Here is a 72089-nt window from a genome sequence, read left to right as displayed (position 1 = left end):
CTTAAAGTATACTTATAATTTCGATAATAATTCATTTTAGCTAAGTGATTAAAAATTTTGGGGGAAACACTTGAATTAATGCAATACATCATGTATTAGGCTTGTAAATGAATCAAACGAAAACAAATAAAGGCATATTCATTTTGGTTCATGTTCGTTCATTAAGAAAATGAACATGTTTGCGTTCGTTAATTTGTGTTTGTTCAAAACCTAAATTGACATAATTGAGGCAAATATAAACTAGCACAAACGAGCATAAGTTAGCATTAATGAGCGCAAATAAAAAGTTCTAATACATCACAATTCATCTAAAAAACACATCTATATTAGTGGTTTAAACTTACATGATTTGTTCATAATATCATCACGAGTCTACAAAATTACATCAAAACAATCCCCTTTTGAGTTTATATTTATATAAATATAACTATTTATTTATTTATTAAAATTAAATGAACATAAACAAATAAACATAAACGGATGTTTACGAACATAAATGAAAGAACAAAAAGTGTGTCCATATTTGTTTGTTTAGTTAAGTGAAACAAAAATTTTGTGCATGGCCGTTCATTTAATTAAATTAACGAACATCCTGCTGAATAGTTCATGAACGTTCGGTTCATTTACATGTCTATTTATATTATTATCAAATCATGTATAAATTCATTACGACTATCATTGTCATTTCAGTGGATGATATGCAATTTGAAGCTCCCCTCAAAATTGTGATGTAACCAGATCCCACTTTGAGGGCAAAGAACCATCTTGTTGTTATATTTGATGATAACTTAAAGAAGTTAGTAGACGAGATGTTTGATGTAATGTACAAGTTCTCTTTTATGTGTATCTGTAGTGTTGTATTTTCTCATGGTTTATGTGCGGGACTGTTAACTATCAGTTGTTGATTGCATAGCAAACTAAAGTTTGTTAAAGTGTCAATCCAGTTACAAATATGTTCAGTAGTTATTGGAATTTTAAGTGTGTTTTTGTATGTTGTGGACTTCGTAATGTTGACAATTTGTGGAAGGTTATTGCAATTTGAAATGCATATTTTTATTGCTGGAGAAGTGCAATTCAAATAATGTCAAGATTTACATTATTGTGTAGTGGCTTTAACATATCAGCAATGTTAAAGTGCCACGTATGCGTTAGGCCTTTACAAAAATCACAATTTAACAATGGTGTAGTGGTTTTAACTAATAAGTTAAATTAAATAAAAAATTTAATATGCATGTATGTTATTGGTGGAAGGTGAGGTGGCATGCTAATGACGCTCCTAAATATCTTAAGTACACATAACTTAACTAGCTTTTCAACCCGTGTATTACACGGGATTTTCAAATTGATAAAAATTAATAAAGTTTGTTATTTGAAATAAAGACACAAAATTAAATGAAAAAAATAAATGAATTATATAGTACAAACAATAATAAGTATAGAATCTTAATTTTACAAATTAGAGAAAATCTTTTTATATACAACATTTGTTGTTTTATCACAAGTACGCACTATTTAGTATTATTAGGACTATAAACATAATCAACATTTTTTATTTTATGTTTTTATTTTGTATCTTTTTTTTTGTTTCAAATAATTAATTTTATTAATTTAAACATTGACAAATCTCATGTATGACACGCGTTCTAGAGCTAGCTGAAATGAACAAATGATAAAATAAATTTATTTAGGTTTACATTCATAGTCTAATTTTCCTCCTAATTTTCTAAGTTATAACCCTTTTGACAAAATGGTGTTACCCATGACCCATGTATAGCTAGAATAAATGAGGTGAGATATTAGAAAATTAGGAAATAAAATTAGGCTAGGATTAAATATGGTTAGGACACCTAATCATCATTATTTTTGTTTATTAGAAGAGTAAGATAAGATATCTATATTTATGCTATATATAAACCAAATAACAAGGATCTATTAAAATTAAAGAGGTACAAGATTTATTGTTTTAGGTACAAGTCATAATGCATATGATTTTGAAAATTTATGGATAAAATGTTCTTTAATTCACCAATGTTCACCATAAACTTTCATTTACAAAAAATAGATAGAACATTTGTCCTTCAACTTCACTTTAATTTGAGTATCGTATTGCTATACTTTTTAGTTTTAAAAAAATTAACATGTTAACTGATTACCGGTTAGAAAAACTGGCAACATGCCAAGTCGGACGAAATCGTGGTCATGTGTAAAGCTATATTAGGGTCAGAACGAGTCGAAAAAAAGGGTTAATTTGGTTCGAGTCAGGTTGGTTTGGGTTTGATTCGAAAGGAGTCAAGTTAGAACACGTTTCAGGTTACGGTGTCGGTTCATAACGGATTCGGGTCAAAACAGGTTGGTTTAAAAAAATGATTTTATGTGAAATTACTGTATATTTCAGCTTTATTTCTTGATTATTACCATTGATCATGCAGATGCCATTGTTTACATGCATCAGGGCTGATAAACACGTGCCCAACACCACGTAACGCGCGCAACTTAATCTTGGTATGTGCTCAACCCGGCGCCACGCACGGTTTTGGTTAAGTATGTTATATGTGTTTAATCTTTGGTTACACGCGTACTGGCTTTGCATGGGTTACACATCCAACTTCGGGTTATGTGTGCACCATCATCAAGTGAGGCATGTATCGACACTTATAATGCGTTCAATGTCGTTACGCACGCTCCCGCCACATCATGCAGGCACCCATGCTTTCACCAAACACGATGAAACCCACGCACAAAATGAACATCCAACAAACCATACGCACATGCGGCATGCCTACTCGCATTGATGACCAGTTATACAACACACAAAACAATACATACTAATACGAGGGGATAATTTTTGCGGACCCGCGGCAACGCGTGAGCACTTGTGCTAGTTAAAACTAAAGAGTCGAATGATTATTTTTATTCTATAGTATAGGGTAGAAACAATGGGTTTATATATATATATCCGGGAAACTTACACTTACAGGGGGTGTATATGAAAAATAAAAATAAGCATTTCATTTCAGCAATAAATAAAGCTTACCTTATCCTCCATTGAAGAACACAACACTATCAGCATCAGCAGCAGCAGCAAACGGCGATGGCGTACGCAACAGCATCATCGTCTTCAATTCTCGCATCACAGTACAACAACAACAGGTCTCCACTTCTCTTCAGCTTCTCAACAATTGGAGCTCGAACGCACAAAAAAAACTTTCAAATTCGTTGCCAAGTAATTCAAAAGAGAAACCTTGCGCCTGTTGAGCAGCGCTGGATGTTCACCGATTCAGATTTCACAGGACCGGTATCTATTTCTTTGTTGTTGTTGAGTCAAATTGAAAATATTAACATTCATTTTAGGTTATGTTAATTGGGTAAACATTGAAAATTGGGGGTGGACTTTTGGACTGTTGGAGATAAGGCCTAATTCTCTTAAATCAACACTTGATTCTATGAGACCCTAATCGACATCGCTAGTCAGTACGTTTAATCGCTATTTGGTCAAACTTTGTCAATACTGAAAAATATTATATATAAAATTTGGTATATATATATATATATGTATGTATATTTGAAAATTACATATAATTTCCAATCCAATTAATCAGTATTAATCGCTAGTCTCTACCCCACCTCCCGACTAGCGCATATCAGTTTCTACTACACTGTAAGGAAACTGCTGCAAGTAATTCCTAAAATGTGTATACCATTTTCAGTAAGTTTATTGCAGTTGAGTTTATTATTTTCAGTAAGATAATAAACATTTTTGTTTTCAGGATGTATGGAACAATACATGGTACCCTAAAGCCGAAGATCATGTGAACACAGAAAAGACATGGTACGTGGTTGATGCAACCGATAAGATTCTCGGAAGGCTGGCATCAACTATAGCCATTCACATACGTGGCAAGAATCTTGCTACCTATACTCCCAGTGTAGATATGGGAGCTTTTGTAATTGTGGTATGTTAGAACTCACATCTACTGTATTACGTTTTGGAATAGTTATGCAAAATAGTAACATTGTTTTACTATTGTTTTTGGAGAATGCATGCTAGTTAGACTAATGTTATGATGTTGGTTAATGTAGGTAAATGCTGATAAAGTTGCAGTCTCGGGCAAAAAGAGAACCCAAAAACTGTACAGGAGGCACTCGGGCAAACCGGGTGGGATGAAAGTTGAAACCTTTGATCAGCTTCAACAAAGGATTCCAGAAAGGATCATTGAGCATGCGGTTCGTGGGATGCTTCCAAAGGGAAGGGTGAGACTTCACATTTTTTAACACACACACACACACATACAAGGAGAGGCTCAGTAAAAAAGATCAAGTTATTGCGAGAACAAACATCGTTCAATTTTTTTCCATCAACAATTCATATTTTTAAAACTTTATTTCTTATCTACAAGTGTCTATGTTTAAGTGCATAAAAACCATTAAACTAATTTGTTCAGAAGTTTTCTACTTGTGTAGGTAATAGGTTAGTTGTTGAAATTATACATGCACATGATTTACACATGTGTAGGTTCTAACGTTCTATAAATAAATGAATTTTGTTTATATATTTCTTTAGAATATTAGAAGAGATGAAGAAGTGTTGTATATCAGCCATTTTCTTGTATTTTTTTTTTCAAATTGAAGAAAACGAGTGATTTATTTTGTTACTTAGATTCTCGCAAAAAACTATCTTCTGTGCAGTGCCTAAATGCATATATATGCACTTCAAAATAAAATGCTACCAATATTATATTTCTTTTTAAATAATCCTTACAAATATTGATATCAATATGCAAATAACTTGTTTTGTAGCTTGGAAGAGATCTTTTTACTCACCTAAAGGTGTACACGGGTCCAGACCATCCACACCAAGCGCAAAAGCCGATCGATTTGCCTATAAGGGACAAGAGGATACAGAAACAGACCTAGTTTTTCTTTAGTTTCCTTCAATTTTAATTTCAAAATGTACGTCTAAATTGCTAAACGATAGTCCAAGCATATTCCTTCTTTCCTTTTTGTAATTCCAAGTTGTAGTAGGGATGCCAATTACTATAATGCCACTTGTTTTACGAGTTATTTACGGCCAATCTAATTCCTTATGCAACATATTGTACATTTGAACAAAAAATTGGTTACTAGTATCGACAACGCCAATGGATATAGTTCATGCCTTCATCACCATAATTATAACGGATGGCCATCTTTATTGCAAACTGCTTAGAACCCTTATATCTCATATTAGTGCATAACATTCTCAAATCTTTATGTACATCTTATAAGTAAAAAATTATATTGCGTATACTTGCGATATAAAAAAACTGAAAGAAAATATTAATTACTAATGTAAAATTGACTTCCAGATGTAAACAAATTTGAATGAAATAATCTCAAAATAAGCATAGACCACTAGTTATAAGTTACCTTGAATAAGATACTCTATCCTATCCAACATGAACATACAACATCTACTAACATTGAAAATAGGATAGGAATATAGAATTGACAACCTTGAGAAACCATCATGCCCTCCAACAATGAGGATAGAGTCACTTTCATAACTGAACTACACTACTTGCAAAAATTGTTTCAAATGAAAGTGAGTTTGATCGATCTGCATTCGTTCACCCGTCATCCAACCGGACCAGGCTCATGAATGTTATATCTTTCAAAAACTATTTTACGGTTTTCTGACCACCATGTCCCAGCTTGTTGCTCATCAAAATTCCTACGGCTGCACATCAAACACACAATATTACAAATTTAATATTCCTGTACACTTAGTTTGGGAATATAATTCCATAATGAAACCAATCTACAAATAGGGATTTGGAAATGCACACTGGGGTGGGATATCCCCTCAGAATACTTTTGTAATGACTATTCGGTATCTCTTTTTTTCATTAAACTTACCACAAATTAAGGAAAATTTTCACAATGCATGAAATCCCTTGAATTAATCATCTTGTTAATTAAATTAAATAATGATTAACATAGAAAAGATACCTAAAGCGAACTCTTTTGAGTTTATTGGTTCCATCTGGTGAAGAGGAAATTGTTACATACACACCAGGCATATATGTTTCAACCCGATCATCCTCAACTGGATCAACGACATTACTGCCTCTATCATATGTTGGATTGCTAGCATCGGACCGATTATTCTCCCCTTCTTGTGAAGGAACTGGTATGCTAACATTCCCTCTAATTGTTCTTTCATTAATTTCTTTACTTTCACTTGTCCCTGAGCGTCCAAGTGAAAACAACGACCATACATTCTTGATGCCCATCCTTCCCTGGCTAGAGGTAGTGCTTCTTTCTTGATATGCCAATGCTCGATCAAGACTGCCTAAAACCTCAGTCATAGTTGGTCGCTGATTTGGATGACTAATCAAACATCGAGCTGCAATACACGAGAATTCCTTCAAAGAACTCTTTGAAATGTGGTCCCTTAAACTAGGACGAACAATGTGACTGAGTTTTCCTTGTTTGATCAGGTCTTGAGCCCATATTGCTAAACCTTCATCAAGACTCTCGTCCAAAGCCGGCCTTCCAGATAACACCTCAATCAATACAACCCCAAAGGCATAAACATCGGATTTTCTTGTCAGTCTGCCGGTGTAGAAATAATTTGGATCCATATACCCAAAGGTGCCTTTAACTGCGGTGCTAACATGTGTACGTGTCTGATTTATCGGCCCTATTTTAGCCAATCCGAAGTCTGCAATCTTGGCAGCGTAATTCTCATCCAACAAAATGTTGGAGCTTTTCACATCACGATGTATGATTCCATCTTGTGTGCTAGTACCAGTGTGCAGGTAGTCCAGACCACGTGCAGCTCCAATGCATATCATAAAGGGTTCCGTTATGAACGTACTCATAAACAAGGGCCATCTCTTTCTCCTCATTGCAATAACCGATCAAAGACACTAGGTTACAATGGCGCACCCTTGAAAGCATCTCGACTTCAACCCAGAACTCAGGCGCTCCTTGATCGGCCATGAAATGCATTCGCTTAATGGCGTAGGTATTTGTTAGGCTATCAAATATCTTTCCTTTGTATACCTTACCAAACCCACCCTCACCAATGCACCATTTCTCATCAAAGTTATCCGTTGCGGAACTGAGTTCAGACATTGAAAAGCAACCCGGTGAGGATGCAGTCTTCTCACCTTTGGTAGTTTCAGTTAACATCATTTTGTCACAAATATGAATACAACTGTCCGGAATTATTATATATTCAAAGCTTGTTGTTCACTTTAGATCTTTCCTAAAAATACACAATCCAAAGGACTTAAATTAGTTCTAGCGTCCGTTCGCACGACTGATCTAACAATTTAATGCTGTTCGATACATGTATTCATAAACCTAGATCGAAACTAAACTATGGCATGAAACTAATCTATGAACACTCTTTGACATTTATCATTCAAACAATTACAATAAAATAAAGTGAAGGTAGTGAAAACAAACGAAGCTAAGAGTGAATAGTTTGGCGAATGCTTCGTGTGAGAGATTAATTAAATAATCAGCAAAATAGTAATACATAATTATGGAAAAACTTACAGAGTCGTAGCTTATTATCAAAAGACAGATAACTTGAAGACAAAAGCAGACTTCATAATTGACTTCACCTTCTCATCTCATGGTGGGTGAGTTACAATAGCTATCCTGCGACTATCATTCATATTACACTTTACACCCTTTCAAGAAAGTTAAACCATTCCATGAAGATTAGGTTGTTTTAGTGCAACATTTTAAGCTCTATGCGTGTAAACGAATAGGAACAAGTTCATCTTTACTTTAAATTAGGTAAGCAAACCCGTAAAGTTGCGGCAACGAAGCTATGCGAATTTGGTCGATATCGATTATATTTATTATGGCACTGGCACTAAATGCAAAAGAATAAATATATCTGGAAACACTATAACGGTATTGGTACACACACAACTTGTGATCAAAGCGATACAAATTTGTGTTGTATCAGTTAGGTTGTTTACGATAACGACACTAAATTAAAAAAAAACTAAATTAGTTAACGCCAAGAATAGTGATAACATTTGTACAACTTATGATAAGAAAAAAGAACATATTGAAAACAACGTTTATTCCGTTAGTAAACTCATGCGTTGCATTGGCGAGTCGACACAAATTCTGCTAGTATAAGTTATGTTCATTTCCGTGCGGTGGCCAAAGTAACATAATACGAAAAGCTAATAGTGACACATAAATAGCTTATACATTAACATACTTAGAATTACGTTTATTTGCCACCGGTAAAACTCGGGCTTTGCGACGACGATAGATAGTAAAACTAAACTCAAAAAGTATATGAAGAGGTATGTACCCGCCTTAACATCGAGCGGGGCGGGTCAACCCACAAGATATAGACAAGAGGCTTGAAATCAAGATATCATGAAGGCACAAAGCCAAAACCTATGCGCACGGCGCATATCATATATGCTCACGCATCACATATGCTCACGCATATCACATCTGCGCGTGGCGCATATCGCATGCTCACGCATCATATATGCTCACGCATATCACATCTGCGCGTGGCGCATATTACATATGCTTGCGCATATCACTTCTGCGCATGAAACATCTGCGCGTGAGAATAAAGAGAAGACTTCGCGCATCCTCAGGATAGGCGCATATCACACGTGCACATAATCAACATCGTCCTTATCCAAATCAGGATAAGGACAACCTTGATTGTGCTCATCAGCAACCTTCCAGAAGGTATCCTTTAAGGAATAAGAATATGCTGATGTTGACAGCTGCCAATGAAAGGTGGACAACTCCGCAAAACCCATGTGCTACCACGTGATTGCACATGGGTCAGGTGAAATACCTGGGTCAGAGAATAATCAATGAAAAAGCACCAGGTCCTAAGGACACGTGGCGCAAAGCAACAGGAGGAGGCCAAAAAGGCCCTAATGGGATCTGAGCCCAATCATTGGAAACCCTAACACTATAAATACCACACCACCTCCACAAGGGGAGGTAAGCAAGAAAATACATTCTCTGATTTGGGTTAGGTCAGAGAATGTCAGAAACATTCTCTGACATTTCGTTAACCTCGTACCCGCTGCCTTTCCGGCGCCGTCACCGCCGGAAAACCGGGCAGTGGCCGGAAAAGCGTATTTCTGCACCGTTTTTCGTCCCGTTCGATCCAGATATGAGCTAGGATGACCTCTAGGCTCATCTTTTGATCGGCTTATACCCGATTCCACGTGGATCTCGTGACTTTAACGGTTTAAGGGTGTCGGCTCGTTGTTCTGCGACTAAATCTAACGGGTTTGAGTTCATACAATATCATACTATCACTACCTTGGATCGGTGCTCGAGTTACCCTTAGGTTCGGCTAGAGAGAAAAAAGAGAAACTAGAGAGAGAGCTTAAGTGTGTGTTTTGGGTGGTGTATGGAATATGTGAAATGAATGAATTAATGAGAATTTATGGTTTATATATTATGGATCATGGGCTTAAGCCCCTGGTCTTTTCTTTTTTCTTTTTTTTTACCCAAGTCCATAACTCATATCCATTTAATCCAACAGAAGCCCGACTCACAGTAACTCACAACTTATTTTATTAACTGAAACGAGAAAACGGGATGTTATAGACGATCATTTGTGTGTTGGAGAGATTTGTTATATTATACATATTTGTGCTTTTCTTTATAGTCTTGATTTCCATGCTCCACCATGGCCAAAAAGGTTTTGGAGAGTCGATTAAGGTTACAGCAACGATGGTGAACCAGTTTCTTAATTTGTAGTCGTTAGTCACCCCATTCACAGGTAATTTCAAAACCATTTTCACTTACATTTGTTTAGATATATTAATTGAACTTAGTTTAAAGTTTTGGTGCAGATGATTTATTTTATACACCTGCTTCTCAAAGATAATTGTTTACTTTAATTAATCGTTTAAAAGGATTTGACGAGGAGCTCTAGCTTTTCTCTAGATTGGTATGCAATCAGTTCAGCTTTTATGTTTTATTCTTGTTTCTTCATTATGTTCTCAGCCTTTGTCTTGTGGTAGTTTTTGTATGTCTGAAACTAAAGTTTCTTGCTTTATTAATCTAAATTTTTATAATTCAAATCTAAATATGGTGATATGTTTGAGGAATAATGTAATTGACATATTTTGCGTTCTCTTTTGTTCTTGTTAAGAATGATGCTTTCAATCGTTTCTAAAAACTTCTTGTTAGATTATTGTTTTCATTTACTTTTCACATCTTGCACTTTATTTCTCACCTCTTACCTTGTTCATGAGTTTTCACTAAATTAAAATTTTCTTCTATTAGCCTCTCTCAATCAATCAATTAATTAGTTATTCCATTTCATATGATGGGCATGCTAGTATTTTTGTATAACTGTGATTTTGATAATGCTTCTTTAATGTAGATTAATTTTGTATCACTGTGATTTTCATAATGTTTCTTTAGTGTTAAACATCCATCTTATAAATGCTTATAGGTTGATGGGAGTGCTTAGCTGGGTATCACATCTTTTTAGGTTGATGGTTACACCACGAGACTACAATAAAAGAAAAAACAAAGGATTGCTGTGAAAATTTTTACTCTTTGAATATGCAGCTAAATCTAATTTTTCGTTGGATGAGATCTCTTCAATGAAATCCTGAACCAAATGTCGGTGGCTTGATTTTTGTTATCATGTTTTTATACATGTAACTAAATTATCGTGTAATGCTGGTTTGATGGGAATATGAATGATTGCAGTTAGTTTTTTTTGTTCAATTTTTGTGCATTTGCACTTTTATAAATCAAATATGGTTTGTGTGGATGCTTAATTATCTTTCTTTGCACTCAAACTTGTGTTAGGGCTGATGGTGTATTTTCCAAACTTTCTATACTCTAAATACGATTCTTTTGCAAATCTAGCGTTTCATTCTCAGAATTTTGGCAACAATCGATTTATAGGTCAACTGCCGCTGATTACAGGCATCCAACGGGTCATAGTTCATTAACCGCTGAACTTATATCAGGGGCACTTTGGGGTTAAAACTGCAAAATGGCAGAATTTAAATATGAAATATATCAAAACCAGATTGGGTGATTCAGTTTGCAGCAAAATAGTATAACATATACGTTGGTCCAGATTTTACACGAGTACGACGTGAAGGGTAGGCAGGTTTAACGGGTATAACTTATTTACCGAGCTGCAAACTTACATGGCTGCAATTTATCTGGTAAAACCTATGATATAGAAACGTTTACGATCCAAGAGATTGATAAGACTTTTAACTTTTGTTAGTTGTATAATTTCAACCTTTAACAGTCCTCTTGTGCATGAATGTTGATGACCTTGATAGTGGTTAATTTGTTCTTAAAGTATACTTATAATTTCGATAATAATTCATTTTAGCTAAGTGATTAAAAATTTTGGGGGAAACACTTGAATTAATGCAATACCTCATGTATTAGGCTTGTAAATGAATCAAACGAAAACAAATAAGGGCATATTCATTTTGGTTCATGTTCGTTCATTAAGAAAATGAACATGTTTGCGTTCGTTAATTTGTGTTTGTTCAAAACCTAAATTGACATAATTGAGGCAAATATAAACTAGCACAAACGAGCATAAGTTAGCATTAATGAGCGCAAATAAAAAGTTCTAATACATCACAATTCATCTAAAAAACACATCTATATTAGTGGTTTAAACTTACATGATTTGTTCATAATATCATCACGAGTCTACAAAATTACATCAAAACAATCCCCTTTTGAGTTTATATTTATATAAATATAACTATTTATTTATTTATTAAAATTAAATGAACATAAACAAATAAACATAAACGGATGTTTACGAACATAAATGAAAGAACAAAAAGTGTGTCCATATTTGTTTGTTTAGTTAAGTGAAACAAAAATTTTGTGCATGGCCGTTCATTTAATTAAATTAACGAACATCCTGCTGAATAGTTCATGAACGTTCGGTTCATTTACATGTCTATTTATATTATTATCAAATCATGTATAAATTCATTACGACTATCATTGTCATTTCAGTGGATGATATGCAATTTGAAGCTCCCCTCAAAATTGTGATGTAACCAGATCCCACTTTGAGGGCAAAGAACCATCCTGTTGTTATATTTGATGATAACTTAAAGAAGTTAGTAGACGAGATGTTTGATGTAATGTACAAGTTCTCTTTTATGTGTATCTGTAGTGTTGTATTTTCTCATGGTTTATGTGCGGGACTGTTAACTATCAGTTGTTGATTGCATAGCAAACTAAAGTTTGTTAAAGTGTCAATCCAGTTACAAATATGTTCAGTAGTTATTGGAATTTTAAGTGTGTTTTTGTATGTTGTGGACTTCGTAATGTTGACAATTTGTGGAAGGTTATTGCAATTTGAAATGCATATTTTTATTGCTGGAGAAGTGCAATTCAAATAATGTCAAGATTTACATTATTGTGTAGTGGCTTTAACATATCAGCAATGTTAAAGTGCCACGTATGCGTTAGGCCTTTACAAAAATCACAATTTAACAATGGTGTAGTGGTTTTAACTAATAAGTTAAATTAAATAAAAAATTTAATATGCATGTATGTTATTGGTGGAAGGTGAGGTGGCATGCTAATGACGCTCCTAAATATCTTAAGTACACATAACTTAACTAGCTTTTCAACCCGTGTATTACACGGGATTTTCAAATTGATAAAAATTAATAAAGTTTGTTATTTGAAATAAAGACACAAAATTAAATGAAAAAAATAAATGAATTATATAGTACAAACAATAATAAGTATAGAATCTTAATTTTACAAATTAGAGAAAATCTTTTTATATACAACATTTGTTGTTTTATCACAAGTACGCACTATTTAGTATTATTAGGACTATAAACATAATCAACATTTTTTATTTTATGTTTTTATTTTGTATCTTTTTTTTTGTTTCAAATAATTAATTTTATTAATTTAAACATTGACAAATCTCATGTATGACACGCGTTCTAGAGCTAGCTGAAATGAACAAATGATAAAATAAATTTATTTAGGTTTACATTCATAGTCTAATTTTCCTCCTAATTTTCTAAGTTATAACCCTTTTGACAAAATGGTGTTACCCATGACCCATGTATAGCTAGAATAAATGAGGTGAGATATTAGAAAATTAGGAAATAAAATTAGGCTAGGATTAAATATGGTTAGGACACCTAATCATCATTATTTTTGTTTATTAGAAGAGTAAGATAAGATATCTATATTTATGCTATATATAAACCAAATAACAAGGATCTATTAAAATTAAAGAGGTACAAGATTTATTGTTTTAGGTACAAGCCATAATGCATATGATTTTGAAAATTTATGGATAAAATGTTCTTTAATTCACCAATGTTCACCATAAACTTTCATTTACAAAAAATAGATAGAACATTTGTCCTTCAACTTCACTTTAATTTGAGTATCGTATTGCTATACTTTTTAGTTTTAAAAAAATTAACATGTTAACTGATTACCGGTTAGAAAAACTGGCAACATGCCAAGTCGGGCGAAATCGTGGTCATGTGTAAAGCTATATTAGGGTCAGAACGAGTCGAAAAAAAGGGTTAATTTGGTTCGAGTCAGGTTGGTTTGGGTTTGATTCGAAAGGAGTCAAGTTAGAACACGTTTCAGGTTACGGTGTCGGTTCATAACGGATTCGGGTCAAAACAGGTTGGTTTAAAAAAATGATTTTATGTGAAATTACTGTATATTTCAGCTTTATTTCTTGATTATTACCATTGATCATGCAGATGCCATTGTTTACATGCATCAGGGCTGATAAACACGTGCCCAACACCACGTAACGCGCGCAACTTAATCTTGGTATGTGCTCAACCCAGCGCCACGCACGGTTTTGGTTAAGTATGTTATATGTGTTTAATCTTTGGTTACACGCGTACTGGCTTTGCATGGTTACACATCCAACTTCGGGTTATGTGTGCACCATCATCAAGTGAGGCATGTATCGACACTTATAATGCGTTCAATGTCGTTACGCACGCTCCCGCCACATCATGCAGGCACCCATGCTTTCACCAAACACGATGAAACCCACGCACAAAATGAACATCCAACAAACCATACGCACATGCGGCATGCCTACTCGCATTGATGACCAGTTATACAACACACAAAACAATACATACTAATACGAGGGGATAATTTTTGCGGACCCGCGGCAACGCTTGAGCACTTGTGCTAGTTAAAACTAAAGAGTCGAATGATTATTTTTATTCTATAGTATAGGGTAGAAACAATGGGTTTATATATATATATCCAGGAAACTTACACTTACAGGGGGTGTATATGAAAAATAAAAATAAGCATTTCATTTCAGCAATAAATAAAGCTTACCTTATCCTCCATTGAAGAACACAACACTATCAGCAGCAGCAGCAGCAGCAGCAGCAAACGGCGATGGCGTACGCAACAGCATCATCGTCTTCAATTCTCGCATCACAGTACAACAACAACAGGTCTCCACTTCTCTTCAGCTTCTCAACAATTGGAGCTCGAACGCACAAAAAAAACTTTCAAATTCGTTGCCAAGTAATTCAAAAGAGAAACCTTGCGCCTGTTGAGCAGCGCTGGATGTTCACCGATTCAGATTTCACAGGACCGGTATCTATTTCTTTGTTGTTGTTGAGTCAAATTGAAAATATTAACATTCATTTTAGGTTATGTTAATTGGGTAAACATTGAAAATTGGGGGTGGACTTTTGGACTGTTGGAGATAAGGCCTAATTCTCTTAAATCAACACTTGATTCTATGAGACCCTAATCGGCATCGCTAGTCAGTACGTTTAATCGCTATTTGGTCAAACTTTGTCAATACTGAAAAATATTATATATAAAATTTGGTATATATATATATATATGTATGTATATTTGAAAATTACATATAATTTCCAATCCAATTAATCAGTATTAATCGCTAGTCTCTACCCCACCTCCCGACTAGCGCATATCAGTTTCTACTACACTGTAAGGAAACTGCTGCAAGTAATTCCTAAAATGTGTATACCATTTTCAGTAAGTTTATTGCAGTTGAGTTTATTATTTTCAGTAAGATAATAAACATTTTTGTTTTCAGGATGTATGGAACAATACATGGTACCCTAAAGCCGAAGATCATGTGAACACAGAAAAGACATGGTACGTGGTTGATGCAACCGATAAGATTCTCGGAAGGCTGGCATCAACTATAGCCATTCACATACGTGGCAAGAATCTTGCTACCTATACTCCCAGTGTAGATATGGGAGCTTTTGTAATTGTGGTATGTTAGAACTCACATCTACTGTATTACGTTTTGGAATAGTTATGCAAAATAGTAACATTGTTTTACTATTGTTTTTGGAGAATGCATGCTAGTTAGACTAATGTTATGATGTTGGTTAATGTAGGTAAATGCGGATAAAGTTGCAGTCTCGGGCAAAAAGAGAACCCAAAAACTGTACAGGAGGCACTCGGGCAGACCGGGTGGGATGAAAGTTGAAACCTTTGATCAGCTTCAACAAAGGATTCCAGAAAGGATCATTGAGCATGCGGTTCGTGGGATGCTTCCAAAGGGAAGGGTGAGACTTCACATTTTTTAACACACACACACACACATACAAGGAGAGGCTCAGTAAAAAAGATCAAGTTATTGCGAGAACAAACATCGTTCAATTTTTTTCCATCAACAATTCATATTTTTAAAACTTTATTTCTTATCTACAAGTGTCTATGTTTAAGTGCATAAAAACCATTAAACTAATTTGTTCAGAAGTTTTCTACTTGTGTAGGTAATAGGTTAGTTGTTGAAATTATACATGCACATGATTTACACATGTGTAGGTTCTAACGTTCTATAAATAAATGAATTTTGTTTATATATTTCTTTAGAATATTAGAAGAGATGAAGAAGTGTTGTATATCAGCCATTTTCTTGTATTTTTTTTTCAAATTGAAGAAAACGAGTGATTTATTTTGTTACTTAGATTCTCGCAAAAAACTATCTTCTGTGCAGTGCCTAAATGCATATATATGCACTTCAAAATAAAATGCTACCAATATTATATTTCTTTTTAAATAATCCTTACAAATATTGATATCAATATGCAAATAACTTGTTTTGTAGCTTGGAAGAGATCTTTTTACTCACCTAAAGGTGTACACGGGTCCAGACCATCCACACCAAGCGCAAAAGCCGATCGATTTGCCTATAAGGGACAAGAGGATACAGAAACAGACCTAGTTTTTCTTTAGTTTCCTTCAATTTTAATTTCAAAATGTACGTCTAAATTGCTAAACGATAGTCCAAGCATATTCCTTCTTTCCTTTTTGTAATTCCAAGTTGTAGTAGGGATGCCAATTACTATAATGCCACTTGTTTTACGAGTTATTTACGGCCAATCTAATTCCTTATGCAACATATTGTACATTTGAACAAAAAATTGGTTACTAGTATCGACAACGCCAATGGATATAGTTCATGCCTTCATCACCATAATTATAACGGATGGCCATCTTTATTGCAAACTGCTTAGAACCCTTATATCTCATATTAGTGCATAACATTCTCAAATCTTTATGTACATCTTATAAGTAAAAAATTATATTGCGTATACTTGCGATATAAAAAAACTGAAAGAAAATATTAATTACTAATGTAAAATTGACTTCCAGATGTAAACAAATTTGAATGAAATAATCTCAAAATAAGCATAGACCACTAGTTATAAGTTACCTTGAATAAGATACTCTATCCTATCCAACATGAACATACAACATCTACTAACATTGAAAATAGGATAGGAATATAGAATTGACAACCTTGAGAAACCATCATGCCCTCCAACAATGAGGATAGAGTCACTTTCATAACTGAACTACACTACTTGCAAAAATTGTTTCAAATGAAAGTGAGTTTGATCGATCTGCATTCGTTCACCCGTCATCCAACCGGACCAGGCTCATGAATGTTATATCTTTCAAAAACTATTTTACGGTTTTCTGACCACCATGTCCCAGCTTGTTGCTCATCAAAATTCCTACGGCTGCACATCAAACACACAATATTACAAATTTAATATTCCTGTACACTTAGTTTGGGAATATAATTCCATAATGAAACCAATCTACAAATAGGGATTTGGAAATGCACACTGGGGTGGGATATCCCCTCAGAATACTTTTGTAATGACTATTCGGTATCTCTTTTTTTCATTAAACTTACCACAAATTAAGGAAAATTTTCACAATGCATGAAATCCCTTGAATTAATCATCTTGTTAATTAAATTAAATAATGATTAACATAGAAAAGATACCTAAAGCGAACTCTTTTGAGTTTATTGGTTCCATCTGGTGAAGAGGAAATTGTTACATACACACCAGGCATATATGTTTCAACCCGATCATCCTCAACTGGATCAACGACATTACTGCCTCTATCATATGTTGGATTGCTAGCATCGGACCGATTATTCTCCCCTTCTTGTGAAGGAACTGGTATGCTAACATTCCCTCTAATAGTTGTTCTTTCATTAATTTCTTTACTTTCACTTGTCCCTGAGCGTCCAAGTGAAAACAACGACCATACATTCTTGATGCCCATCCTTCCCTGGCTAGAGGTAGTGCTTCTTTCTTGATATGCCAATGCTCGATCAAGACTGCCTAAAACCTCAGTCATAGTTGGTCGCTGATTTGGATGACTAATCAAACATCGAGCTGCAATACACGAGAATTCCTTCAAAGAACTCTTTGAAATGTGGTCCCTTAAACTAGGACGAACAATGTGACTGAGTTTTCCTTGTTTGATCAGGTCTTGAGCCCATATTGCTAAACCTTCATCAAGACTCTCGTCCAAAGCCGGCCTTCCAGATAACACCTCAATCAATACAACCCCAAAGGCATAAACATCGGATTTTCTTGTCAGTCTGCCGGTGTAGAAATAATTTGGATCCATATACCCAAAGGTGCCTTTAACTGCGGTGCTAACATGTGTACGTGTCTGATTTATCGGCCCTATTTTAGCCAATCCGAAGTCTGCAATCTTGGCAGCGTAATTCTCATCCAACAAAATGTTGGAGCTTTTCACATCACGATGTATGATTCCATCTTGTGTGCTAGTACCAGTGTGCAGGTAGTCCAGACCACGTGCAGCTCCAATGCATATCATAAAGGGTTCCGTTATGAACGTACTCATAAACAAGGGCCATCTCTTTCTCCTCATTGCAATAACCGATCAAAGACACTAGGTTACAATGGCGCACCCTTGAAAGCATCTCGACTTCAACCCAGAACTCAGGCGCTCCTTGATCGGCCATGAAATGCATTCGCTTAATGGCGTAGGTATTTGTTAGGCTATCAAATATCTTTCCTTTGTATACCTTACCAAACCCACCCTCACCAATGCACCATTTCTCATCAAAGTTATCCGTTGCGGAACTGAGTTCAGACATTGAAAAGCAACCCGGTGAGGATGCAGTCTTCTCACCTTTGGTAGTTTCAGTTAACATCATTTTGTCACAAATATGAATACAACTGTCCGGAATTATTATATATTCAAAGCTTGTTGTTCACTTTAGATCTTTCCTAAAAATACACAATCCAAAGGACTTAAATTAGTTCTAGCGTCCGTTCGCACGACTGATCTAACAATTTAATGTTGTTCGATACATGTATTCATAAACCTAGATCGAAACTAAACTATGGCATGAAACTAATCTATGAACACTCTTTGACATTTATCATTCAAACAATTACAATAAAATAAAGTGAAGGTAGTGAAAACAAACGAAGCTAAGAGTGAATAGTTTGGCGAATGCTTCGTGTGAGAGATTAATTAAATAATCAGCAAAATAGTAATACATAATTATGGAAAAACTTACAGAGTCGTAGCTTATTATCAAAAGACAGATAACTTGAAGACAAAAGCAGACTTCATAATTGACTTCACCTTCTCATCTCATGGTGGGTGAGTTACAATAGCTATCCTGCGACTATCATTCATATTACACTTTACACCCTTTCAAGAAAGTTAAACCATTCCATGAAGATTAGGTTGTTTTAGTGCAACATTTTAAGCTCTATGCGTGTAAACGAATAGGAACAAGTTCATCTTTACTTTAAATTAGGTAAGCAAACCCGTAAAGTTGCGGCAACGAAGCTATGCGAATTTGGTCGATATCGATTATATTTATTATGGCACTGGCACTAAATGCAAAAGAATAAATATATCTGGAAACACTATAACGGTATTGGTACACACACAACTTGTGATCAAAGCGATACAAATTTGTGTTGTATCAGTTAGGTTGTTTACGATAACGACACTAAATTAAAAAAAAAACTAAATTAGTTAACGCCAAGAATAGTGATAGCATTTGTACAACTTATGATAAGAAAAAAGAACATATTGAAAACAACGTTTATTCCGTTAGTAAACTCATGCGTTGCATTGGCGAGTCGACACAAATTCTGCTAGTATAAGTTATGTTCATTTCCGTGCGGTGGCCAAAGTAACATAATACGAAAAGCTAATAGTGACACATAAATAGCTTATACATTAACATACTTAGAATTACGTTTATTTGCCACCGGTAAAACTCGGGCTTTGCGACGACGATAGATAGTAAAACTAAACTCAAAAAGTATATGAAGAGGTATGTACCCGCCTTAACATCGAGCGGGGCGGGTCAACCCACAAGATATAGACAAGAGGCTTGAAATCAAGATATCATGAAGGCACAAAGCCAAAACCTATGCGCACGGCGCATATCATATATGCTCACGCATCACATATGCTCACGCATATCACATCTGCGCGTGGCGCATATCGCATGCTCACGCATCATATATGCTCACGCATATCACATCTGCGCGTGGCGCATATTACATATGCTTGCGCATATCACTTCTGCGCATGAAACATCTGCGCGTGAGAATAAAGAGAAGACTTCGCGCATCCTCAGGATAGGCGCATATCACACGTGCACATAATCAACATCGTCCTTATCCAAATCAGGATAAGGACAACCTTGATTGTGCTCATCAGCAACCTTCCAGAAGGTATCCTTTAAGGAATAAGAATATGCTGATGTTGACAGCTGCCAATGAAAGGTGGACAACTCAGCAAAACCCATGTGCTACCACGTGATTGCACATGGGTCAGGTGAAATACCTGGGTCAGAGAATAATCAATGAAAAAGCACCAGGTCCTAAGGACACGTGGCGCAAAGCAACAGGAGGAGGCCAAAAAGGCCCTAATGGGATCTGAGCCCAATCATTGGAAACCCTAACACTATAAATACCACACCACCTCCACAAGGAGAGGTAAGCAAGAAAATACATTCTCTGATTTGGGTTAGGTCAGAGAATGTCAGAAACATTCTCTGACATTTCGTTAACCTCGTACCCGCTGCCTTTCCGGCGCCGTCACCGCCGGAAAACCGGGCAGTGGCCGGAAAAGCGTATTTCTGCACCGTTTTTCGTCCCATTCGATCCAGATATGAGCTAGGATGACCTCTAGGCTCATCTTTTGATCGGCTTATACCCGATTCCACGTGGATCTCGTGACTTTAACGGTTTAAGGGTGTCGGCTCGTTGTTCTGCAACTAAATCTAACGGGTTTGAGTTCATACAATATCATACTATCACTACCTTGGATCGGTGCTCGAGTTACCCTTAGGTTCGGCTAGAGAGAAAAAAGAGAAACTAGAGAGAGAGCTTAAGTGTGTGTTTTGGGTGGTGTATGGAATATGTGAAATGAATGAATTAATGAGAATTTATGGTTTATATATTATGGATCATGGGCTTAAGCCCCTGGTCTTTTCTTTTTTCTTTTTTTTTTACCCAAGTCCATAACTCATATCCATTTAATCCAACAGAAGCCCGACTCACAGTAACTCACAACTTATTTTATTAACTGAAACGAGAAAACGGGATGTTATAGACGATCATTTGTGTGTTGGAGAGATTTGTTATATTATACATATTTGTGCTTTTCTTTATAGTCTTGATTTCCATGCTCCACCATGGCCAAAAAGGTTTTGGAGAGTCGATTAAGGTTACAGCAACGATGGTGAACCAGTTTCTTAATTTGTAGTCGTTAGTCACCCCATTCACAGGTAATTTCAAAACCATTTTCACTTACATTTGTTTAGATATATTAATTGAACTTAGTTTAAAGTTTTGGTGCAGATGATTTATTTTATACACCTGCTTCTCAAAGATAATTGTTTACTTTAATTAATCGTTTAAAAGGATTTGACGAGGAGCTCTAGCTTTTCTCTAGATTGGTATGCAATCAGTTCAGCTTTTATGTTTTATTCTTGTTTCTTCATTATGTTCTCAGCCTTTGTCTTGTGGTAGTTTTTGTATGTCTGAAACTAAAGTTTCTTGCTTTATTAATCTAAATTTTTATAATTCAAATCTAAATATGGTGATATGTTTGAGGAATAATGTAATTGACATATTTTGCGTTCTCTTTTGTTCTTGTTAAGAATGATGCTTTCAATCGTTTCTAAAAACTTCTTGTTAGATTATTGTTTTCATTTACTTTTCACATCTTGCACTTTATTTCTCACCTCTTACCTTGTTCATGAGTTTTCACTAAATTAAAATTTTCTTCTATTAGCCTCTCTCAATCAATCAATTAGTTATTCCATTTCATATGATGGGCATGCTAGTATTTTTGTATCACTGTGATTTTGATAATGCTTCTTTAATGTAGATTAATTTTGTATCACTGTGATTTTCATAATGTTTCTTTAGTGTTAAACATCCATCTTATAAATGCTTATAGGTTGATGGGAGTGCTTAGCTGGGTATCACATCTTTTTAGGTTGATGGTTACACCACGAGACTACAATAAAAGAAAAAACAAAGGATTGCTGTGAAAATTTTTACTCTTTGAATATGCAGCTAAATCTAATTTTTCGTTGGATGAGATCTCTTCAATGAAATCCTGAACCAAATGTCGGTGGCTTGATTTTTGTTATCATGTTTTTATACATGTAACTAAATTATCGTGTAATGCTGGTTTGATGGGAATATGAATGATTGCAGTTAGTTTTTTTTGTTCAATTTTTGTGCATTTGCACTTTTATAAATCAAATATGGTTTGTGTGGATGCTTAATTATCTTTCTTTGCACTCAAACTTGTGTTAGGGCTGATGGTGTATTTTCCAAACTTTCTATACTCTAAATACGATTCTTTTGCAAATCTAGCGTTTCATTCTCAGAATTTTGGCAACAATCGATTTATAGGTCAACTGCCGCTGATTACAGGCATCCAACGGGTCATAGTTCATTAACCGCTGAACTTATATCAGGGGCACTTTGGGGTTAAAACTGCAAAATGGAAGAATTTAAATATGAAATATATCAAAACCAGATTGGGTGATTCAGTTTGCAGCAAAATAGTATAACATATACGTTGGTCCAGATTTTACACGAGTACGACGTGAAGGGTAGGCAGGTTTAACGGGTATAACTTATTTACCGAGCTGCAAACTTACATGGCTGCAATTTATCTGGTAAAACCTATGATATAGAAACGTTTACGATCCAAGAGATTGATAAGACTTTTAACTTTTGTTAGTTGTATAATTTCAACCTTTAACAGTCCTCTTGTGCATGAATGTTGATGACCTTGATAGTGGTTAATTTGTTCTTAAAGTATACTTATAATTTCGATAATAATTCATTTTAGCTAAGTGATTAAAAATTTTGGGGGAAACACTTGAATTAATGCAATACATCATGTATTAGGCTTGTAAATGAATCAAACGAAAACAAATAAGGGCATATTCATTTTGGTTCATGTTCGTTCATTAAGAAAATGAACATGTTTGCGTTCGTTAATTTGTGTTTGTTCAAAACCTAAATTGACATAATTGAGGCAAATATAAACTAGCACAAACGAGCATAAGTTAGCATTAATGAGCGCAAATAAAAAGTTCTAATACATCACAATTCATCTAAAAAACACATCTATATTAGTGGTTTAAACTTACATGATTTGTTCATAATATCATCACGAGTCTACAAAATTACATCAAAACAATCCCCTTTTGAGTTTATATTTATATAAATATAACTATTTATTTATTTATTAAAATTAAATAAACATAAACAAATAAACATAAACGGATGTTTACGAACATAAATGAAAGAACAAAAAGTGTGTCCATATTTGTTTGTTTAGTTAAGTGAAACAAAAATTTTGTGCATGGCCGTTCATTTAATTAAATTAACGAACATCCTGCTGAATAGTTCATGAACGTTCGGTTCATTTACATGTCTATTTATATTATTATCAAATCATGTATAAATTCATTACGACTATCATTGTCATTTCAGTGGATGATATGCAATTTGAAGCTCCCCTCAAAATTGTGATGTAACCAGATCCCACTTTGAGGGCAAAGAACCATCTTGTTGTTATATTTGATGATAACTTAAAGAAGTTAGTAGACGAGATGTTTGATGTAATGTACAAGTTCCCTTTTCTGTGTATCTGTAGTGTTGTATTTTCTCATGGTTTATGTGCGGGACTGTTAACTATCAGTTGTTGATTGCATAGCAAACTAAAGTTTGTTAAAGTGTCAATCCAGTTACAAATATGTTCAGTAGTTATTGGAATTTTAAGTGTGTTTTTGTATGTTGTGGACTTCGTAATGTTGACAATTTGTGGAAGGTTATTGCAATTTGAAATGCATATTTTTATTGCTGGAGAAGTGCAATTCAAATAATGTCAAGATTTACATTATTGTGTAGTGGCTTTAACATATCAGCAATGTTAAAGTGCCACGTATGCGTTAGGCCTTTACAAAAATCACAATTTAACAATGGTGTAGTGGTTTTAACTAATAAGTTAAATTAAATAAAAAATTTAATATGCATGTATGTTATTGGTGGAAGGTGAGGTGGCATGCTAATGACGCTCCTAAATATCTTAAGTACACATAACTTAACTAGCTTTTCAACCCGTGTATTACACGGGATTTTCAAATTGATAAAAATTAATAAAGTTTGTTATTTGAAATAAAGACACAAAATTAAATGAAAAAAATAAATGAATTATATAGTACAAACAATAATAAGTATAGAATCTTAATTTTACAAATTAGAGAAAATCTTTTTATATACAACATTTGTTGTTTTATCACAAGTACGCACTATTTAGTATTATTAGGACTATAAACATAATCAACATTTTTTATTTTATGTTTTTATTTTGTATCTTTTTTTTTGTTTCAAATAATTAATTTTATTAATTTAAACATTGACAAATCTCATGTATGACACGCGTTCTAGAGCTAGCTGAAATGAACAAATGATAAAATAAATTTATTTAGGTTTACATTCATAGTCTAATTTTCCTCCTAATTTTCTAAGTTATAACCCTTTTGACAAAATGGTGTTACCCATGACCCATGTATAGCTAGAATAAATGAGGTGAGATATTAGAAAATTAGGAAATAAAATTAGGCTAGGATTAAATATGGTTAGGACACCTAATCATCATTATTTTTGTTTATTAGAAGAGTAAGATAAGATATCTATATTTATGCTATATATAAACCAAATAACAAGGATCTATTAAAATTAAAGAGGTACAAGATTTATTGTTTTAGGTACAAGTTATAATGCATATGATTTTGAAAATTTATGGATAAAATGTTCTTTAATTCACCAATGTTCACCATAAACTTTCATTTACAAAAAATAGATAGAATATTTGTCCTTCAACTTCACTTTAATTTGAGTATCGTATTGCTATACTTTTTAGTTTTAAAAAAATTAACATGTTAACTGATTACCGGTTAGAAAAACTGGCAACATGCCAAGTCGGGCGAAATCGTGGTCATGTGTAAAGATATATTAGGGTCAGAACGAGTCGAAAAAAAGGGTTAATTTGGTTCGAGTCAGGTTGGTTTGGGTTTGATTCGAAAGGAGTCAAGTTAGAACACGTTTCAGGTTACGGTGTCGGTTCATAACGGATTCGGGTCAAAACAGGTTGGTTTAAAAAAATGATTTTATGTGAAATTACTGTATATTTCAGCTTTATTTCTTGATTATTACCATTGATCATGCAGATTCCATTGTTTACATGCATCAGGGCTGATAAACACGTGCCCAACACCACGTAACGCGCGCAACTTAATCTTGGTATGTGTTCAACCCGGCGCCACGCACGGTTTTGGTTAAGTATGTTATATGTGTTTAATCTTTGGTTACACGCGTACTGGCTTTGCATGGGTTACACATCCAACTTCGGGTTATGTGTGCACCATCATCAAGTGAGGCATGTATCGACACTTATAATGCGTTCAATGTCATTACGCACGCTCCCGCCACATCATGCAGGCACCCATGCTTTCACCAAACACGATGAAACCCACGCACAAAATGAACATCCAACAAACCATACGCACATGCGGCATGCCTACTCGCATTGATGACCAGTTATACAACACACAAAACAATACATACTAATACGAGGGGATAATTTTTGCGGACCCGCGGCAACGCGTGAGCACTTGTGCTAGTTAAAACTAAAGAGTCGAATGATTATTTTTATTCTATAGTATAGGGTAGAAACAATGGGTTTATATATATATATATCCGGGAAACTTACACTTACAGGGGGTGTATATGAAAAATAAAAATAAGCATTTCATTTCAGCAATAAATAAAGCTTACCTTATCCTCCATTGAAGAACACAACACTATCAGCAGCAGCAGCAGCAGCAAACGGCGATGGCGTACGCAACAGCATCATCGTCTTCAATTCTCGCATCACAGTACAACAACAACAGGTCTCCACTTCTCTTCAGCTTCTCAACAATTGGAGCTCGAACGCACAAAAAAAACTTTCAAATTCGTTGCCAAGTAATTCAAAAGAGAAACCTTGCGCCTGTTGAGCAGCGCTTTATGTTCACCGATTCAGATTTCACAGGACCGGTATCTATTTCTTTGTTGTTGTTGAGTCAAATTGAAAATATTAACATTCATTTTAGGTTATGTTAATTGGGTAAACATTGAAAATTGGGGGTGGACTTTTGGACTGTTGGAGATAAGGCCTAATTCTCTTAAATCAACACTTGATTCTATGAGACCCTAATCAGCATCGCTAGTCAGTACGTTTAATCGCTATTTGGTCAAACTTTGTCAATACTGAAAAATATTATATATAAAATTTGGTATATATATATATATGTATGTATATTTGAAAATTACATATAATTTCCAATCCAATTAATCAGTATTAATCGCTAGTCTCTACCCCACCTCCCGACTAGCGCATATCAGTTTCTACTACACTGTAAGGAAACTGCTGCAAGTAATTCCTAAAATGTGTATACCATTTTCAGTAAGTTTATTGCAGTTGAGTTTATTATTTTCAGTAAGATAATAAACATTTTTGTTTTCAGGATGTATGGAACAATACATGGTACCCTAAAGCCGAAGATCATGTGAACACAGAAAAGACATGGTACGTGGTTGATGCAACCGATAAGATTCTCGGAAGGCTGGCATCAACTATAGCCATTCACATACGTGGCAAGAATCTTGCTACCTATACTCCCAGTGTAGATATGGGAGCTTTTGTAATTGTGGTATGTTAGAACTCACATCTACTGTATTACGTTTTGGAATAGTTATGCAAAATAGTAACATTGTTTTACTATTGTTTTTGGAGAATGCTTGCTAGTTAGACTAATGTTATGATGTTGGTTAATGTAGGTAAATGCTGATAAAGTTGCAGTCTCGGGCAAAAAGAGAACCCAAAAACTGTACAGGAGGCACTCGGGCAGACCGGGTGGGATGAAAGTTGAAACCTTTGATCAGCTTCAACAAAGGATTCCAGAAAGGATCATTGAGCATGCGGTTCGTGGGATGCTTCCAAAGGGAAGGGTGAGACTTCACATTTTTTAACACACACACACACACATACAAGGAGAGGCTCAGTAAAAAAGATCAAGTTATTGCGAGAACAAACATCGTTCAATTTTTTTCCATCAACAATTCATATTTTTAAAACTTTATTTCTTATCTACAAGTGTCTATGTTTAAGTGCATAAAAACCATTAAACTAATTTGTTCAGAAGTTTTCTACTTGTGTAGGTAATAGGTTAGTTGTTGAAATTATACATGCACATGATTTACACATGTGTAGGTTCTAACGTTCTATAAATAAATGAATTTTGTTTATATATTTCTTTAGAATATTAGAAGAGATGAAGAAGTGTTGTATATCAGCCATTTTCTTGTATTTTTTTTTTCAAATTGAAGAAAACGAGTGATTTATTTTGTTACTTAGATTCTCGCAAAAAACTATCTTCTGTGCAGTGCCTAAATGCATATATATGCACTTCAAAATAAAATGCTACCAATATTATATTTCTTTTTAAATAATCCTTACAAATATTGATATCAATATGCAAATAACTTGTTTTGTAGCTTGGAAGAGATCTTTTTACTCACCTAAAGGTGTACACGGGTCCAGACCATCCACACCAAGCGCAAAAGCCGATCGATTTGCCTATAAGGGACAAGAGGATACAGAAACAGACCTAGTTTTTCTTTAGTTTCCTTCAATTTTAATTTCAAAATGTACGTCTAAATTGCTAAACGATAGTCCAAGCATATTCCTTCTTTCCTTTTTGTAATTCCAAGTTGTAGTAGGGATGCCAATTACTATAATGCCACTTGTTTTACGAGTTATTTATGGCCAATCTAATTCCTTATGCAACATATTGTACATTTGAACAAAAAATTGGTTACTAGTATCGACAACGCCAATGGATATAGTTCATGCCTTCATCACCATAATTATAACGGATGGCCATCTTTATTGCAAACTGCTTAGAACCCTTATATCTCATATTAGTGCATAACATTCTCAAATCTTTATGTACATCTTATAAGTAAAAAATTATATTGCGTATACTTGCGATATAAAAAAACTGAAAGAAAATATTAATTACTAATGTAAAATTGACTTCCAGATGTAAACAAATTTGAATGAAATAATCTCAAAATAAGCATAGACCACTAGTTATAAGTTACCTTGAATAAGATACTCTATCCTATCCAACATGAACATACAACATCTACTAACATTGAAAATAGGATAGGAATATAGAATTGACAACCTTGAGAAACCATCATGCCCTCCAACAATGAGGATAGAGTCACTTTCATAACTGAACTACACTACTTGCAAAAATTGTTTCAAATGAAAGTGAGTTTGATCGATCTGCATTCGTTCACCCGTCATCCAACCGGACCAGGCTCATGAATGTTATATCTTTCAAAAACTATTTTACGGTTTTCTGACCACCATGTCCCAGCTTGTTGCTCATCAAAATTCCTACGGCTGCACATCAAACACACAATATTACAAATTTAATATTCCTGTACACTTAGTTTGGGAATATAATTCCATAATGAAACCAATCTACAAATAGGGATTTGGAAATGCACACTGGGGTGGGATATCCCCTCAGAATACTTTTGTAATGACTATTCGGTATCTCTTTTTTTCATTAAACTTACCACAAATTAAGGAAAATTTTCACAATGCATGAAATCCCTTGAATTAATCATCTTGTTAATTAAATTAAATAATGATTAACATAGAAAAGATACCTAAAGCGAACTCTTTTGAGTTTATTGGTTCCATCTGGTGAAGAGGAAATTGTTACATACACACCAGGCATATATGTTTCAACCCGATCATCCTCAACTGGATCAACGACATTACTGCCTCTATCATATGTTGGATTGCTAGCATCGGACCGATTATTCTCCCCTTCTTGTGAAGGAACTGGTATGCTAACATTCCCTCTAATAGTTGTTCTTTCATTAATTTCTTTACTTTCACTTGTCCCTGAGCGTCCAAGTGAAAACAACGACCATACATTCTTGATGCCCATCCTTCCCTGGCTAGAGGTAGTGCTTCTTTCTTGATATGCCAATGCTCGATCAAGACTGCCTAAAACCTCAGTCATAGTTGGTCGCTGATTTGGATGACTAATCAAACATCGAGCTGCAATACACGAGAATTCCTTCAAAGAACTCTTTGAAATGTGGTCCCTTAAACTAGGACGAACAATGTGACTGAGTTTTCCTTGTTTGATCAGGTCTTGAGCCCATATTGCTAAACCTTCATCAAGACTCTCGTCCAAAGCCGGCCTTCCAGATAACACCTCAATCAATACAACCCCAAAGGCATAAACATCGGATTTTCTTGTCAGTCTGCCGGTGTAGAAATAATTTGGATCCATATACCCAAAGGTGCCTTTAACTGCGGTGCTAACATGTGTACGTGTCTGATTTATCGGCCCTATTTTAGCCAATCCGAAGTCTGCAATCTTGGCAGCGTAATTCTCATCCAACAAAATGTTGGAGCTTTTCACATCACGATGTATGATTCCATCTTGTGTGCTAGTACCAGTGTGCAGGTAGTCCAGACCACGTGCAGCTCCAATGCATATCTTGAGCCATTGAGACCAAGTCAAAAGTGTAGCTTTCTTGTGAAGATGATCATAAAGGGTTCCGTTATGAACGTACTCATAAACAAGGGCCATCTCTTTCTCCTCATTGCAATAACCGATCAAAGACACTAGGTTACAATGGCGCACCCTTGAAAGCATCTCGACTTCAACCCAGAACTCAGGCGCTCCTTGATCGGCCATGAAATGCATTCGCTTAATGGCGTAGGTATTTGTTAGGCTATCAAATATCTTTCCTTTGTATACCTTACCAAACCCACCCTCACCAATGCACCATTTCTCATCAAAGTTATCCGTTGCGGAACTGAGTTCAGACATTGAAAAGCAACCCGGTGAGGATGCAGTCTTCTCATCTTTGGTAGTTTCAGTTAACATCATTTTGTCACAAATATGAATACAACTGTCCGGAATTATTATATATTCAAAGCTTGTTGTTCACTTTAGATCTTTCCTAAAAATACACAATCCAAAGGACTTAAATTAGTTCTAGCGTCCGTTCGCACGACTGATCTAACAATTTAATGCTGTTCGATACATGTATTCATAAACCTAGATCGAAACTAAACTATGGCATGAAACTAATCTATGAACACTCTTTGACATTTATCATTCAAACAATTACAATAAAATAAAGTGAAGGTAGTGAAAACAAACGAAGCTAAGAGTGAATAGTTTGGCGAATGCTTCGTGTGAGAGATTAATTAAATAATCAGCAAAATAGTAATACATAATTATGGAAAAACTTACAGAGTCGTAGCTTATTATCAAAAGACAGATAACTTGAAGACAAAAGCAGACTTCATAATTGACTTCACCTTCACATCTCATGGTGGGTGAGTTACAATAGCTATCCTGCGACTATCATTCATATTACACTTTACACCCTTTCAAGAAAGTTAAACCATTCCATGAAGATTAGGTTGTTTTAGTGCAACATTTTAAGCTCTATGCGTGTAAACGAATAGGAACAAGTTCATCTTTACTTTAAATTAGGTAAGCAAACCCGTAAAGTTGCGGCAACGAAGCTATGCGAATTTGGTCGATATCGATTATATTTATTATGGCACTGGCACTAAATGCAAAAGAATAAATATATCTGGAAACACTATAACGGTATTGGTACACACACAACTTGTGATCAAAGCGATACAAATTTGTGTTGTATCAGTTAGGTTGTTTACGATAACGACACTAAATTAAAAAAAAACTAAATTAGTTAACGCCAAGAATAGTGATAACATTTGTACAACTTATGATAAGAAAAAAGAACATATTGAAAACAACGTTTATTCCGTTAGTAAACTCATGCGTTGCATTGGCGAGTAGACACAAATTCTGCTAGTATAAGTTATGTTCATTTCCGTGCGGTGGCCAAAGTAACATAATACGAAAAGCTAATAGTGACACATAAATAGCTTATACATTAACATACTTAGAATTACGTTTATTTGCCACCGGTAAAACTCGGGCTTTGCGACGACGATAGATAGTAAAACTAAACTCAAAAAGTATATGAAGAGGTATGTACCCGCCTTAACATCGAGCGGGGCGGGTCAACCCACAAGATATAGACAAGAGGCTTGAAATCAAGATATCATGAAGGCACAAAGCCAAAACCTATGCGCACGGCGCATATCATATATGCTCACGCATCACATATGCTCACGCATATCACATCTGCTCACGCATATCGCATGCTCACGCATCATATATGCTCACGCATATCACATCTGCGCGTGGCGCATATTACATATGCTTGCGCATATCACTTCTGCGCATGAAACATCTGCGCGTGAGAATAAAGAGAAGACTTCGCGCATCCTCAGGATAGGCGCATATCACACGTGCACATAATCAACCTCGTCCTTATCCAAATCAGGATAAGGACAACCTTGATTGTGCTCATCAGCGACCTTCCAGAAGGTATCCTTTAAGGAATAAGAATATGCTGATGTTGACAGCTGCCAATGAAAGATGGACAACTCAGCAAAACCCATGTGCTACCACGTGATTGCACATGGGTCAGGTGAAATACCTAGGTCAGAGAATAATCAATGAAAAAGCACCAGGTCCTAAGGACACGTGGCGCAAAGCAACAGGAGGAGGCCAAAAAGGCCCTAATGGGATCTGAGCCCAATCATTGGAAACCCTAACACTATAAATACCACACCACCTCCACAAGGGGAGGTAAGCAAGAAAATACATTCTTTGATTTGGGTTAGGTCAGAGAATGTCAGAAACATTCTCTGACATTTCGTTAACCTCGTACCTGCTGCCTTTCCGGCGCCGTCACCGCCGGAAAACCGGGCAGTGGCCGGAAAAGCGTATTTCTGCACCGTTTTTCGTCCCGTTCGATCCAGATATGAGCTAGGATGACCTCTAGGCTCATCTTTTGATCGGCTTATACCCGATTCCACGTGGATCTCGTGACTTTAACGGTTTAAGGGTGTCGGCTCGTTGTTCTGCGACTAAATCTAACGGGTTTGAGTTCATACAATATCATACTATCACTACCTTGGATCGGTGCTCGAGTTACCCTTGGGTTCGGCTAGAGAGAAAAAAGAGAAACTAGAGAGAGAGCTTAAGTGTGTGTTTTGGGTGGTGTATGGAATATGTGAAATGAATGAATTAATGAGAATTTATGGTTTATATATTATGGATCATGGGCTTAAGCCCATGGTCTTTTCTTTTTTCTTTTTTTTTTACCCAAGTCCATAACTCATATCCATTTAACCCAACAGAAGCCCGACTCACAGTAACTCACAACTTATTTTATTAACTGAAACGAGAAAACGGGATGTTATAGACGATCATTTGTGTGTTGGAGAGATTTGTTATATTATACATATTTGTGCTTTTCTTTATAGTCTTGATTTCCATGCTCCACCATGGCCAAAAAGGTTTTGGAGAGTCGATTAAGGTTACAGCAACGATGGTGAACCAGTTTCTTAGTTTGTAGTCGTTAGTCACCCCATTCACAGGTAATTTCAAAACCATTTTCACTTACATTTGTTTAGATATATTAATTGAACTTAGTTTAAAGTTTTGGTGCAGATGATTTATTTTATACACCTGCTTCTCAAAGATAATTGTTTACTTTAATTAATCGTTTAAAAGGATTTGACGAGGAGCTCTAGCTTTTCTCTAGATTGGTATGCAATCAGTTCAGCTTTTATGTTTTATTCTTGTTTCTTCATTATGTTCTCAGCCTTTGTCTTGTGGTAGTTTTTGTATGTCTGAAACTAAAGTTTCTTGCTTTATTAATCTAAATTTTTATAATTCAAATCTAAATATGGTGATATGTTTGAGGAATAATGTAATTGACATATTTTGCGTTCTCTTTTGTTCTTGTTAAGAATGATGCTTTCAATCGTTTCTAAAAACTTCTTGTTAGATTATTGTTTTCATTTACTTTTCACATCTTGCACTTTATTTCTCACCTCTTACCTTGTTCATGAGTTTTCACTAAATTAAAATTTTCTTCTATTAGCCTCTCTCAATCAATCAATTAGTTATTCCATTTCATATGATGGGCATGCTAGTATTTTTGTATCACTGTGATTTTGATAATGCTTCTTTAATGTAGATTAATTTTGTATCACTGTGATTTTCATAATGTTTCTTTAGTGTTAAACATCCATCTTATAAATGCTTATAGGTTGATGGGAGTGCTTAGCTGGGTATCACATCTTTTTAGGTTGATGGTTACACCACGAGACTACAATAAAAGAAAAAACAAAGGATTGCTGTGAAAATTTTTACTCTTTGAATATGCAGCTAAATCTAATTTTTCGTTGGATGAGATCTCTTCAATGAAATCCTGAACCAAATGTCGGTGGCTTGATTTTTGTTATCATGTTTTTATACATGTAACTAAATTATCGTGTAATGCTGGTTTGATGGGAATATGAATGATTGCAGTTAGTTTTTTTTGTTCAATTTTTGTGCATTTGCACTTTTATAAATCAAATATGGTTTGTGTGGATGCTTAATTATCTTTCTTTGCACTCAAACTTGTGTTAGGGCTGATGGTGTATTTTCCAAACTTTCTATACTCTAAATACGATTCTTTTGCAAATCTAGCGTTTCATTCTCAGAATTTTGGCAACAATCGATTTATAGGTCAACTGCCGCTGATTACAGGCATCCAACGGGTCATAGTTCATTAACCGCTGAACTTATATCAGGGGCACTTTGGGGTTAAAACTGCAAAATGGCAGAATTTAAATATGAAATATATCAAAACCAGATTGGGTGATTCAGTTTGCAGCAAAATAGTATAACATATACGTTGGTCCAGATTTTACACGAGTACGACGTGAAGGGTAGGCAGGTTTAACGGGTATAACTTATTTACCGAGCTGCAAACTTACATGGCTGCAATTTATCTGGTAAAACCTATGATATAGAAACGTTTACGATCCAAGAGATTGATAAGACTTTTAACTTTTGTTAGTTGTATAATTTCAACCTTTAACAGTCCTCTTGTGCATGAATGTTGATGACCTTGATAGTGGTTAATTTGTTCTTAAAGTATACTTATATTTTCGATAATAATTCATTTTAGCTAAGTGATTAAAAATTTTGGGGGAAACACTTGAATTAATGCAATACATCATGTATTAGGCTTGTAAATGAATCAAACGAAAACAAATAAGGGCATATTCATTTTGGTTCATGTTCGTTCATTAAGAAAATGAACATGTTTGCGTTCGTTAATTTGTGTTTGTTCAAAACCTAAATTGACATAATTGAGGCAAATATAAACTAGCACAAACGAGCATAAGTTAGCATTAATGAGCGCAAATAAAAAGTTCTAATACATCACAATTCATCTAAAAAACACATCTATATTAGTGGTTTAAACTTACATGATTTGTTCATAATATCATCACGAGTCTACAAAATTACATCAAAACAATCCCCTTTTGAGTTTATATTTATATAAATATAACTATTTATTTATTTATTAAAATTAAATGAACATAAACAAATAAACATAAACGGATGTTTACGAACATAAATGAAAGAACAAAAAGTGTGTCCATATTTGTTTGTTTAGTTAAGTGAAACAAAAATTTTGTGCATGGCCGTTCATTTAATTAAATTAACGAACATCCTGCTGAATAGTTCATGAACGTTCGGTTCATTTACATGTCTATTTATATTATTATCAAATCATGTATAAATTCATTACGACTATCATTGTCATTTCAGTGGATGATATGCAATTTGAAGCTCCCCTCAAAATTGTGATGTAACCAGATCCCACTTTGAGGGCAAAGAACCATCTTGTTGTTATATTTGATGATAACTTAAAGAAGTTAGTAGACGAGATGTTTGATGTAATGTACAAGTTCTCTTTTATGTGTATCTGTAGTGTTGTATTTTCTCATGGTTTATGTGCGGGACTGTTAACTATCAGTTGTTGATTGCATAGCAAACTAAAGTTTGTTAAAGTGTCAATCCAGTTACAAATATGTTCAGTAGTTATTGGAATTTTAAGTGTGTTTTTGTATGTTGTGGACTTCGTAATGTTGACAATTTGTGGAAGGTTATTGCAATTTGAAATGCATATTTTTATTGCTGGAGAAGTGCAATTCAAATAATGTCAAGATTTACATTATTGTGTAGTGGCTTTAACATATCAGCAATGTTAAAGTGCCACGTATGCGTTAGGCCTTTACAAAAATCACAATTTAACAATGGTGTAGTGGTTTTAACTAATAAGTTAAATTAAATAAAAAATTTAATATGCATGTATGTTATTGGTGGAAGGTGAGGTGGCATGCTAATGACGCTCCTAAATATCTTAAGTACACATAACTTAACTAGCTTTTCAACCCGTGTATTACACGGGATTTTCAAATTGATAAAAATTAATAAAGTTTGTTATTTGAAATAAAGACACAAAATTAAATGAAAAAAATAAATGAATTATATAGTACAAACAATAATAAGTATAGAATCTTAATTTTACAAATTAGAGAAAATCTTTTTATATACAACATTTGTTGTTTTATCACAAGTACGCACTATTTAGTATTATTAGGACTATAAACATAATCAACATTTTTTATTTTATGTTTTTTATTTTGTATCTTTTTTTTTTGTTTCAAATAATTAATTTTATTAATTTAAACATTGACAAATCTCATGTATGACACGCGTTCTAGAGCTAGCTGAAATGAACAAATGATAAAATAAATTTATTTAGGTTTACATTCATAGTCTAATTTTCCTCATAATTTTCTAAGTTATAACCCTTTTGACAAAATGGTGTTACCCATGACCCATGTATAGCTAGAATAAATGAGGGTGAGATATTAGAAAATTAGGAAATAAAATTAGGCTAGGATTAAATATGGTTAGGACACCTAATCATCATTATTTTTGTTTATTAGAAGAGTAAGATAAGATATCTATATTTATGCTATATATAAACCAAATAACAAGGATCTATTAAAATTAAAGAGGTACAAGATTTATTGTTTTAGGTACAAGTCATAATGCATATGATTTTGAAAATTTATGGATAAAATGTTCTTTAATTCACCAATGTTCACCATAAACTTTCATTTACAAAAAATAGATAGAACATTTGTCCTTCAACTTCACTTTAATTTGAGTATCGTATTGCTATACTTTTTAGTTTTAAAAAAATTAACATGTTAACTGATTACCGGTTAGAAAAACTGGCAACATGCCAAGTCGGGCGAAATCGTGGTCATGTGTAAAGCTATATTAGGGTCAGAACGAGTCGAAAAAAAGGGTTAATTTGGTTCGAGTCAGGGTTGGTTTGGGTTTGATTCGAAAGGAGTCAAGTTAGAACACGTTTCAGGTTACGGGTGTCGGTTCATAACGGATTCGGGTCAAAACAGGTTGGTTTAAAAAAATGATTTTATGTGAAATTACTGTATATTTCAGCTTTATTTCTTGATTATTACCATTGATCATGCATATGCCATTGTTTACATGCATCAGGGCTGATAAACACGTGCCCAACACCACGTAACGCGCGCAACTTAATCTTGGTATGTGCTCAACCCGGCGCCACGCACGGTTTTGGTTAAGTATGTTATATGTGTTTAATCTTTGGTTACACGCGTACTGGCTTTGCATGGGTTACACATCCAACTTCGGGTTATGTGTGCACCATCATCAAGTGAGGCATGTATCGACACTTATAATGCGTTCAATGTCATTACGCACGCTCCCGCCACATCATGCAGGCACCCATGCTTTCACCAAACACGATGAAACCCACGCACAAAATGAACATCCAACAAACCATACGCACATGCGGCATGCCTACTCGCATTGATGACCAGTTATACAACACACAAAACAATACATACTAATACGAGGGGATAATTTTTGCGGACCCGCGGCAACGCGTGAGCACTTGTGCTAGTTAAAACTAAAGAGTCGAATGATTATTTTTATTCTATAGTATAGGGTAGAAACAATGGGTTTATATATATATATCCGGGAAACTTACACTTACAGGGGGTGTATATGAAAAATAAAAATAAGCATTTCATTTCAGCAATAAATAAAGCTTACCTTATCCTCCATTGAAGAACACAACACTATCAGCAGCAGCAGCAGCAGCAAACGGCGATGGCGTACGCAACAGCATCATCGTCTTCAATTCTCGCATCACAGTACAACAACAACAGGTCTCCACTTCTCTTCAGCTTCTCAACAATTGGAGCTCGAACGCACAAAAAAAACTTTCAAATTCGTTGCCAAGTAATTCAAAAGAGAAACCTTGCGCCTGTTGAGCAGCGCTGGATGTTCACCGATTCAGATTTCACAGGACCGGTATCTATTTCTTTGTTGTTGTTGAGTCAAATTGAAAATATTAACATTCATTTTAGGTTATGTTAATTGGGTAAACATTGAAAATTGGGGGTGGACTTTTGGACTGTTGGAGATAAGGCCTAATTCTCTTAAATCAACACTTGATTCTATGAGACCCTAATCGGCATCGCTAGTCAGTACGTTTAATCGCTATTTGGTCAAACTTTGTCAATACTGAAAAATATTATATATAAAATTTGGTATATATATATATATATATATGTATGTATATTTGAAAATTACATATAATTTCCAATCCAATTAATCAGTATTAATCGCTAGTCTCTACCCCACCTCCCGACTAGCGCATATCAGTTTCTACTACACTGTAAGGAAACTGCTGCAAGTAATTCCTAAAATGTGTATACCATTTTCAGTAAGTTTATTGCAGTTGAGTTTATTATTTTCAGTAAGATAATAAACATTTTTGTTTTCAGGATGTATGGAACAATACATGGTACCCTAAAGCCGAAGATCATGTGAACACAGAAAAGACATGGTACGTGGTTGATACAACCGATAAGATTCTCGGAAGGCTGGCATCAACTATAGCCATTCACATACGTGGCAAGAATCTTGCTACCTATACTCCCAGTGTAGATATGGGAGCTTTTGTAATTGTGGTATGTTAGAACTCACATCTACTGTATTACGTTTTGGAATAGTTATGCAAAATAGTAACATTGTTTTACTATTGTTTTTGGAGAATGCATGCTAGTTAGACTAATGTTATGATGTTGGTTAATGTAGGTAAATGCTGATAAAGTTGCAGTCTCGGGCAAAAAGAGAACCCAAAAACTGTACAGGAGGCACTCGTGCAGACCGGGTGGGATGAAAGTTGAAACCTTTGATCAGCTTCAACAAAGGATTCCAGAAAGGATCATTGAGCATGCGGTTCGTGGGATGCTTCCAAAGGGAAGGGGTGAGACTTCACATTTTTTAACACACACACACACACATACAAGGAGAGGCTCAGTAAAAAAGATCAAGTTATTGCGAGAACAAACATCGTTCAATTTTTTTCCATCAACAATTCATATTTTTAAAACTTTATTTCTTATCTACAAGTGTCTATGTTTAAGTGCATAAAAACCATTAAACTAATTTGTTCAGAAGTTTTCTACTTGTGTAGGTAATAGGTTAGTTGTTGAAATTATACATGCACATGATTTACACATGTGTAGGTTCTAACGTTCTATAAATAAATGAATTTTGTTTATATATTTCTTTAGAATATTAGAAGAGATGAAGAAGTGTTGTATATCAGCCATTTTCTTGTATTTTTTTTTCAAATTGAAGAAAACGAGTGATTTATTTTGTTACTTAGATTCTCGCAAAAAACTATCTTCTGTGCAGTGCCTAAATGCATATATATGCACTTCAAAATAAAATGCTACCAATATTATATTTCTTTTTAAATAATCCTTACAAATATTGATATCAATATGCAAATAACTTGTTTTGTAGCTTGGAAGAGATCTTTTTACTCACCTAAAGGTGTACACGGGTCCAGACCATCCACACCAAGCGCAAAAGCCGATCGATTTGCCTATAAGGGACAAGAGGATACAGAAACAGACCTAGTTTTTCTTTAGTTTCCTTCAATTTTAATTTCAAAATGTACGTCTAAATTGCTAAACGATAGTCCAAGCATATTCCTTCTTTCCTTTTTGTAATTCCAAGTTGTAGTAGGGATGCCAATTACTATAATGCCACTTGTTTTACGAGTTATTTACGGCCAATCTAATTCCTTATGCAACATATTGTACATTTGAACAAAAAATTGGTTACTAGTATCGACAACGCCAATGGATATAGTTCATGCCTTCATCACCATAATTATAACGGATGGCCATCTTTATTGCAAACTGCTTAGAACCCTTATATCTCATATTAGTGCATAACATTCTCAAATCTTTATGTACATCTTATAAGTAAAAAATTATATTGCGTATACTTGCGATATAAAAAAACTGAAAGAAAATATTAATTACTAATGTAAAATTGACTTCCAGATGTAAACAAATTTGAATGAAATAATCTCAAAATAAGCATAGACCACTAGTTATAAGTTACCTTGAATAAGATACTCTATCCTATCCAACATGAACATACAACATCTACTAACATTGAAAATAGGATAGGAATATAGAATTGACAACCTTGAGAAACCATCATGCCCTCCAACAATGAGGATAGAGTCACTTTCATAACTGAACTACACTACTTGCAAAAATTGTTTCAAATGAAAGTGAGTTTGATCGATCTGCATTCGTTCACCCGTCATCCAACCGGACCAGGCTCATGAATGTTATATCTTTCAAAAACTATTTTACGGTTTTCTGACCACCATGTCCCAGCTTGTTGCTCATCAAAATTCCTACGGCTGCACATCAAACACACAATATTACAAATTTAATATTCCTGTACACTTAGTTTGGGAATATAATTCCATAATGAAACCAATCTACAAATAGGGATTTGGAAATGCACACTGGGGTGGGATATCCCCTCAGAATACTTTTGTAATGACTATTCGGTATCTCTTTTTTTCATTAAACTAACCACAAATTAAGGAAAATTTTCACAATGCATGAAATCCCTTGAATTAATCATCTTGTTAATTAAATTAAATAATGATTAACATAGAAAAGATACCTAAAGCGAACTCTTTTGAGTTTATTGGTTCCATCTGGTGAAGAGGAAATTGTTACATACACACCAGGCATATATGTTTCAACCCGATCATCCTCAACTGGATCAACGACATTACTGCCTCTATCATATGTTGGATTGCTAGCATCGGACCGATTATTCTCCCCTTCTTGTGAAGGAACTGGTATGCTAACATTCCCTCTAATAGTTGTTCTTTCATTAATTTCTTTACTTTCACTTGTCCCTGAGCGTCCAAGTGAAAACAACGACCATACATTCTTGATGCCCATCCTTCCCTGGCTAGAGGTAGTGCTTCTTTCTTGATATGCCAATGCTCGATCAAGACTGCCTAAAACCTCAGTCATAGTTGGTCGCTGATTTGGATGACTAATCAAACATCGAGCTGCAATACACGAGAATTCCTTCAAAGAACTCTTTGAAATGTGGTCCCTTAAACTAGGACGAACAATGTGACTGAGTTTTCCTTGTTTGATCAGGTCTTGAGCCCATATTGCTAAACCTTCATCAAGACTCTCGTCCAAAGCCGGCCTTCCAGATAACACCTCAATCAATACAACCCCAAAGGCATAAACATCGGATTTTCTTGTCAGTCTGCCGGTGTAGAAATAATTTGGATCCATATACCCAAAGGTGCCTTTAACTGCGGTGCTAACATGTGTACGTGTCTGATTTATCGGCCCTATTTTAGCCAATCCGAAGTCTGCAATCTTGGCAGCGTAATTCTCATCCAACAAAATGTTGGAGCTTTTCACATCACGATGTATGATTCCATCTTGTGTGCTAGTACCAGTGTGCAGGTAGTCCAGACCACGTGCAGCTCCAATGCATATCTTGAGCCATTGAGAATTTGGTCGATATCGATTATATTTATTATGGCACTGGCACTAAATGCAAAAGAATAAATATATCTGGAAACACTATAACGGTATTGGTACACACACAACTTGTGATCAAAGCGATACAAATTTGTGTTGTATCAGTTAGGTTGTTTACGATAACGACACTAAATTAAAAAAAAACTAAATTAGTTAACGCCAAGAATAGTGATAGCATTTGTACAACTTATGATAAGAAAAAAGAACATATTGAAAACAACGTTTATTCCGTTAGTAAACTCATGCGTTGCATTGGCGAGTCGACACAAATTCTGCTAGTATAAGTTATGTTCATTTCCGTGCGGTGGCCAAAGTAACATAATACGAAAAGCTAATAGTGACACATAAATAGCTTATACATTAACATACTTAGAATTACGTTTATTTGCCACCGGTAAAACTCGGGCTTTGCGACGACGATAGATAGTAAAACTAAACTCAAAAAGTATATGAAGAGGTATGTACCCGCCTTAACATCGAGCGGGGCAGGTCAACCCACAAGATATAGACAAGAGGCTTGAAATCAAGATATCATGAAGGCACAAAGCCAAAACCTATGCGCACGGCGCATATCATATATGCTCACGCATCACATATGCTCACGCATATCACATCTGCGCGTGGCGCATATCGCATGCTCACGCATCATATATGCTCACGCATATCACATCTGCGCGTGGCGCATATTACATATGCTTGCGCATATCACTTCTGCGCATGAAACATCTGCGCGTGAGAATAAAGAGAAGACTTCGCGCATCCTCAGGATAGGCGCATATCACACGTGCACATAATCAACCTCGTCCTTATCCAAATCAGGATAAGGACAACCTTGATTGTGCTCATCAGCAACCTTCCAGAAGGTATCCTTTAAGGAATAAGAATATGCTGATGTTGACAGCTGCCAATGAAAGGTGGACAACTCAGCAAAACCCATGTGCTACCACGTGATTGCACATGGGTCAGGTGAAATACCTGGGTCAGAGAATAATCAATGAAAAAGCACCAGGTCCTAAGGACACGTGGCGCAAAGCAACAGGAGGAGGCCAAAAAGGCCCTAATGGGATCTGAGCCCAATCATTGGAAACCCTAACACTATAAATACCACACCACCTCCACAAGGGGAGGTAAGCAAGAAAATACATTCCAATTCCTTACTCTCAGATTATTATTATCTTCTACAATCTCTTATTCTCACACCGGAGGGTTACCCCAAAGAGGACCCCTCTGTCCCTTTCTGAGGGGTAAGTTCACGGTGCTGCTCGTTTTGTAGGTGGAAGAACTCATACTCCGGAGAACCATCGGTGAAATAGCATACTCATACCCGAGGAAAGTTGATCGTCTACCAGTGAGCCGATCCACGTTTCTTCAGTATATTTCAAGAAAAAAACAATAAAATAAACTGATCTAAACAAATAGAAAACAATAAAGTGCGAAGACATCAAAGCAACTAATAGACTCAAAAAAACCTTCATATTATAATGCAAGAAATGAGTATTGAACCCGAGCATACACAACTAACCATCACACCACTATATAACAATTGGTATATGATCCAAAACATTTTACTTAAAAGGTAGTTTAGAAATAGGGAGCAATTTGTGACACCAACATCATATATTTATCTATATATATGCAGAATTACAAATTTTGTCCTTTAAACATAACTGATTTATGGATCAAGTTCTTTAAAAAGTTTACTTTCAGACGGTGTCCTTTACATGACATGTGTATTTAATTTCCGTCCTTTTGACTAACTGTGATCTGTTAAGTAACCGTATGTGCATGACATGTGATGGATAAAATACTCATTACACTTTTACTCTTACTTAAACAATAAAATAAAATAAACTATTAATTTAAAGTGGATCCAGCATTCCATCATCTGCATCTCATTGGATTATCTTCATCTCCTTCCAACCCTGGTCACCTCTCCAGCCACCATACCACCACCACTCCGAGAACCTGCAACCACCGCTTGCAAACACTAGAAAAAACTAGTGGCTGCCAAACTTGCTTCCTTTCCCCCCTTTCTTATTTTCCGGTGGCCAAGGGAAAACCACAACCACCACCCCTTTTGATTTTCTCATATCTCATGTTGATTTGGTTGCCTGACCCTTACCCACACCCCGTTGTAGAGAAGCTTTCAAAAAGCTCAAACCCTCTAACCTAACCTCACCTCACCCACATCCTTAGCTAAATATTCCCCAAATTGGCATCAAACCTAAGGTTGATAGTTAACGGATGTTTCAGGAATTTGATCAATCAAACGACATGGTACATACATGAACCACATACTCTGGCCACCACTCACCACTACCAACGTCTTCCAACCATACGGATTTTAAGATGAATCTGAAGTTTGTGGTGGCGAGGAAGAGGAGACGAGTCATACATCGATCTTTGACGGATCTGGATGATGCAAATAACTGTTTTTCAGCAACCTTGAGTGTTTGCCGGCGAGCCAAGGTAGTTTCCTGTGGAATTGGCTGGCGATTATGGTGATGGTGACGGAGATTGATGATGCTTGTTCGACGATATTAACGGTTTAGTGGTGCTTGGCCGGTGGCGATGATGGTGGTGCTTGCCACCAATTATGATGGGTTTTTGGTGGGTTGGACATTCATCTTCTCATCTGAGTTTTGGCTAGAGAGAAAGAATGAGTTTTGCCATTCACACAGCAACCCTCCCTTTTAATTTAACTTCATATCATGTTGAGATCTGTCTCCGTCTCAATGTAGAACGTAGATTCAGGAGATACAATTTGAAAACCACCTCAACCTGTTCCCTCCATCTGAGCAGTAATTACCAACACCTAACATGATTCAGTTTATTCTCCTCAAACCTCCCTTTCTCCTTCAATCTTCATCGATACTTACTTTCAACTACTCCACGATGATTCTATGTGTATCTAGCAACCACCGTTGTGAGAACGATGCCAAATTGATTATTAACCCTGCATTTACTTGCAAAATTGTCACTGGCAGCAACGAAGCTAATCCGGAATCGTCCTCTCCTAAAGTCACATGCCGGTGTAATAGGGCCCAGAAGATCAAACATCGGTTGTTTCGACGAGTATGTGAGATTGAAGTCATCAGAGGTTGTAAGTAAGAAATGAACTGATTCGGACCATCGAATTCGACAGCCACCAAATTTCCACATCACCATGGCTGAGCATTAAGATGATTTAGACCAACTTCTAGATAGAAAGTTGGTTTTAAATTGGCTTTCATTTATTTTGTTAATATTCACTGATTGATTCAATTGGGTGTTGAATCTCAATTAGGTGCTTTGGAAAATTTCCAAACTAATCTTGCTTCTTCTTCTTCTTCTCATTTATTAGGGAAATCGTTAAGCATGTATTTAGGTTACTTTTCTATTTTTTTTATAGTTAACATTTGTTGTTTTTTCTAATAGAAGCAATCACACAGGGTCATTGGTCCTGGTTTGATTGGGTCAATCTAATTTAAAAGGTCCAGTAACGTTTAGGTCAAAGATGGTTTAGAACGAAACAAGAGCTAACCTCATTTATGAAGAAAGATGAGGTTAATTAATTAAGAAACGTAAACCCGAACACAACCCGTTAAGACGGTTCAGTTTGGTTCGGGTAAAAAATGGTTCAGATTGAAATAGGAACTCACTCACTTTGGAGGAAAGATGAGGTTAGTTAAAACACGTGAACCTGAATACAATTCTTTATTTTTGACAACTATAATGTATTATGGAGCAATACACGCATAGTTTGAGCATTCACCTAGTTTTTATTGGCTTGCTGGCAATGAAATATAAACACTTATGGCATGCCAAGTAAGAGGTTTATCATGTCATATTGAACCAGACCAACATTTTTGGAATTATAACCCGAAGGTAATCCAAAATCCCCATGTAACATCCCGATTTTTCGTTCGGTTAATATATAATAATATTTGATGTTATGAGATCGGCTTGTGTTGGGTTAGGTAATATGGGTTATGGACTTGGGTTATTAAAGGAAAGAACATGGGCTTAAGCCCATGACCATAATATAAATACTTTAATTATGTCTTAATCCATTCACTTCTATTCCATTCCATTCCATACACCACCCAAAATACACACTTAGCTCTCTCTCATCCTACTTTCTCTCTCTAGCCGAAATCACTAAGAAGAATCGATTCCCGACCCGAGGTAATGATAGTATGATATTGTAGAGATCCAAACCCCTTAGATCTAGTCGCGAAACGATGAGCTGACACCTTAAAGCGTTAAAGTCGTGAGATCCGGATGAGATCACGTATAAACTGATCGAAGGATGAGCTTAGGGATCACCCTAGCTCAGATCTGGATCGAACGGGACGAAAAACGGTGAAACGGTGGTGAAACAAGCGAGATCTCACTTCTCCGGCGAGATCCCGGTTTTCCGGCGACGACGGCGGTGGAAAGGCGGCACCGGAGGTTGAGTCACATCAGGGAATGTCTTAATTTGACATCTGACGAAATGTCAGAACCCTAACCCTAGTTCGTTACAGGAACCTAACGAACTAACCCCAGTTCGTTATGCCAATTCGTTAGGAAAGGATGACGAATTAACCGCAATTCGTTATGACCATTCGCTAAAAGGAATTAACGAATTATAAGTCGTTCATTAACGGAGGTATAACGAATGAACCCTCGTTCTTTAGAAGGTTCAATTTGTTACAGAGGGGTCATTCGTTAACCAGACCAAACGAAAGAACCAGTTCGTTATAAGGTCTAATTCGTTACAAGGACCAGTTCGTTATAATAGTCAGTTCTTTATAACGAATGAGTTCATTCGTTAAGAACCCCATTCGTTAAGGAATGGATAACGAACTAGAACTTTGGCAGAATTACGGAATGGTCCCTGGACTTTGAAAAGAATGATATAATTACATAATAGCCCTTGGACTTTGATAATATGTGAAAGATACCTTTAAAGGTTAACGAGTAACGGTTAACTAACCGGGTAAAGATTCAATGAAGTAAAACCGGCTTAGACAACTAAGTCTTCAGATGCCAGCTTCTTTATTCATCTGTCATGTGTCCCCCTTCAAGTTAGTTGTCTCATCCTACTCACTTGTATGCATACTTAAAGTTAGCTCTGCTGAGTGAGTTCTCATTTAGTCAGGCAACATACATTTATACACTCACTTTCATATACGCATCCGAAGACACATATTATATACTTTACCCGTTACCTTTCTTTCGTACATTCATACATTAGTAAATACATTCATACCATCAAACTTTCAAACTTTCATACTACATTCATAACTATCTTTACCATATCAGATATTAGTAGGGTCTGGTCTCTTTCTTTTCTATCTCAGATATTATTAGGGTCTGGTCCAAACTATCTCAGATATTAGTAGGGTCTGGTCCCTTTTTTCTATACAACCATACATACACTCCTTTACATATACATTTTGTTATATAATTTCATACATACTCGTAATAATTCACGTATCATTCATACATCTGTTATAAAACTCACATTCCCTGGAGATACATGCAATATCCGAAAATCGTTCACGTATCGACAAACATTCGTTCATAACCTCAATCACTATCACACAAATCATATAAGGGATACACTTATCACTTAGGGTAAGTGTATTAACTTATCACATTTAGTATGCACACAACCTCGAAAACATAACAAGGAAATAGGGCTAGAAACTCACCTGAACTCTGTTCCTCTCAGAGTTAATGGTAACTCCATTCTTTAACTTGGCACGGCTAACTATATAACAATTACACGTATCAATTAACTATCACTACCCATATCGAATTTCTAGTTTAATATAACCTTCAACGAACAAGGGTCCGGGGGCAGCGCCCCTGGCAGCGGGGTCTAGGGGCGGCAGCCCCTAGCAGGGACCAAGGGGAAGAGCCCCTGACTGGGATCGAATGGTCTCTGGTTATAAAGAATGATCCCTGTTAAGCCTCATTCGCTATCTCATTTGTTATGACTAATGACTTCATTCGTTATAACAAATAGTCTAATTCGTGCCTTAACGAGAAGAACGAATGAGTAACGAATGAATAAGGCCATTTCATGCTATCCTTGAGACGAATGAGAGGCTCATTCGTTACGGAAGCACGCGAATGTATCTTTAACGAATGGGTTGATTCAATAAGAATCGATAAGAACAGAAACAGTCAACCGATACCAGATTTGCAATAATCCTTCAAATCGTGATGAATTAACAAAAATTTGGTATCGTTCTGCTCGTAATCACCCACCAATAAACCCCAACCATCCAAACATCAAAACATCGTGTTTAAACAGTGTATTTAATTGATATATAGATACGGCTAAACCTTTGAGTAATTACCCCAACAGATGTTAACGAATTTCGACGAGATTTGTTGAGTTTGATTCGTTTTTACCATTTTTATATAGATCTATGAATACTAAACGAATCGAGCATAAACTAACGAGTTTCTGTTATAAACGTACCTTTAACGAATCGGTTTCACGAACTTGATCAAAGCTTGATGTCCACGTTTCTAGCACCAACAAGCTCGGGTTTTCACCTTCGGATCTTGGCTCGGGATATAGGAGGTGTTTGTGTGTTATTTGAAGGTGTAGGCTATGGTGTAGAGATGGATGGAAAATGGAATGAATTAGGGTTTAAGGGGAATTTATACCCCCTTAAGCCCATGGACCTAAGGCCCATTACCATCCCTTATTCCATATTTTAATGTCCAAAGCTCACCCTCTAATAGTTTATTTATCTAAACTGATACACGACATTATTGAATAAGCGAAGTTTCTTTTACTATATTTATCGAAAGTAGTATGTTACAAGTCTTCCCTCCTTAAAGAGGTTTCGTCCCCGAAACCTAACTATTACTTGAACAATCCTGGGTAAAACTTGCGCATCTCTTCGTTAATTTACCAAGTAGCATCTGATCCCTTACGATGCTTCCACATCAACTTCACCAATGGAATAACTTTATGACGGAGTTGTTTTTCCTTACGGTCGACGATCTCTACAGGCTACTCGATATCGTTTAATTGTTCATCAACCTCAATGTCTACTAATAGCACATGTGACGTGTCATATGATATATATATATTCTCAAGTGAGAAACATGAAAGGTAGAGTGGATTCCTTCTAACTCTTCGGGTAAACCTAGCTTGTAAGCCATTTCGACCACGTTATTGATGATCTTAAACGGTCAAATATACCTTGGACTTAAATTTCCTCTCTTCCTAAAATGGATAATTCCTTTCCAAGGCGAGACCTTGAACATCACATTGTCACCAACGTTGAACTCGATTGGTCGTCGCCGCTTATCAGCATACGATTTCTAACGGTCTTGAGCAGCTTTCATTCTCGCTTTGATCTGATCGAACCTTGACGCGGTTTCTTGCATAATTTCTAGGCTTCCAATATCTTTCTGACCAATCTCTCCCCAACATACAGGAGTTCTACAACGTCTTCTATATAACATCTCAAACGGTGGAATACCGATACTCGAATGGTAGTTGTTGTTATAGGAGAACTCTGCCAGATGCAAATGATCATCCCAACTTCCTCCAAAGTCTAAAACACAAGCACGTAGCATATCCTCCAGGGTTTGAATAATCCTTTCAGACTGCCAATCTGTTTGAGAATGATATGCCGTACTGATGTTTAGTCTTGTTCCCATAGCTTCATGGAACTTTTTTCAGAACCTTTTGAGGTAAAACGAGTATCTCTATCAGACACAATCGACAACGGTACTCCATGCTTAGCCACAACCTCTTTTATGAACACATTTGCTAACATTTCTGACAAGATAGCCTCCCGTAAAGGCAAAATGTAACGATTCCGGCAAAATCAGGTATACCCTAACCGGTATATACTATTTATGTGTTATATAAATACTGAATATATGAATTATAATGTGTTTATACGGGTATGTATGATTCACAGTACGAATTATACTCGATTATACAGTTAATCGCATTGGAAATACGATTAACCGATTAACGGTTATTGAAGCCCGAATGAATCGAGGATTACATTATATACGGGATATATGATATTTAGTGAGGTTTACGAAGTATTAAAGCTTCGGGATAAGTGAATTAAAGCACAGAAAAGAATTTCCGATTTAACGGTACGTCGGTACGTTAAACGAAACCTTTAATACCAAACCGAGCAAGAGACGATCGATCAAGCCGAAAAAGATGCACAATTATTAATAATATGATGTTTTAAGTTAATGAAAGTCATGGTTTAAGTTTTCGAAGTTTTTAAATCGGTTTTATATAAATTTCATTTTTAAGCCGAAAAACGACCGTTTTAGCTTCATTTTAAGCCGAATTAAACATTTAACCGAAAAACGAACTGAACCAGATTATCCAAAACATTATCCAGATCTCCGATATCCAATTGTGTGGCTAAAAATGGAGAGGTGGGTCCCACCCCACCTCCCTCTCACTTCCGGACGCAACAAAGGGGTGTAACCCCCTTTGCTTTATCATTTTTTTTGTAAACCCTAGCCAACATCCATCAATCTCTCTCAACTTTATGATCCAAAACCGAGAATTTTTAGCAAGAAAACAAGGTAATGATCGTGTTATGTACGTGTTTATGTTCGTTTCTTGAGTGTATTTGCAAGAAAATGAGGTTTCAAAGATGAAAACTGATTCTTGCATGATCAAGTGATGTATACGGGTTATACAAGGGATCTTGGTCCAAGAAAGGAGTTAAACGAACCAAAAACGAATTTTTACGGTTAAATCTTTGTTTTTGAACCATAACCGAAACCATGAAAGAAATGGCTTGATTGTGGGTGTAACTTGCTTGGTGTGGTGTTATTGTGCTTGTAGGTGTTGTATCTAGCTGATAGCAAAGGCTAGAAAGCGAGATCCTTGCGATTTGAAGCTAGAAACACAAGGTAGTTCGGTTTTTGTGTGATGATTAAGTTTTGGACAGATTGTGACTCGTTTAGAGTTAGGTCATGAAATTTTACAGAGGTGTTAGATATATGAAAATATGAGTTCTGTGAATATTTGGACAAAGGATGAATATTTGGTGAATTTAATGCTCGGTTTTGGCCAAAAATGGTGAAAAATAGTTAAATATCATGAAAAATTATTCTGGAAAATTCCAGATAAGCTTTTTATAACATGTATAAGTCACACACAAAATTTGAGGTCAGTTGGAGAAGTCTAAGTAGGCTTTTCGGTTAAACGAGTTCTAGGGTTTTCTAGCTCGGTTTTAGTGAAAATGGCATGTAAAATGATATTTTGGTTCTGGAAAAATTACAGGGGACTATGTGGATGGCAGGGGTCATCCAGGAAAAATTTGGGATTTTTCTAAGATCGTTTGGTATTTACGACATATTTAGTGTTTAAATGATGTTTAAAAATAGATAAATAAATTTTAAATATAAAAATCAAATATGGAAATATTTTTATAAAAATTCCCACGGTCAAAAAGTGATTTATGCAAAATTTCAAGATCCGAGATTAAACGGATAATTATTTGTGCTAAAAAAAAGATAAAAACAAACTTTTAAAGCTTAAAACGCGTAAACCGGTAAAGTTCGCCTAAGCGAGCTGACTGGTGTATAAAAACCCTAAAAATGAACTATTTTCATATAATTGAGTTAAACAAGTAAAAATATATCATCCGAAAATAATTCGGATGATTTGAGTAATTTTAACCGATTTAACAGTTTCCGGTACGCCAAAGACAGAAACGGGTCCCGCGGCCAATCGGGGCGTCTAAACCGAGCTCTAAATTCACAACTTTACTTAAATTATCAGTCAACAACTATTTTCGGGTCGTGTGTGACCAAACTCATTTTTGAAACGTAAAAACGGATAACCGTGCTAGGCACGCAAAACGGAAAAACGACTAGTAGTAATTTTGACTAATGAACTCTAAACGATATCACGATCTGAGTCCCGAGAAGTGTTTCTGGGTTAACATTGCCCCCAGAACGGGTACAGTACTGGGTTAACAGTATCCCCAGATGTACCGGTTAACACGATTAAAATTATATAAATAGTGAATGTATAGTAACGAATTTAGGGATCGTATTACATATCCGGATTAATAGCTCACGTACTGAGTTACTGCTTGCGATAAGGTGAGTTTCACGAGCCCCTTTTTCTGAATTGTTTTTTTTTTAAATATTTTCCCGGGGCGGAAAGCATGTTATTATTGAAATGTTTAAGTACATATTGAACACATGGAATTGCGTGTATTTATAAATATTTGATTGTACGGGAATCGTATGGAATGGGTACAGTACTGGGTTAACAGTGCCCCCAGATGTCCCTAGAAGTGTTTCTGGGTTAACATTGCCCCCGGAATGGGTACTGTACTGGGTTAACAGTGTCCCCAGAGGTCCCTAGAAGTGTTTCCGGGTTAACATTGCCCCCGGAATGGGTACTGTACTGGGTTAACAGTGTCCCCAGATGTCCGTAGAAGTATAATTACATTGCTAATATATGATTATTATAATGATTTATCACAGTTGTTTAAATTAGTGAAACTCACCAACTATTCGTAGTTGACCCGTTTTCTTTACATGCTTTCTATGTACTCCCAAACTGGAATAAGTGCTACATGCTTGATGATGCGTGCTTTTGTTGAAGCTTAGTGATCATTTTGTATTAAATATGTTAATGTACTATTGGTAAAACTTATGTGCTGTCGCCTAGATGATAACTAAATTCGGAACAATGTAATATGATATGAATTAATGTAGTGGTGTTTTCTTTATAAGCAATGCTGTTGATATCAGACGTGTCTGTTGCATCCCGTTTACGTTTCCGCTGCGGTTACGGGGTGTTACAGAACCTGGTATCAGAGCCATTGGTTATAAAGAATTAGGATGTCTTTAAAAGATACCTAAAATATAACCAGTAGCTCAAGTATTATAGGATCTGAATATCAACTAATAGTTTATAGTGACGAGATCTGGATGAACTTGGATGGACAAGTGAGTTATTATGGTCCGGAACATAATAACAGACTTGCCCACACGAGGGAATTCAGGGGAAGTCACGGGGAACACTAATAGGTAAAACCGGCAACATATGTGTAAGTATATGATAATATTTTTATGTGGCAAAGTTGTATAAGTATGTGTATATTAATTGTGATTTACATCATGGAAGGAACTATATGTTTGCTAACTTGTGTACAGGTAAGGATGTCGAGGTCTCGAAGTTTGTCCATGGAAGAGGACCCGGAGGAGGCCAGTTCCGGGAACTCTAGGAGCTTACGCTTAGCATCCAGCACCGAGCCTACTGAGACTAGCCATAGGAGTGCTAGCTTGTCCTCCCCTGCTAGGGTTGCCAGATCCCCCACCCCACCCGCACCACAGGTCACCCCTACCCCTCCCAGACCCGGTCCCCGTCTCACGGCGCGGATCAGTGTCCCTTATGTCCCACCTACCTCTACCCCACCCAGACCTACTTACCACAGGGGCGAGTCCTCCCGCCTCCAGCCTGAGCCTGTGCCTCCACCCGTGTGGGGTACCCCCAGGCTGGAGAGGGATGAGCGTCCCTCCTCCGAGGCTGCATGGCTTCGAGTGCTCCACGAGCAGGTGGTTGATCACACCGTCGCCTTGACGGTGGGGATTCAAAGGAGGAATCACTTGGCGGACTGCGTACTGGACAGCCAGTACGCGATTGGCCAGCTGAGGAGGGAGGGTGCATACTCCCAGTGGATGATTGACCGGATGGAGACACGGATCCGGGGTTTGATGGCGGTGTTAGTAGTGATGGTGGCAGTGATGGTGTGGTTGGTATACCACCATGTTTAGATCATGTTAGGGTGGTAGTAGTCAGGGTCCGCTTTTTGATACTCTGTGTAAGCTGTTAGTGGCGATGCTAACATAGAGTGAATCTTGGGTAGTTATAGTACAGCCACTAGCCCATAGGGGGTCTCTTTTTTTGTTTGGGAATATCATTGTAGATACTTTTGGTGTATCATTCAAGCACTGACCCATAGCGGGTTATGTCGAAATGATGCCGATGTAGGACCGATGTATGAAAACTTGATCTATGGGCTGATGTTTATGAAATGTGTACTGATGCTTATGTAATATGTACTAATGTTTATTAATGAATGGAATATGTGTTGTGTATTGAGATTGGAAATTGTATTAATTATATGTATTTTCTTAATGTTGTGTAGAATGACACCAAAACGGTCAGCTCAAATGTCAGAAGTGGATGTGAGCCGTCTGATTGCTCGTCAGTTAGAGGCGGCGATACCGGATATAGTATCGCGCATCGCCGCCAGTATTAATAATACGACCAATCCAGCCCCTGCGAGCAATCAAACGACCACCAATAATGATGGGGAACAAAATGTGAACCCTCCACCGAACGGTAACACGATTCCGAGTAATGATGCACCGCCTAGGGTGGTCGTTACAGACAGTAATGGCCCTATACCTAGTAAAGAAACGAACCGCACTGAACCGACTCCTGCAACAAAGGGATGTTCAATTAAAGATTTTATGTTGTGCAAGCCCCTAGATTTTAGTGGGTCTGAGGGACCAAATGGGTTGGTTAAGTGGATTGAGAAAATAGTGTCGGTTGTGAACATCAGCAACTGCCCTGAGGATTACGTTGTTAAGTATGCTACCTGCACGTTCACGGATCATGCCTTGACATGGTGGAACACAATAGTGTAGACTCGCGGTCAGGCAGCGACAAACCGCATGACCTGGGCAGAACTCAAGGCCCTTGTGCTGGAACATTTCTGTCCGAAAAACGAACTGCAGAAGTTAGAAAACGAATTGTGGAACCTGGAGATGCAGGGGGCAGACCACTTGGGTTATACGAACCGATTTAATGAGTTGTCACGATTGGTGCCATGGTTGGTCACCCCAGAGTCAAAGAGGGTTGAGCGTTATATATGGGGACTAACTCCAGTAGTAAGGAGTATAGTCAACGCTGGGGGACACCAGACGTTTGAGGGTGCGGTGACGCAAGCTGGTATCGTCACATACGATTTCGTGAGGAGTGGGTCACTGAAAGTGGCAGGAGAGTCCGCTGGGGGAAAGCGAGGTACGTATGACAATAGGATCCATGAGAAGCAACAAAATAAACGTACTCGGCCCGCTGCCCATAACTACGCCATGACTAGTTCAGGCGGAAGGCATGAACCGCATACAAGGACGTTTCCTAGGTGTGGGAAATGCGGTTACCAGCATGGTGGCGTGTGCAAGGAGGTAGTGTGCCACCGGTGTGGCAGGGATGGGCACTACGCACCGAGATGTAGGACAAACCTGAACAATCTGAACCGACAACCGCAACCTATCCTTGCGCAGCCATTTAGAACCCAACCAGCCCACCACAAGGAAACCAAGTGATGACCACCAGCCGTGCTTGCTTTGAATGCGGCAGCACAGACCACTTCAAGAGATACTGCCCGAAGCTGAACCAGGGAGGAAATGGGAGGCAAACCATGGGTCAGGCATCGTCGTCCAATCCGGCGAGAGGCCGAGCGTTTGTGATGGGGACGAACGAAGCACGCCAGGACCCCAGCGTAGTGACAGGTACATTCCTCGTCTCTGATCATTACGCTTCTGTATTATTTGATACAGGCGCCGATAGAAGTTTTGTCTCTGTTAATTTCCTATCGATAGCAAACCTTCTGATTAGTGAAACCATAGAACCATACACCGTAGAAGTCGCTAACGGTAAAACCATGATAGTTAATCAGATAGTTCGGAATTGCCCTTTTATTCTGAACGATCAATCCTTCCTGATTGACTTATTACCGGTAGAATTAGGTAGTTTTGACGTGATAGTGGGAATGGATTGGTTAGCACGTAACAAAGTGGAAATAAACTGTGAAAAGAAAATCGGCAAGATCCGGGTGTCGGATGACGAAGAGGTGTTAGTGCAAGGAGAGAAGTCAGGCACAATGATACCATTTATATCCCACCTCAAGGTGTTAAAATATATACGCCAGGGATGCGTGGCGTATCTAGCAAGCTTGACGGCCACAGATTCTGATGAGAAACGGGTGGATGATATCCCGGTGGTACGCGAGTTTCCACAAGTTTTCCCAGAAGAACTTCCTGGATTACTGCCAACCCGACAGGTCGAATTCAGAATCGATTTATTACCTCAAGCTGGCCCTGTTGCTAAAGCACCCTACCGACTTGCACCGTCCGAGATGCAAGAATTATCCAATCAGTTGCAAGAATTGTTGGATAAAGGATTTATACATCCTAGTTATTCCCCGTGGGGTGCACCTGTATTATTCGTGAAAAAGAAGGACGGGAGCCTTAGAATGTGCATTGATTACAGGGAGTTAAACAAGTTAACAATTAAAAATAGGTACCCTCTTCCCCGAATTGATGATCCGTTTGACCAGCTGCAAGGTGCAAGCTATTTCTCAAAAATCGATCTTAGATCGGGATACCATCAGGTTAGAATTCAGGAAGAAGATATTCCAAAAACCGCATTCCGAACTCGCTACGGCCATTACGAGTTCTTAGTTATGCCTTTCGGGCTAACAAATGCGCCGGCAGTGTTCATGGACCTCATGAATCGAGTCTGTAAACCCTATCTCGACAAATTCGTCATCGTGTTTATTGACGATATTTTGATTTACTCGAAAAGTAAAGAAGAGCACGAGCAACACTTAAGAATAATTTTAGAGCTTCTGAATCAGGAGAATTTGTATGCAAAATTCTCCAAGTGTAACTTCTGGTTACAAGAAGTGCAATTCCTCGGTCACGTTGTAAACCATCAAGGAATACACGTTGATCCGAGTAAGATTGAAGCAATTAAGAATTGGCAAGCGCCTAAAACGCCAAAGGAAATCCGCCAATTCTTAGGCTTAGCTGGATATTATTTTCGATTCATAGAGAACTTTTCCAGCATCGCCCAACCTTTAACTCTCCTGACTCAAAAAGATCGAAAGTATGAATGGGGAGAAGAGCAGGAAACGGTGTTTCAAACGCTAAAGCAAAAATTGTGCCAAGCGCCGATTTTAAGTCTCCCCGATGGAGACGATGGTTTTGTCGCGTATTGTGACGCATCGCGTAGAGGGTTAGGATGCGTGTTGATGCAGTATAATAAGGTTATAGCCTATGCTTCCCGATAGTTAAAAGTACATGAGAAAAATTACACTACTCATGACTTAGAACTGGGAGCGGTTATCTTCGCACTTAAAATCTGGAGACATTATCTCTACGGTACGAAGTGCACCATCTTCACCGATCATAAAAGTTTGCAACACATATTCGATCAGAAAGAACTGAATATGAGGCAACGAAGATGGGTCGAGTTGTTAAGCGACTATGACTGTGACATCCGTTATCACCCCGGCAAGGCTAACGTCGTAGCCGATGCCTTGAGTAGGAAAGATCGGGTTAAGCCATTGCGAGTGCGAGCACTGGGGATGATAGTCCGGTCGAACCTTTCGGACCTGATTCGAGTCGCTCAACGGGAGGCGTTGAAAGAGGATCAATTGGAAAATGAGGGACTTTACGGCAATGAGAAGAATTTCGAACAGCGTGTGGACGAAATTCTTTATTTCAAAAATCGGGTTTGGATCCCGAACCTCCATGACCTTCGTGAATTAATCATGGACGAAGCGCATAGATCGAAATATTCCATACATCCGGGATCGGATAAGATGTACAAGGATGTGAAGGAGTTCTACTGGTGGCCGGGTATGAAAAAGGACATAGCAACGTATGTCGGTAAATGTACGACTTGTGCGAAAGTTAAGGCGGAACACCAGAAACCCTCGGGAATGTTACAACAACCGGAAATTCCCGAATGGAAGTGGGAGCAAATCACGATGGATTTTGTGACACATCTTCCTAAGACGTCCCGAGGACATGATGCAATTTGGGTAATCGTGGATCGATTAACCAAATCGGCACATTTTATCCCGATTAGAAATAATTATAACACTGAGAGACTTGCGCAGATTTATATAAATGAAATTGTGTCCCGTCATGGGATACCCATCTCAATCATCTCCGATCGGGATAGCCATTTCACCTCCAATCTTTGGCAAGCTGTGCAAGAAGCGCTGGGAACGCGCATTGATCTAAGCACAGCTTACCACCCACAGACCGATGGTCAGTCTGAAAGGACCATCCAAACCCTGGAGGATTTGCTTCGTGCATGCGTACTGGATTTTAAGGGAAATTGGGATCAACATCTCCCACTTGTTGAATTTTCCTATAATAACAGTTACCATAGCAGTATAAAGGCAGCGCCTTACGAAGCATTGTATGGTCGGAAGTGCCGATCACCACTCTGCTGGACTGAAGTGGGCGACACTCAGGTTATTAGATCAGACCTGGTCCAGGAAACGACCAGCAAAATCCTTGAAATTAGGAACAATCTGAAGGCCGCACGGGATCGGCAGAAGAGTTATGCCGATACCCGTAGAAAACCGTTGTCATTTGAGAAAGGTGATAAAGTGTATTTGAAAGTATCACCTTGGAAGGGTGTAGTCAGATTTGGAAAGGCGGGGAAGTTAGCCCCGAGATATATCGGACCATTCAATATTACTGCAAAAATCGGTCCCGTAGCATACCGATTAGAGCTACCCGATGAACTGAGTGCAGTTCACAACGTGTTTCACGTATCGAACTTGAAAAGATGTCTGGCGGATGAGACATCGGTGTTACCTTTAGAGGGTCCAAATAAGTGATAAGCTCAATTTGGTAGAGGAACCCATAGAAATAGTAGACGGGAAAATCAAGCAACTTAGACACAATAAGATTTCGTTGGTCAAAGTTAGATGGAATTCGCAACGAGGCCCAGAATATACATGGGAACGAAAGATCGAATTCCGGAAGAAATACCCCCATCTATTTCCTCAAAAGGAAGTAGTCGACGCGTAAAAATTTCGAGGACGAAATTTCTTTTACGGGGGGGGGGGGGGGAGAATGTAACGATTCCGGCAAAATCAGGTATACCCTAACCGGTATATACTATTTATGTGTTATATAAATACTGAATATATGAATTATAATGTGTTTATACGGGTATGTATGATTCACAGTACGAATTATACTCGATTATACAGTTAATCGCATTGGAAATACGATTAACCGATTAACGGTTATTGAAGCCCGAATGAATCGAGGATTACATTATAGACGGGATATATGATATTTAGTGAGGTTTACGAAGTATTAAAGCTTCGGGATAAGTGAATTAAAGCACAGAAAAGAATTTCCGATTTAACGGTACGTCGGTACGTTAAACGAAACCTTTAATACCAAACTGAGCAAGAGACGATCGATCAAGTCAAAAAAGATGCACAATTATTAATAATATGATGTTTTAAGTTAATGAAAGTCATGGTTTAAGTTTTCGAAGTTTTTAAATCGGTTTTATATAAATTTCATTTTTAAGCCGAAAAACGACCGTTTTAGCTTCATTTTAAGCCGAATTAAACATTTAACCGAAAAACGAACTGAACCAGATTATTCAAAACATTATCCAGATCTCCGATATCCAATTGTGTGGCTAAAAATGGAGAGGTGGGTCCCACCCCACCTCCCTCTCACTTCCGGACGCAACAAAGGGGTGTAACCCCCTTTGCTTTATCATTTTTTTTGTAAACCCTAGCCAACATCCATCAATCTCTCTCAACTTTATGATCCAAAACCGAGAATTTTTAGCAAGAAAACAAGGTAATGATCGTGTTATGTACGTGTTTATGTTCGTTTCTTGAGTGTATTTGCAAGAAAATGAGGTTTCAAAGATGAAAACCGATTCTTGCATGATCAAGGGATGTATACGGGTTATACAAGGGATCTTGGTCCAAGAAAGGAGTTAAACGAACCAAAAAGAATTTTTACGGTTAAATCTTTGTTTTTGAACCATAACCGAAACCATGAAAGAAATGGCTTGATTGTGGGTGTAACTTGCTTGGTGTGGTGTTATTGTGCTTGTAGGTGTTGTATCTAGTTGATAGCAATGGCTAGAAAGCGAGATCCTTGCGATTTGAAGCTAGAAACACAAGGTAGTTCGGTTTTTGTGTGATGATTAAGTTTTGGACAGATTGTGACTCGTTTAGAGTTAGGTCATGAAATTTTACAGAGGTGTTAGATATATGAAAATATGAGTTCTGTGAATTTTTGGTAATTTTTGGACAAAGGATGAATATTTGGTGAATTTAATGCTCGGTTTTGGCCAAAAATGGTGAAAAATAGTTAAATATCATGAAAAATTATTCTGGAAAATTCCAGATAAGCTTTTTATAACATGTATAAGTCACACACAAAATTTGAGGTCAGTTGGAGAAGTCTAAGTAGGCTTTTCGGTTAAACGAGTTCTAGGGTTTTCTAGCTCGGTTTTAGTGAAAATGGCAAGTAAAATGAGATTTTGGTTCTGGAAAAATTACAGGGGACTATGTGGATGGCAGGGGTCATCCAGGAAAAATTTGGGAATTTTCTAAGATCATTTGGTATTTACGACATATTTAGTGTTTAAATGATGTTTAAAAATAGATAAATAAATTTTAAATATAAAAATCAATTATGGAAATATTTTTATAAAAATCCCCACGGTCAAAAAGTGATTTATGCAAAATTTCAAGATCCGATATTAAACGGATAATTATTTGTGCTAAAAAGAAGATAAAAACAAACTTTTAAAGCTTAAAACGCGTAAACCGGTAAAGTTCGCCTAAGCGAGCTGACTGGTGTAAAAAAACCCTAAAAATGAACTATTTTCATATAATTGAGTTAAACAAGTAAAAAATAAATCATCCGAAAATAATTCGGATGATTTGAGTAATTTTAACCGATTTAACAGTTTCCGGTACGCCAAAGACGGAAACGGGTCCCGCGGCCAATCGGGGCGTCTAAACCGAGCTCTAAATTCACAACTTTACTTAAATTATCAGTCAACAACTATTTTCGGGTCGTGTGTGACCAAACTCATTTTTGAAACGTAAAAACGGATAACCGTGCTAGGCACGCAAAACGGAAAAACGACTAGTAGTAATTTTGACTAATGAGCTCTAAACGATATCACGATCTGAGTCCCGAGAAGTGTTTCTGGGTTAACATTGCCCCCAGAACGGGTACTGTACTGGGTTAACAGTATCCCCAGATGTACCGGTTAACACGATTAAAATTATATAAATAGTGAATGTATAGTAACGAATTTAGGGATCGTATTACATATCCGGATTAATAGCTCACGTACTGAGTTACTGCTTGCGATAAGGTGAGTTTCACGAGCCCCTTTTTCTGATTTGTTTTTTTTTTAAATATTTTCCCGGGGCGGAAAGCATGTTATTATTGAAATGTTTAAGTACATATTGAACACATGGAATTGCGTGTATTTATAAATATTTAATTGTACGGGAATCGTATGGAATGGGTACAGTACTGGGTTAACAGTGCCCCAAGATGTCCCTAGAAGTGTTTCTGGGTTAACATTGCCCCCGGAATGGGTACTGTACTGGGTTAACAGTGTCCCCAGAGGTCCCTAGAAGTGTTTCCGGGTTAACATTGCCCCCGGAATGGGTACTGTACTGGGTTAACAGTGTCCCCAGATGTCCGTAGAAGTATAATTATATCGCTAATATATGATTATTATAATGATTTATCACTGTTGTTTAAATTAGTGAAACTCACCAACTATTCGTAGTTGACCCGTTTTCTTTACATGCTTTCTAGTTACTCCCAAACTGGAATAAGTGCTACATGCTTGATGATGCGTGCTTTTGTGGAATCTTAGTGATCATTTTGTATTAAATATGTTAATGTACTATAGGTAAAACTTATGTGCTGTCGCCTAGACGATAACTAAACTCGGAACAATGTAATATGATATGAATTAATGTAGTGGTGTTTTCTTTATAAGCAATGCTGTTGATATCAGACGTGTCTGTTGCATCCCGTTTACGTTTCCGCTGCGGTTACGGGGTGTTACACAAAAGGTGAGCACTTTTAGTCAAATGGTCCACAATCACCCAGATGGTATAATGATGTTTAGTTGTCTGGGGTAGCTTAGTTATGAAATCCTTGGTGATGTGTTCCCATTTCAATTCATGAATCTCCAAAGGCTGCATCTTCCAATAGGGTTTCTGGTGATTAGCTTTGACTTGCAGATAAGTTAAGCACTTACTAACATAATCCACTACATCATTCTTCATACCCGGCCACTAGTAGTCTTTCTTAAGATCATGATACATCTTGGTAGATCCTGGATGAATCGAGTATCTTGACTTATGAGCTTCATCTAAGATTCGACCTCTAAGATTTCCATGGCGTGGAATCCACATACGGTCAAACCTAGTCTTTAAACCATGAGTGTTTTCCTTCAGCTCGTCTTGTTGTCCGAAGGTTCTTTTCTTCTTCAAAAGCCCTTCATCTTCAAGTACCTCAAACTGCACCTTGATGATTTCTTCAAAGATATCTGAGTTAATGATCAACTTATACGTCTTCATTATTGCAATGGCTTCTACATTCTTACGGATTAGTGCATCGGCGACCACATTAGCCTTACCAGGATAGTATTTGATATCACAGTCGTAGTCCTTTATCAACTCCAACCATCTCCTCTTTCTCATGTTCAACTCTTTCTGCTCGAAGAAGTACTTCAAACTTTTATGATCGCTTTAAATAGTAAACTTAGTACCATATAGGTAATGTCTCCATATATTTAGAGCATGTAATACTGTTGCTAGCTCTAAGTCATGTGTCGGGTAGGTACTCTCATGGACCTTCAACTGTCTGGATGCATAAGCTATCACTTTTCCTCGTTGCATTAACATGCAACCTAACCCACGATGCAAGGCATCAATACAAACAACCAAGTCCTCGTCACCATTGGTTAGAGCAAGTATTGGAGCTCGTGCTAGTCTTTCTTTAATTCCTCAAAAGCCTCCTCTTGAAACTTACCCCAATTGAATACCACCGACTTATGGGTCATATCGGTCAATGGTGCGGCAATCCTAGAGAAGCCTTCAATGAATCTCCTATAATAGCCAGCCAACCCTAATCAGCTGCGTATATTAGTCAGGTTCTATGGAGTCTTCCAATTTTTTATCGCTTCAATCTTGGCTGGGTCCACAATAATCCCTTCAGGATTGATTACATGTCCTAGAAACTGCACTTCACGCAACCATAATGTGCACTTTGAAAACTTAGCATACAACTTCTCTTCCTTCAGTATCTCCAGTACTTCCCGTAGATGCTCGGCATGGTTAGACTCGCTCTTCGAATAAATTAGTATATCATCGATAAAAACGATAACTGACTTATCCAACATCGGCTGACATACCCTATTCATCATGTCCATAAATGTTGTTGGAGCATTCGTTAGACCAAATGGCATCATGAGGAACTCGCAGTGTCCATACCGTATCCAGAACGTTGTCTTAGGGATGCCTGCGTCTTTCACCTCCAGCTGATGATAGCCGGATCTAAGGTCTATTCTTGAGAACCAACTTGAACCTTTTAGTTGATCAAACAAATCATCAATCCATGGAAACGGATATCCGTTCTTCACCGTAAGCTTGTTTAACTCACGATAGTCTATACACATTCTCATACTTCCATCCTTCTTCTTAACAAAAAACAACGGTGCACCTTAGGGGGAAACATTCAGTCTAATAAAACCTTTATCGAGGAGTTCTTGTAGTTGGGACATCAAGTCTTTCATCTCGGACGGCTCCAGGCGGTAAGGTGCTTTCGTGACGGGTTGTGCCCCTGGTATTAAGTCTATCTGAAATTCTATCTCTCGCTGCGATGGCAACCCCGGAAGAACCTCAGGGAACACTTCTGGGTAGTCGCGCACAACAGGAACATCCTTTACTTCTTTCGTCTCGGTCGTAGCTTTGACAACATACGCCAGGTAGGTACCGCACCCTCACCTCAACAAACCTTCGGCTTTTATCATCGAAATGACATTAAGCCCTGAACTTTCTTTATCACCATAAACTGTCACCGTACCACCATCTAAGGCCTGTAACCTTATTAACCTACTCTTACACACTATCTGAGCCTCAAACTCAAATAGCCAATCCATTCCCAAAACCACATCGAACCCTCCTAAGGTCATAAAATACATGTTAACAGGGAACTGATGTCCCTCTAACTCTATCTTACAATTCTTAACCATTCTCATTATCTTAACCGAAGTTTCACTAGCGGTTTCTACTGAAAAGGTTTCAGGCACGCGACAACATTTCATTTTTTTCTAACTTACTAAATGTCGTAGCTACAAAACTTCTATTGGCACCTGAATCGAACAATATAGAAGTAGTAATACCGTTTACTAGAAACGTACCTGTGACAACATCTGGGTTTTGCTTGGCCTGTTCCCGGGTCAGCATGCAGGCCCTAGTCCTTGGCCTAACTTAGTCAGCATCTTTCTTTCCATTTCCTGCAGCTTCATCAGTGCACTCCCTAGCCATATGACCCGTCTTACCACACTTGTAACATGCGGGATTTATAGTGCAATCTGGAGCATAACGCCCCACCTTCCTACACTTGTAACTGGCATTCGACCCAAGCCTGCACTCTCTACCGTGAGCTTTACCACACTTGTGAAAGACGTCCGTACCCTTACCCCACTTGCACTCACTACCGTGCATCTTATAACACGTCTTACATGACCTTTTCTCCCACACTCTCTGCTTCTTAGCCCTAGGGTTCCACAACTGACTACCGGGTCATTTTGCAGGAACAACCCATTTCTTCTCTTTCTTCTCTTCCATCACTACCTCATCCACAGCCAGATCCTCGTAAACCATCTATGCGAGTTCAACAACACAGTCGAAAGTAGCAGATTTACTTGTCTTGACCAAAGTGCGGACGTTCTGTTGTAGTCCTCTTATATAACACTTGATCCTTTTGGCTTCGGTATTCGCCATGTCAGGCACCAACCAAGACAAGCGGTTGAATTCAGTAGTGTTCTCGCGGTGTGTCATCTTACCCGCCTTCAAATTTAGAAACTTCATCTCAACCCTCTCAACCTCAGTATCAGCACATAACCTCCTCATTACTAACTCATTCAGGTCATCCCATCTCATAGCCTTAACATCTTCTCGAGTCTTTCTCTGCTCCACCGACTCCCACCAGTACATAGCTTCATTTCCGAACTATTGGGTAGCATAACTTACGGCTTGGTTGGAACGGCACTCACATATTCGGATAAACTTATCCATTGCGGTTATCCACTGGAGAGTAGCGATTACGTCTCCTAAACCAGTCAGCTTTGGCGGGTCACAACCTTTGAATGACTTGTAGTTACACCCGCCTCAGCCTCTCATTTTGTCATCAACCTTCACGGATCGTACTTCACTCGAATCACCTTCCCCATCATCAGCTTTCCTACCGACATAACCTACCCTCTCAGCGGTCCTTGCATGGCTTCTAGTAGACCTTTTAGGTTGCAAATCCTTCACCGTAGCCGCTACAGCTTGAGCAATGGCGGCCTGAACTGCAGGATCAAGTTGATACCCTTCATTGTTTCTTGGATTTCTCCCAGCTGCACTTCCTTCTTCCCTCGTTTTGGTAACTGCTTTCACAGAAAGTTCCCGGGTAATGCGTGGTCTACCACGACGTCCCGTACGACCTCCTTGACCAACAACTTTTCTATCTCCATCCATTCGTATTATATAAGGAAACACAAACGTCATCACTCAAGGAACTATTTAGTACAAGGATAGTAAGGCTAACAGGTAATAACAGTGGCCAACTATGATGAGATGATCACGTTACTTTCCGTGTCCTATACAATTCCCTTCGTGAATCTACTTGTGAAAGTTCTAAATTTAAACAGTTAGACAATCAAACAGTCCATACAGACATATACTCCTATCTCTAGCAATCAAGCTAATTTACTTACACATTCTTACATTACACGTGAAATTAATCATGTACTTTACCTTTACTTAGCTTGCTTGAGTGACACATGGCTTTCTTGAACTGGCATGTTCTTTCTTTTCTTAAGTCCCATTAACTGTTCGAGTTTAAGCATGTAGGATGCTTAAATCTCGAATTTATGATCTGATACCAACTTGTAAGGCCTGGATCCCGGTGCCCTACTTGGAGGTTGGATTTACTCATAAACACAGTTCTAAATATCAAATGTTAGTTAAAACTTTTTGAGGAATTGATAATTGTCAACCATTCATTACATAAGTCTCAAATTAAAATAATATAAAACATGTCTTTTTAATTCAAACATTAATAACTAAGTCTTCAGATGCCAGCTTCTTTATTCATCTGCCATGTGTTCCCCTTCAAGCCAGCTGTCTCATCCTACTCACCTACGTGCATACTAAAAGTCAGCTACGCTGGGTGAGTTCTAGTTAGTCAAGCAATATACATTTTTACACTCACTTTCATATACGCATCCGAAGATACATATTATATAATTTACATGTTACCTTACTTTTGTACATTCATACATTCATAAATACATTCTTTCATACCATCACACTTTCAAACTTTCATACTACATTCATAACTATCTCTACCATCTCAGATATTAGTATGGTCTGATCCCTTTCTTTTCTATCTCAGATCTAATTATGTCTGGTACCTTCTATCTCAGATATTATTAGGGTCTGGTCTCTTCTATCTCAGATATTAGTAGGGTCTGGTCCCTTCTTTCCATACAACCATACATACACTCCTTTACACGTACATTTTATTATATAATTTCATACATACTCGTAATCATTCATGTATCATTCATACATTTGTTATAAAAATCACCTTCCCTGGAGATACATGCAATATCCAAAGATCACCGACAAGCATTTGTTCATAACCTCAATCACCATCACACAAATCATATAAGGCATACACATATCACTTAGGGTAAGTGTATTAACTAATCACATTGAGTATGCACACAACCCTGAAAACATAACAAGGAAATGGGCTAGAAACTCACCTGAACTCGGTTCCTCTTAGAGTTAATGGTAACTCCTTTCTTTAACTGGGCACGGCTAACTGTATAATAGTTACATGTATCAATTAACTGTCACTACATATATCGAATTTCTAGTTTAATATAAACCTCAAAAAACGGGGGTCCGGGGGAAGCTCCCCTAGCAGCGGGGTCTAGGGGCGCAGCCCCTAGCAGGGTCCAAGGGGCAAAGCCCCTGACTGTGGTCGATTGGTCTCTAGTTATAACGAATGGTCTCTGGTTAAGCCTCATTCGCTATCTCATTCTTTATAAAGAATGACTTCATTCGTTATAACGAATAGTCTGATTCGTGCCTTAACGAGAAGAACAAACGAGTAACGAATGAATAAGGCCGTTAGTGATATCCTTGAGACGAATGGGAGGCTCATTCATTACGGAAACACGCGAATGTATCTTTAATGAATGGGTTGATTCGCTACCGGATCATAACGAATGAATGGGTAACGAATGAACAAGGTCATTTGTGACTTCTATAGGATGTGAGGGCTCATTCCTTACACATGCAACCTCATTAGTTATGATTGCTTAATGAATGACTAGCGATTCGTTCAATCATGACGAATGAGCATCGGCCCTATCCTGATCTTTGACTCTGAGGACAAAGTCAAAATCGATAAGAACAGAAACAGTCAACAAATACCAGATCTGCAATAATCCTTCAAATAGTGATGAATTAACACAAATTTGGTATCTTTCTGCTCATAATCACCTCGCCAACAAACCCCAACCATCCAAACATCTAAACATCGTGTTTAAACGGTGCATTTACTTGATATATAGCTACGACTAAACCTTTGATTAATTACCCTAACAGATTTTAACGAATTTTGACGAGATTCGTTGCGTTTGATTGTTTTTACCATTTTTATATAGATCTAGGAATACTAAACGAATCGAGCATAGACGAACGATTTTCCTTTATAAACGTACCTTTAACGAATCGGTTTCACGAACCCGATCTAAGGTTGATGCTGTTTTTTGCTTGTTACGACGTTCTAGCACCAACAAGATCGGGTTTTCACCTTCGGATCTTGATTCGGATATAAGACTTGTTTGTGTATGTTTTGAAAGTGTAGGCTATGGTGTAGAGATGGATGAAAAATGTAAAGATTTAGGGTTTAAGGGGGTATTTATACACCCTTATGTCCATGGACCTAAGGCCCATTACCAACCCTTATTTCATCTTTTAATGTCCCAAGCCCACCTTCTAATAGTTTATTTATCTGAACTGATACACGACACATTATTGAAAAAACGGATTTTTTTTACTATATTTATCGAAAGTAGGATGTTACAACAAGCCACCACCCTGATGTCGAATCAACATTGCCATATTCATACACAAGCAATCACCTTTAATCATCCTAGAATAAAGACAGTCATCACTAACTATAACCATCACCACAGTAAAAAAAAATAGATTAGTATGTGTTTTTTTATGAAAAGTTATTAATTATACAGATTAATTGTTTTTGTTCTTATAATACACATGAATAATTGGAAACAAATAAAGAATGAAGACATTAATGACGATTGGATATTTTGATTAGCTGAAACCTTTGGAATGGACGTGGATAGTAGAACTAACTGGCTAACCATTAAGCCTTTTCTTGTTTTTCATTTTCATTTTTATCTTATGGATTAATTGTAATTATTAATTATTTTATACCATACCAACGTTTATGTGGAGTGTTTTAATTCATAAATATAGTTCTTTAGTTCATCCGATCAGATAAATTTTTTTGTGTTTTAGTTCATATGTATCATGGATCATGATTATTGTGTTCTAGTTTATGTGCATTAGTCTTGGTTCTTGAATGATGGGTGTAATTTTCTATTCATGGTGATTTTGTTTATTATGTTGCCTTGTTCATTAATGTTGGTTATGATTTTCAAGCTAGTGTGTTTTAGTTTTTGGTGTTGTGTTTTAAATTTGGATTAAAAACTGTTTTCTTATATTTTGGTCATTTTGATTTAAAACACACTGTTATCTTGTGATATTTTTTATGTTGTGTTTTAAATTTGGATTAAAAAATTATAATTATAGATTGATAATGTTTCCATATATAATATAACACACTGGACGATTATGCCCCTGAAGTGTTATAAAACAAGTATAAAATAAAACACACAGCCTACAAAACACACTTTTCATCAAGACCATCGAATAACCAAATCTAACGCACCAGATTACTTTTTACACCTTTTAGACACACTCCACTTCTTATTATAACACCACCCTATATATATATATATATATATATATATATATATATATATAAAGGTTAAAATAAAAATACATAGTTTTGTAGAAAGAGTAGGAATGACACACAACTTAGAGTTATGAAACTATGTAGCATAAATCCATAATCCTAGAAAACTATTTGGTATTTTAAAAATTATCAATCTCAACCACTAGATCATAGATCCAATGGCCTAGATTTATTCTTACTTTTCCTAGAAAACTATTTCTTTATATTATAGCACACCCATATATATATATATAGGGTAAGGATCCTAAGAGAACCCTTTGCAAATTGAGAACTTTGAGAACCATTTTAGACCACTAAAAACACCTTTAAAAATATTTTAAAAAATCATAAAACAAAAAATAACAAAAAATTTAAAAAAGTAAAAAAACTATAATTCTTATATTTCATTCCGGTTTCATTAAAAAAAATAAAAAAAATAATAATAAAAATAAAAAAAAAAACGTTGTATTATACACATATGTATAAATTGATTTAATCTTTAGTTACGTAATATACACATATATACAGTATCATTTATCTTAAATTATACACATGTGTATAAAAAAATCATGTAAATGTACATATATGTATATATTATACATATGTGTATATAATTTGCTAAACCGAGTTTTTTTAATGAAACCGGGATGTTAAAATAAGAATTTTGGTTTTTTTACTTTTTTTCATTTTTGTGTTTTTTTTTATTTTTTGTTTTTTTTATTTTTGGGCTTTTTATGTTCCAAAATGGTTCTCATAGTTCTCAATTTCAAAAAAGTTCTCTCGTGATCCTAAATATATATATAGGGTAACGTTAAAATACAAAAGGATAAAAAAATGAGAAGTGTGAGAAGGATTTGTGACAACACAAAAAAACCCGTAGAAAAATAAAAACAAAACAAAATAATAAAAAAATCATAACTCAAAATATAAATAAATAACGAAAAAAATAAAAAACTAAAATGTTTCCGACATCATCCCTGTTCAAAAATAAAAAAAATAAAAAAATACAAAAAAATAAAAAATGACTAAAAGACATAATGACGAGATCAAAGACTCAGTGACGAAAATGAACAAAATATACAACTATATAAAAAAGATACAAAAGATCGCAAAATATAATACAATGCCGAACAAAATATAACACAATATAAAGAAAAAACACAATGGCAAGGAAAAAAGACACAATCAATATTAAAAATAAACACAAAACACAATGATATACAAAAATCCACAGCGACTTTTTTCACTTACCGTTATGTTTTTTTTATGAGAACGAGATAGTGGTGTAAACATATTTGTGTTTTAACATTTTCCATTTTTTTTATTAAATTTTGAGTTATGATTTTTTTTATTTATTTTTTTAAATCTTTTTAGGGGTTTATTATATATATATATATATATATATATATATATATATATATATATATATATATATATATATATATAGGGGTGAGTTATTCTACAAATGTCAACAAAAATAAGAAGTGTGAGAAGATATAAATAATTGACACATGTCAAGTAGGAACCAAAGGAAAAGGGTATAAAAGTAATATTACACATTTTCTCTCTTCACATGCAAGTCACATTTAATTCCCAAATCCTTTTTAAATGTCTATAATTTTTTCATATGATATTTTTTTAAAATAAATTCACCATAACAACAAGCGTTTTTTTATCTTTAATATGAGTATGAGTTTGTTATATAAAAATAAAATAAAAAATTACGTAATTGTGTCCTTTTTGCTTACCATTATGTCTTTTTTCGTCATTGTGTCTTTCTGTTTGTCAATGTGTTTTTTTCGCCATTGTTTCTTTCAACTGATCATTGTGTTTTTTTTAAATACTAATAATACCGTTGTGTAATAGTATGTAAATATAATGAAAAATACCAACAAATTGTCTAATACATAAAACAAAATGACGAATACATATTACATAATAACATGGAAGGTAAAACACAATAATCAATACATATAACACAATGACCCGATACGTAAGACACAATGGTAAATACATATAACACAATGACCTGAAACGTAAAACACAATGGAATCTATATATTACATAATGACTTGAACGTAATACACAATGAACATAATACTATTTTCTCCCAACTTAAGTGAATGTTGAGCACAATGACTAAAATACAATGATAAGTAGAAAGACAAATGTTGAGCATAAAGACACAATGACGAACAAAAATACACAATGATGTAATCTTTGTTTTAATTTTTATCGTCAATATGAGTACCAATTGAAAAACACAATGACCAAAATCTATAACATAATGCATAGAAAAACTCAATTAAAAAACACAATGGACAACCAAATAACACAATATAAAATAACCCACTAATTTTTTTTATTTTTATATAACAATATGATATTCATATAAAAGATAAAAAACGCTTGTTATTATGGTAAAAAAAATTCTACAAAAAATGTCATATGAAAAAATTATAGACATTTTAAAATGATGGAGAAATTGACTTGTGTCTTGTATGTGGAGAGAGAAAGTCATCATAAGTGGGTTATTACCTTCATGCCCTTATCATCAATTTTTATTCATAAATTAATCTCTACCATCCAAATTTAAGTTCAATGGATTAGATTCCTTCTCATCCTTCTCATTTTTATTGTACTGTGTATTTTAACTTTACCCTATATGTGTATTCTTGCGGGAAGTGATATTATAACGAGAAGTGCGAGAAGTGAAGGTGTAACTCAATTAATCCTAATTTCACTCCCTTTCTTATGATGTTACATACATGTATGTAGGTTGGTTGTATTTATGACCTACATACACACATTTAAACCAGCCTACACACATATACATGCGTACCTACACATATTCAAACCTACCTACACACAAACGTACCGAGCCACATTCAAACCTACATACCTACACACATACAAACATACATACACATATACAAATATACGTACCTACACACGTACATACGCACCTACACAAAAAGAAATGGTGTGAAATTAGGAATTAATGGAGTTACATTCACTTCTCGCACTTCTCGCTGTAAAAAAACTTCTTAAATGATCCAATACCTACACACACACACACACACACATATATATATATATATGATGAGTTCCATTACAAAACTATTAAATTATTTAAGAACTTGAAGGAACCTTTAAAAACTAGCATTTTTTTATAATTTTTTTGTATGTTATTGTTATTTGAGTGTAGTTTTATCATTATATATATATATATATATATGATTGCAATTTTAAAAATTAGTTTTTATACATATCTATGTTTATTTACACATATTTATATTTGTTAGTGCATAAATTCTACACATATGTAGACTTGTGATTAATATATGCAGTCAAATATTTACATATAAAATATGATAAAACTACTCTTAAATAAGGTTAATATATTAAAAAATGTTTGGTTGTTAAGAGTTCCTAATAGTTCTTAACATTTTTAGAGTTCTTAAATGATACCAAGCCTACACACACACACACACACACACACACATATATATAAACAAAACAAAAAATAAAATGGGTCGGGTTTTCGGGTTTGAAAGTTAACAAATGTTACAGAATTCACAACTTTTACAAATTTCATCCCGAAATTAAAATAAAAATAAAATTTTAAAAGAAAACAACTAGTACAACGAGTTGTTAAAAGTTTTAACAATCGTTATATATACATAATTAGGTAAAAAGAAATAACGTAGATCTTTGAACGACCCAAAAAACGCCACAAATGAGAAAGATAACAAGGTTACTTATATATAAGATGTACAAGCGGCGTATCCACCATGCCCTTATTATACTGCCTTGTCCCGTTTTTCCAAAGTCATTCAAAGTTTCAAGTTGTTTCACCCAATCGTACTTATTATGTTTTTCATGAGAGGACTTGGATAATTACGTGTCAACCCATAATTACCTTTATTATAGGATGGTCTACATAATACATCGTATTGTTTGGGTTTTAATAA

The 72089-nt window shown here is 36.3% G+C and overlaps 6 protein-coding genes and 2 pseudogenes across 6 annotated transcripts; 4 read left to right on the top strand and 4 right to left on the bottom strand.

Moving 5' to 3' along the window:
- Positions 1 to 3085: 3085 nt before the first annotated feature.
- Positions 3086 to 5061, top strand: LOC143591152 (large ribosomal subunit protein uL13c-like). Its single transcript, XM_077071447.1, has 4 exons — positions 3086 to 3295; positions 3768 to 3953; positions 4081 to 4251; positions 4798 to 5061. Exons 1-4 carry the CDS (start codon positions 3092 to 3094, stop codon positions 4912 to 4914), a joined length of 678 nt encoding a protein of 225 aa, XP_076927562.1. The 5' UTR covers positions 3086 to 3091; the 3' UTR covers positions 4915 to 5061.
- A 414-nt stretch (positions 5062 to 5475) lies between these two features.
- On the bottom strand, positions 5476 to 7124 carry LOC143591151 (putative receptor-like protein kinase At5g59700; annotated as a pseudogene).
- A 7300-nt stretch (positions 7125 to 14424) lies between these two features.
- Positions 14425 to 16399, top strand: LOC143591150 (large ribosomal subunit protein uL13c-like). Its single transcript, XM_077071446.1, has 4 exons — positions 14425 to 14634; positions 15107 to 15292; positions 15420 to 15590; positions 16136 to 16399. The coding sequence occupies exons 1-4, from the start codon at positions 14431 to 14433 to the stop codon at positions 16250 to 16252; spliced, it is 678 nt and encodes a 225-aa protein (XP_076927561.1). The 5' UTR covers positions 14425 to 14430; the 3' UTR covers positions 16253 to 16399.
- A 414-nt stretch (positions 16400 to 16813) lies between these two features.
- LOC143591149 (putative receptor-like protein kinase At5g59700) lies at positions 16814 to 18465 on the bottom strand (annotated as a pseudogene).
- A 7295-nt stretch (positions 18466 to 25760) lies between these two features.
- Positions 25761 to 27734, top strand: LOC143591148 (large ribosomal subunit protein uL13c-like). Its single transcript, XM_077071444.1, has 4 exons — positions 25761 to 25970; positions 26441 to 26626; positions 26754 to 26924; positions 27471 to 27734. Exons 1-4 carry the CDS (start codon positions 25767 to 25769, stop codon positions 27585 to 27587), a joined length of 678 nt encoding a protein of 225 aa, XP_076927559.1. The 5' UTR covers positions 25761 to 25766; the 3' UTR covers positions 27588 to 27734.
- A 414-nt stretch (positions 27735 to 28148) lies between these two features.
- Positions 28149 to 29850, bottom strand: LOC143591147 (putative receptor-like protein kinase At5g59700). Its single transcript, XM_077071443.1, has 2 exons — positions 28662 to 29850; positions 28149 to 28389 (listed from the first exon to the last, which is right to left on the bottom strand). The coding sequence occupies exons 1-2, from the start codon at positions 29843 to 29845 to the stop codon at positions 28287 to 28289; spliced, it is 1287 nt and encodes a 428-aa protein (XP_076927558.1). The 5' UTR covers positions 29846 to 29850; the 3' UTR covers positions 28149 to 28286.
- Positions 29851 to 37144: 7294 nt separating this feature from the next.
- On the top strand, positions 37145 to 39046 carry LOC143591145 (large ribosomal subunit protein uL13c-like). Its single transcript, XM_077071442.1, has 4 exons — positions 37145 to 37354; positions 37831 to 38016; positions 38144 to 38313; positions 38860 to 39046. The coding sequence occupies exons 1-4, from the start codon at positions 37151 to 37153 to the stop codon at positions 38975 to 38977; spliced, it is 678 nt and encodes a 225-aa protein (XP_076927557.1). The 5' UTR covers positions 37145 to 37150; the 3' UTR covers positions 38978 to 39046.
- Positions 39047 to 39538: 492 nt separating this feature from the next.
- On the bottom strand, positions 39539 to 44112 carry LOC143591143 (putative receptor-like protein kinase At5g24010). Its single transcript, XM_077071441.1, has 3 exons — positions 43867 to 44112; positions 40052 to 40953; positions 39539 to 39779 (listed from the first exon to the last, which is right to left on the bottom strand). Exons 1-3 carry the CDS (start codon positions 44110 to 44112, stop codon positions 39677 to 39679), a joined length of 1251 nt encoding a protein of 416 aa, XP_076927556.1. The 3' UTR covers positions 39539 to 39676.
- Positions 44113 to 72089: the final 27977 nt, after the last annotated feature.

Source organism: Bidens hawaiensis, unplaced genomic scaffold, assembly GCF_021521415.1.
Source record: "Bidens hawaiensis isolate Kalapana, Puna unplaced genomic scaffold, B.hawaiensis_p1.1 tig00039333_1, whole genome shotgun sequence".
Classification (NCBI taxonomy): Eukaryota; Viridiplantae; Streptophyta; class Magnoliopsida; order Asterales; family Asteraceae; genus Bidens; species Bidens hawaiensis.
The sequence above is the reverse complement of the archived record's forward strand: the minus strand, read 5'-3'. Positions and strand labels throughout refer to the sequence as shown.

Bases quoted from the DNA above. Each gene is read 5' to 3' on its own strand.
- LOC143591145 (XM_077071442.1), top strand. From the start codon at position 37,151: ATGGCGTACGCAACAGCATCATCGTCTTCAATTCTCGCATCACAGTAC. The intron at 37,355-37,830 runs GTATCTATTTCT...TTTTGTTTTCAG, and splicing joins ATTCAGATTTCACAGGACCG to GATGTATGGAACAATACATG. The intron at 38,314-38,859 runs GGGTGAGACTTC...ACTTGTTTTGTA, and splicing joins GGGATGCTTCCAAAGGGAAG to GCTTGGAAGAGATCTTTTTA.
- LOC143591143 (XM_077071441.1), bottom strand. From the start codon at position 44,112: ATGGTGATGTGGAAATTTGGTGGCTGTCGAATTCGATGGTCCGAATCA. The intron at 40,954-43,866 runs GTGGTTGCTAGA...TTTTGCATTTAG, and splicing joins TTGGCATCGTTCTCACAACG to TGCCAGTGCCATAATAAATA. The intron at 39,780-40,051 runs GTATCTTTTCTA...TTTGATGTGCAG, and splicing joins CTCAAAAGAGTTCGCTTTAG to CCGTAGGAATTTTGATGAGC.
- LOC143591150 (XM_077071446.1), top strand. From the start codon at position 14,431: ATGGCGTACGCAACAGCATCATCGTCTTCAATTCTCGCATCACAGTAC. The intron at 15,293-15,419 runs GTATGTTAGAAC...TGGTTAATGTAG, and splicing joins TGGGAGCTTTTGTAATTGTG to GTAAATGCGGATAAAGTTGC. The intron at 15,591-16,135 runs GTGAGACTTCAC...CTTGTTTTGTAG, and splicing joins GGATGCTTCCAAAGGGAAGG to CTTGGAAGAGATCTTTTTAC.
- LOC143591152 (XM_077071447.1), top strand. From the start codon at position 3,092: ATGGCGTACGCAACAGCATCATCGTCTTCAATTCTCGCATCACAGTAC. The intron at 3,296-3,767 runs GTATCTATTTCT...TTTTGTTTTCAG, and splicing joins ATTCAGATTTCACAGGACCG to GATGTATGGAACAATACATG. The intron at 3,954-4,080 runs GTATGTTAGAAC...TGGTTAATGTAG, and splicing joins TGGGAGCTTTTGTAATTGTG to GTAAATGCTGATAAAGTTGC.
- LOC143591147 (XM_077071443.1), bottom strand. From the start codon at position 29,845: ATGTCTGAACTCAGTTCCGCAACGGATAACTTTGATGAGAAATGGTGC. The intron at 28,390-28,661 runs GTATCTTTTCTA...TTTGATGTGCAG, and splicing joins CTCAAAAGAGTTCGCTTTAG to CCGTAGGAATTTTGATGAGC.
- LOC143591148 (XM_077071444.1), top strand. From the start codon at position 25,767: ATGGCGTACGCAACAGCATCATCGTCTTCAATTCTCGCATCACAGTAC. The intron at 26,627-26,753 runs GTATGTTAGAAC...TGGTTAATGTAG, and splicing joins TGGGAGCTTTTGTAATTGTG to GTAAATGCTGATAAAGTTGC. The intron at 26,925-27,470 runs GTGAGACTTCAC...CTTGTTTTGTAG, and splicing joins GGATGCTTCCAAAGGGAAGG to CTTGGAAGAGATCTTTTTAC.